Genomic DNA, 68,857 nt, shown 5'->3' with positions numbered 1-68,857 from the left:
GCTGGTGAGATCAGCCCGCCCCCCCGGGTCGGTCAGCCAGGCCACGGCCAGCTCCCTGCCCACCGGAGTCTGCTTTGCTGGAAATTTCTCTCCTTTTCTCCCCCAACCAGGAAATGTCCTCCTGGCCTCCCTGCCCTCCCTCGGACCCTGTGAGTCCACCTGCTACTTCCCCTGTGGACCGACCTACACCACCTGCGAAGGAGAGGGTGAGACGGGGTCGGCAGGAAAAGATGCACGCTCCAGCCCACGAAGACGTGTGGGAAGCCGCTTCCGGCAGGCCAGGGACATCCTCTCTCCTCGTGGGTCTTTGCTTCTCTTTACACCATCAATTCTCAAATCTCTGGGCTCAGAACCTTTTTAACTCTTAAAAACTTTTGAGGACTGCAATAGCTCTTGTTTCATTCTTCTCTGTAACGGAAATTTAAACTGAGAACTGCTTTCGTGCTCATTTATTTGTAAATAACAACAATAAGACCATTACCTGATAATATAACTTTCTGAACAGTTTTCCAGAAAGAAAAAACACACGGCCGGGAGGGCCATGTGGGGTCTCCGCCACCTGGCTGGATGGGAACCGGCGTCCTTGTCTGCACCGCCGTCTTGCCATCACTCACGAGTGGCGCTGAAGAGCTCACATCCTTGAGAGGACTGGTCCTCAGCACACCTCTTGCCTGGAAGAGCCTCCGGCACCTCGGGGGTCCCTGGGGTGCACTTGGAGAACTGTGTCTCCCTCATTCTCCTCAAGCCTCAGCCCAGCCTTGCTCTCCCTGCCTGTCCTCAGCCTCCCCCGGGAGCCTCGTATTTCACAATTGCTCTGCTCTTGTTCCTTCTGCTGACGGCACATTCCTTCCATATTTCCTTCTGCAAATCCCTAAAAGAGAGAATCTGTTTGGCGTGCTTCTCTTCTTTGAGCTGGAGTCCCAGGTCGAAGTCCTGGGCCCACTGTGGGGTTGGGGGAAGTCCTGGAGGGAGAACCCCACCCTGTGTGTGCAGGGAACATTTACAAGTATTCCTGAATAAACTCCCGCTGCCAACAAGCCCAATGTGAACTCTGTCCGGCAAACCCCCTTGAGGTCATCCCTCTGCCCACCTCACAGGCATGGGGTCAGGGCCCCACTGTGCTCAGCTGAGGCTTCCACACGAGAAGCTCCGTGTGCCTGCTTCACCAGGGGTGGCACCTGGGCACAGGCCTGGGGGCTCTCAGCCCCTGACCTCCTCCAGGACAGTGTGGGGCCCGAGGGCACCGGGCAAGGGGCAGCGGGCAGACATCCGGCCAGAGCGCCAAGTCAGGGACCCGTGTGGCCTCTCTCTGCTCCTGGGGGGCTCTCAGCTCTTAGGACAAGGTGGGGGGTCGGCAGGGATGCCTGCCCAGCCCTAGGGTGCCTGGGCGACGGGCATCGGGGAAGCGGGGAAGCTGGTGAGCATGCAGTTCTGCTCAGAGCAGGCAGCGTCTGGCCTGCAGCACCTGGCCACCCTCACGGAAGACCGAGAGCCAGCAGCAACCAGACGGGGGCTCCTAGACTCGGAGGAAGCGGGTGGGTGGAGAGAAGGCCCTTCTCACCAGGCATTCGGCTGAGGGTGGGGGAGCTCGCAGCCCTCCATGGTGGGCACCCTGCCCAGCCCTCAGACGGGAGCCCAGAAACATCCCGGGGAGGCTGCTGGGTGGAGGGAGTGGGGAGGATGGGGAGGACAGGTCTGGAGCACCTCCCAGAGGCCGTGAGAGCCCATAGACGCACACCCGAGCCTGCCTGGACCCTGTGTGGTGGACGGGAGCTGCCCAGAGGACGGAGGAACTGAGGCCAGGGCGAGCAGGCCGTCACTGCCCTGGGAGGTGGCTGAGCAAGCTAGACTCGGGCTGCAGCCAGCCCTGCCCCTGCCCTCTGCGGCCCATGACTCAGCGTCCCCTCTTGACCCTCCCTGGGGAGGTGGCCGCCTGCTTTCTGCCCGGCCTGGCTCGGTCCACAGACCCCTTTCAAAGTGCGCCCTGCTCCCAGCCCACAAAAGCTCATCAGCATCGTCCCACGCTCACAGGCCCACGGTGGGAGGGCAGGTGGGGGAGGGGCAGGAGGGCACTTTCCCCGTGGTGTTTAAGTCCCGCTTCCCTCCGACGGTCAGAAGCTGAGCCCAGGAAAGGAAGCCAGTTGCAGACGTGTGGAGAGATGGCCAGCTCACGGCAAGCCGGACGCCCAGCTGCAGCCCAGGAAGGGACTGAGCACTGAGGGCCCCGACGCCCAGGCCCCGGTTCCCACAGAGGGGAGGGCGTGGACGGAGGGCTGATAGGGACGCGGCGTGAACAGAACTTGTGTGTGTGAGCATGTGTGAGCGAGCATGTGTGTGAGTGTGAGCATGTGTGAACGTGTGTGAACATGTGTGAGTGCGTGTGTGAACGTGTGTGTGTGAGTTTGTGGGCAAGTGTGAGTGTGAGCATGTGTGTGAATATGCTTGAGTGTGTGTGTGTAAGCATGTGAGCATGTGTGAGTGTGCTTAAGTGTGTGTAAGTGTGTGTGCGTATGTGTGTGAGAGCATATGTGTGTATGTGTGTGTGGGTGTGCTTGAATGTGCGTGTGTGTGAGCATGTGAGTGTGTGAGTACATGTGTGTGAGTGTGAGTGTGTGTGTGAACATCTGTGTGTGAACATGTGTGTGTGAACATGTGTGGACGTGAGTGTGTATGTGAGTGTGCTTGAGCGTGTGTGAGTGTGTGTGCATATGTGTGAACAATGCCCCGCTAGGCTCCAACCTCATCACTGACAAGGGTCCCTGGAAAGGGGCTGAGATGCTGGGCTTGAGCCCTGTCTGCATCCCCGGGGCTTTCATGTGGATGGGAAGCCTTGGAGAGGCTCTGGACACTCTCCAAGGAGCACCTCCTCCCAGGGAGCGCCCCTCCCCCAGGGAGCACCTCCTCCCAGGCAGCACCCCCTGCAGAAGAGCTCCTCCCACAGGGACAAGCTCAGATGCCCAGCAGCGGCAGGGCTGGAGGTGGGGGTGAGGTGGGTCCAGCCTGCAGGAGCTCAGCTGTGTAGCAGCCTCAGCTCCCCATGGAACCCCAAGGGGCCACGGGACTTAGAAGCAGGTGTTTGTCTGTGACCCCCGAAAGCACAGGGCTCCTGAGTCCCCCATCCCAAGAGCTTGGTAGCAACACGTGGCCAGTGGCTGCCACGGTGGATGGCGCACCCCTGCCCTAGAAAGTTCCTTTGTCTGTTTTGCCCAAAGCCTTTTTAAAGGCTCCCAGTGGGGAACCCTGAGCACCATGCCAGCTGCCCGCCTCCATCTGTGGGGCCAGCACAGGACTGGAGCCCAGCGCCTTGTCCCAACAGGCTGCACCCCCCGTCCCTGCAGGCAGGCCAGGCCAGGGTCTCCAAGGGCCACCACGGCGCCAGGCTGGGCGCCGGCCCCCACAGCAGCGGGGCTAACACGGGCCTCGCGGCTGCTTCCACGGCCGCTATGCATTTTTCATGGGAGCCAAATGGTTTTCCGAGCATCAACCTTCCGTAGGGTCTGGTCCTGACGCAGCAGCTATGGGTCTTTGAAGCGTTCCAACGCAGGATTAATAAATCATAGGGCGCACTTCGAAGACACCACTAAGGGCTGGAGACTGTGCTCCAGAGCTGTTTGTGCGGAGACGAGGCTGGCCGGGGGTGGGGGAAAGGCCCCGCCGCCTCTCCCTGGCCTGCAGGCAGGCCATGTGGCCTCCGGGAATGTGTCTGACTTTTCTGAGCATGTGTCCACCGTGAAGGGGAGACGCTCCTATGGCCTGTGAGGGAGAGTCCCAGCCCTCAACGTTGCCTCCCACGTGGCCCCCCCAGGCCTGGACTCCAGGCAGAGGCCCAGGAGGGTGCTCTTTGGGGGTGACACGGGAGTGATTTCCACGGAACCCTCTTCAGTGCAAGAGTACAGAGAGACCCCTGCACCCTGCGTCCAAACGTGGACGTCACACACCAGGCTGAACAGCCGTGAAACGAGCAACCCTGTAGGTCCTCCCGCCAGACAAGTCCCGATGTGGCCCGGACATCAGCTTACGATTCTGGGGTCCCTGACGAAACGGGGCTGAAGCTCCACTGTCAAAGACACCCCCGCAGCTGGATGACGTATGGAGGTGGGGGCTCTCTGTCTGGACGCCCTGCTCCCGGTGACCACACCCGGCTGCACCCCCACAGAAAGCCACGCTTGACCACCCCTCGGGCCCAGTGGCCTGGCCGCTCAGGAGAGGGTTGGTGAGAGGGAACATCCCTTGGCCACTAGGGCAGCAGACAAGAGGGTCTCAGTCCCGGGACACCGGCCAGGGGTGACGTGGGCATCGGGCACGTCCCTGAGGGCCTGAGGGAGCTGGCGCCTCGTTACTTGGCCAAGCGCTGGACTCGGGCAGTCCCCACGCCTGCCAGGCTGGCTGTCCCGACACAGGAGTTGCCTCTCGGGCTGGGTCCCCGCAGGGAGTAGAGGGGGTGGGGAGCTTTGAAGAAGGACTGATGACTGGGAAGGGCTGGACCTGTCCTTACTCTCTGGCCCTTGGGGAGCCCACCCTCTGTGCCCTGAGCCCCCTTGCCTCCAACAGAGGGGTCACGATGGTGACCAGGGGGAGGCAGCCAGGCCGGCCAGGGTCTCGGCAGGAGAGCCGCACGGTCACATGGAAGGTTCCTGCTCCGACGGGTCAGCAGCGAGGGCTGCTCAGTCAGGGGTGGGGGGCCTCACAAAGGGCCAGCGGGCCGGACAGCACTGGTCCCTCCCAGCGGCCACACTCACCTCTGACCGTGTCCGGGCACCATGGGCCTCCGAGGAGGGCCGGCGCCTGCACCCTCAGACTGGTCCCGCAGTCCTCCGGGAGAAAGGCCTCCGCTGGAGACGGTGGAGAGCAGAAGGAATGGGGCTGTGGGGGCTGGGGGAGCCGGCGGGGAGCTGAGGACCGGGCCGGGGCCCCCTGTTCAGAGTCGAGGGCCAGCGGGCATGACAAGCAGGCTGCTGGGGGCCAGGAGGCTGCAGGCTGGGGCCGTGCGGTCTGGAGCACCGCAGAGCAAGGGCCAGGGCAGCAGCGGGGCCAGGACTGAGCAGAGTGGCCACCCTCAGGCGGAGGGCGTGAGACAAGCCACAGGGGCCGCAGGGCCCGACGAGCCGGCTCCACGTCGGCAGACCTGGGCTCCATCCCGTGCTGCCTGTGACCTCAGGCAACTCACCTCACGTCTCTGAGCCCCTGGAGGAAGCTACGGTGGCAGGGAAAGTGCGTAGCTACCCCACACAGGCCGGCCTGGCCAGCCCCCTTTCTTGCCAGCCCTGCGGGGCCTGGGCTCAGCGGGCAGGGGTCAAGCCGCCTCCTCCACGAGGCTGCCTGAAGTCGGTGCAGTTGCGGGAGCAGTTGCCTGGTGGCCCTGTCTTTCCGGATGACTGTCGAAGCCCGCTCAGAGAATTCACTGGGGTGCCTCTGACCCCCACCCTTCTCCCTGCTGCACTGACTGCTTGGCCCTGGGAGGGGGCAGGTAGGGGAGGCTGCCTGGGACAGATCCCTGGGACCACCAGGGAGCCAGCCTCAGTGAGGAAGTGCGGTCCCTGCAGGGGACAGACGCGGCCCACACAGAGGCAGGTGAGCCTGAGGCTGGTTCTCAGAAGCCCCCGCCGGCTGGCAGCCTGGAGGACTGTGCAGCCGGGGCTCCTAGTGGCGGGCTGTCCAGCGGCTTACTTTCCCAACCATGGCCACTGCGGCCGGATGGGGCAGCCAGGCTCTGCCCAGGGCCAGAAAAGTCCCCCAGACACAGGGACCTCTAGGGCCTGCCCTCCCCTGACTCAGGGACATAGCACGGTCACCCCACGAGTCCTCCCAGAGCCTCTGCACCAGGCCAGGAGTGCGGCGAGGAGAGGGACCACGATGGACGGACAGACGGACCGACAGGCGGTGCAGCCCCACGGACAGCCCCACCCACTCTGCTGGTGGAAGGGACAGCTGACCTCCTGCCCTGAGCACCTCCGTGACACGCCAGCTCAGCCCGAGCACACAGCTGCACCTTCGCAGGCGGAACCCCAGGTGCAGGAGCCCAAGGCCCTTGGGGAGGCCCCCACTCAGGTCCCACTGCTGGAGCAGGGCCCACTCCCCCAGACCCCCAGCTCCCAGCATCTAGTCCCCCATCCCTTCATTTAAGCAGATCTCTACCTGCACGCCTGCCCCCAAACACACTCAGTCATTGCATGGATGAGGGACCCATGCTCGGAGAGGAACATCAGATGTCGGGGTTCCCAGGGAGACATCGGTGCAGAGATGAGCAGGTCCAGCCTTGGGGCCGAAGAAACCAGGCCCGGCCTCCCCACCGCCAGCCGGAGGTGCCGCTGGCCAGCTGCCCTGCTGGCCCAGGGCCCTGACTCGCTGAAAGTCACCCATTACCGCCACGGTCATGGTCATCATCTGACGGGCCAGCCCCCACATCAGCCATCCATGCTGGCTGGAGGCAGCCTGGACGGTGGGGGCAGCTCGAACTGAGCAGGGACCTGCGCCTCCAGGGCCGGGCCTGCAGGCTGGGCCCACCTTCCAGAAGAAAGCCTGGGCCGGGGACGTGCTGAAGGGAGGTGGGCACCTCATCGGCTGAGTCAGGAAAACAAGCTCCAGATGGAGACCCAGCTGGGCTGCTCCGGGGACTCGGGGGGCAGGGGGCCCTGAGGGGCGGCTGCAGGACCCGAGGGCCCCAACGGCCCGGCCGCCCGCGAGCGGGTTCAGGGCTCAGCTCCTGATCTCCGTGACACGCTATTTGTGTAACCTGCACTTTTCTGTTCACAGAGTAATTTTCACCTCCTCCCTGTCAAACAGAGACAGGTTTTCACCTTAAGTCGCACCTGATGAGCCCCCGAAATTGCAGGAGGGGCTGCGTTGACGAAAATGATTCACAAAGGAGGCTGACGGACGTGTGAGGACAGCGAGCGGAGGCTGCCCGGGTTATCAAAGCAGACGCAGGTGGCAGGCGAGCGCGGGCGCGTCCCGGGCTCCAGGGGCCAAGGCAGGCCCAGCGGCCCCACGCAGCCCGCCCCAGGCCCAGCTGGAGCCGGCTCCCAGCGCGGGGGAGACTCGCCTGTCGCCCTCGGCTTCACGGGCCAGATGCCCTGTCCCGGGGTCCTGGCCACACGCCCTGACTGCAGGGGGCAGCCCCTGAGCAGGAGACCCCTCCATGGTGGCCACATGGTGATGGGACAGACCAAGGCCTCGGGGGCGCGCAGGCCCAGCCTTGGCAGCTCTGTGCTCTGAGGCGGCTCCGTCTTTGCACAGATTTGAACCTCTCTGAGCTCTGCTTTCTCGCCTGTGAGATGGGGACTGAACCCCTTTCAGCACTCCTGTGGGTCCTTGAGGGGCCTGGGCATGCATCTGGCAGGGAGACGGCTCCATGGGGAACAGCACGCGTGCTCCAGGCCCTGAGGCCCTCACCCCAGGCTGGGCCCCGGCGCCTGCCTTCCAGGAGAGGCTCTGCCCCGCGAGCGCATCCTGCGTCCGGAGTCTCAGGGGTGGCGGGTCGGGGTGGCTCAATGGGTGGCCCAGCCGTAAGTCTTGATCAGCGAGGTGGCTGGGCTTCCCTCCCACAGAGTGGACCCAGTCACCTCGAGCCCGTGGGAGGGGAATGAGTCAGAGTCTGTAAAACGCTTTGCGGAGCAGATGAAAGGGGCTGGGGGCGGGGGCTGCCCCTGGAGACAGAGGTGGTCGCCCTGGGTGCTCTGCCCCACGCCCATACTCAGACCCTAGTGGGGGGCCCTGGGCCCCCATGGGAGCCCTGCCCCGGGCACAGCGGCCCCGGGTCCGGAGGGGCTGGGCCTCCGGGCAGCCGCTGCCAGTCCTGCCCAGGGAGTCGGCCAGGGAGCTCCCGCAAGGGAGTGCGGCCCCAGCAGATGGCGGGTGGCCGGGCCTGGAGGTGTCCGCTTCCTGACGCACCCTGGCCTCCCTGCGTTTGGGCGACTTAAACCTCAGCACTAGTTAGCTGGGAGATCACCAGCAAGGGCGGCTGTTTCTGCTCGAATTCGGGGCTAGATGCCCTCTCGAGACACCAGGGCGGCCATGCCTGAGGGCAGAAAGGAAGTGCCCCGCCCAGCCCCCAGCGTGGCCTCAGTGGAGGGGGCAGGACACGGGGCCGGCCCCCTTGGCCTGCAGGCCTCGGAGCAGCTTCCTGGGCCAAGGCTGTCGGGGGAGTGTCCATGCCCTGCCCACCCCAGTGCCCCGGCTCGTCTCAGCACCTGCCCGGCCAGCTCGCCAGCTCGCCTCTCGAGCCAGGCCCTCCTCTGACAGCCCGAGACCCAGAACTGACTGACCAGGATGCAGGGATTCTCGTGGTGGGGAGGAGGGAAGAGCTGTGCCGGGTCCCAGTCTGGGGAGCAAACAGGAAACGCACAGGATTCTGAAGGCTCGGTGCCAGCAAGGCAACATTCCGCATCAACAGGCCTGACGCGGTTACATGCCGAAATGACAATACTCTGGATTGTCGGGTTAAGGACCCAATCAAAATCAGATTTCACCTGTTTGTGTCTGTCGCCTTTTATGCAGACACCAGCAAACCTGGAATAACAAGTGACTCTCATTCTGTGGCTCCTGGGCAGCTCTGACCCAGAAAACTGCCCAGTGTTAGAGTCAGGGCATGAAGCCAGGAAGTCAGGCACCCAGTGCAGGGGGCACGGGGAAGGTGGACGACGAGCCCCAGGGAGGGTCCCATTCGGAAAGCAGGCGCCACAGGGCGGGCCACAAGTGCCCACGTGCAGCGGTGACCTCTTCTTACTCGGGAATTTTTATCTAAACTGCAAGATGGCAGAGAGGCTGCCCTGAGCCAGTGGAGCCCGTTTGCAGGAGAGGCTGCTCCCAGCTCAGGATGGAGGCTCTGGGGGGCTGCCAAGACCCTGCCCCTTGAGCCTGCTTCCCGGGAACCAGGGGCCGAGTGCAGCTTCCCCCAGGGCCTGCGAGCAGACCCGCCCCCTCCTCCGCGCAGAAACCCAGAGCCCAGCCCATCCATCACTGCCAGGCTCCGAGACCAGCTCTGTTCCAAAGGCCACATCCACTTCCAGGGCACACGGGGCGAGGACCGCAGGTCCGAGGGGGGCCACCTCCGGCAAGGGGAAGGGGCTCTTCTCTCTGCACAGCTCGCGCTGGATGGAGCCCCAGAGGGGCAGGCCCTGCGCAGCGCTGGCCGCAGGCTCCTCTAAAAGGATCCAGCTGGCAGCCCGTCTCCAAAGCCCCTGCAAAGGCCGGACTGCCAGGGGCCCCGGGGTGGGGGCCGCCTCCCCCAGGCCCAGCATGCACCCCGCATCAGGGTCAGGCCGCACAGCGGGCGTGCGGGGCCACATGTGTCCCCCAGACGGCATCCTCGTCTCCTGGCAGGAAATGGAGACCTGAAAGCAAGAGGCGCTCGTCTAGGCCACGTGGAATCTGGGTCCTGGCAGGTCCGGGAAGCAAGGCTCTCTGTTCCCGTTTATTTCCCTTTCCCAGGCAGAAAGTGAGAGGGGTTTGCAAAGGCCGTCAGTCTGCTTGGACTGCCAGAGCACACGCTGACGGGCAGCATGAACACCGGAGGTGCCTTCTCGTGGACCCGGAGGCCAGCTGTCCAAGACCACAGTGCCACCAGGGTGGCATCTGGGGGAGCTCGCTCTGGCTGACGGACAGCTGACCTCCACGGTCTGCCTGCGTGGAGGGGAGTGCACCGGTGTCCCTTCCCCTTCTTACAGGGGCACAGGGCCTACTGGGTCAGGGCACCCCGTGACCTCATTCAGCCTGATTTCTCCCTGAAGCCTGCGTCTCTGAGTGCAGTCACCCTGGGGGTTAGGACGTCATCCTGTAGCTCTGGGGACATTCAGTGAGTGGCAGAGTCAGATGGAACTAGTCCACGAAAAGCTCCCAGGTGTCTGGCACACCGCAGGGCCGGGTGGGGCAGGAGCGGTGTGGAGGGGCTGTCAGGTCCAACCAGGTGAGGACCCAGGAGCCTGTGTGGCCGTGGAGAGGGCGGGGGGGCGCCAAGGCTGGCACCGGGCCCTGCGCTCAGCTCACGCCCCAGACATCTGCAGTGAGGCCGCATTTGCCCATCTCCAGAGCGCAGGAGGCACGGAGGAGGCCCCTGGTTTGCCCGAGGTCACTGCTGCACTGCGGGGTGATTTGCCCCGGGACTTCCCGACCCGGTCCGGAGCTCCTCCTCCCAGCACACCACCCTCCGCACAGCGTCCCTGCCACGATGGGGGATGGACTCTCTGGATCCGCCGGTCAGAGGCCCCTGGCCGCCAACAGTGGCGGTTCCGGGCTGACACTGGAGCCCTGGACTCAGTTACCCTTTGTCCTCCAAGTCATCCCAGTGGAGGCAAGAAAGAAGCAGAGCCTCGCCTCGGGCCGGGGCCAGGCCACCGGGAGGTGAAAGGTCATGCTGGGGTGGCAGCCCAGCCACGGGCAGCTTCTGAATGAGACCAGACGTGGAGAGACTCCGGGTGTCCCAGCCAGCACTCGGCCACCACCACCCCGAGGGAGGTCCTTGTTGAGCAACGCAAGTGGGGAGACAGACAGACCACCTGGTTCAGGCCCGCAGTTGCCCTTCCCCGCGCCCCAGCGCCTGTTCCTGGCTGCAAAACGGAATCTCTCAGGGGTTGGATGAGTTCATCCCTGGAGGAGGCACACACAGCAGGCGCTCAATAAATGTAGCTAGCTCTCAGCTCGGTGCCTCCAAGGTCTCTGGATTCTGGTGCTCAGCAACTCTGAGACCCCATGGGAGAGGACCCTCACCCCGCTGCAGCTCCCAGCTGGACAGAGCCCCCAGAATGGAGGCTTCAAGTGGGGACCCTTTAGTCCTTGTGCCCCTAGAAAACTCCTGGTGAGTGTGAGGCCAGGAGGGGAGCCAGGACAGCCATGACCCCCGGGAGAGCCCTGCCATGGGGACCTCCCACAGCCACTAAGGCACATCCCACAGGGACTCCCGGGGCAAAGGAGTCTGCGGACCCTACAGCATTTCTGACCACTATTTCCCCCACAATTTAAAGCCCTGGAATGTTAGCTCCATGAAGGCAGGGCTGTGTCCTGTCTTGGCTGGGTTGCCTCACCTAGGGCCCTGCTTGACCCTGGGAAGGTTACGGTAGCTATTGGATGGATGGGTGGGTGGGTTAGAGGGACAGAGGGACAGAGGTGAAGAGCTCGGCAGCCCCACTGATGGGCTGAGTTCAGGAAGCCAAACAAAGGTTGCACACGTTGTGGCTTGACTTACACAAAACCATGAGAAACGCCAGCCAACCAGCCTGAAGCGACAGGCAGTGGGGGTGGGGTGCCGGGGAGGCGCTGCGGGAAGGCTACCCAGGGCACCAGGAGGCTGTGGGCGACAGGCGTGTTCACCACCCTGATTTTAGGGATGGGCATCCCTTACTGATGGTGCGTACTGAAGTCAGGCTTTACCAAAGTATGCATTCCAAATATGTGTACTCAGATATCTGAGTAACGTCAATTTTACCTCAATAAGGCTGTTTTAGAAAGAAAGAAAATGTGGCATCGGGGTGGTAGGGTACTCAAAAGAAAAAGATTAAATTGCATTCTTTCCTTGTACTTGATACCAGAAGCAAACTGGAATGGTTCAGAGACACAAAGTCAAACAAGGTGACACCGCCACGCAGGGGAGCATCCCGCTGGCAGCTCGGTTCTCGGCCCAGCAAGCCTGTGCTCTGCGCATCTGGGAAGCGCTCTGTCCCAGCCGACGTTCTCGTCTGACCCCCCAGGTCAAGTTCACCCACCAGAGGGATCAGGTGGCCGGAACCTCTGTGCTGACCTTGCCACGTCCTGTGATTCCGTCACTGCCTCACAGTGAAAAATCTTCTGCATAAGCAAACAATCCAAAGACCTGCGAGAAAACATGGACGGGTTTTCTATGGTTTTTTTGTTTAAAAAGAACTTTTGCTTTGCAGAGAAATTAGAAATTAGATAAATGACAAAGTGAGAAAATACCTTCAAACTATATCATGGGCCAAAGGTTACTGGTGCTGATTTTTTAGATAGCTTTTACAAATAAAGAAAAAGGCTAGCTCTATAGAAAAATGGGCTAAAGAAATGAAAACACCACAAATGGACATCATATGAAAACATGCTCAAAAACAGCAGGTAGGAAAACTCTAAACTAAAGTTGTTGTGTCGTTAGAATGTGAATATTAGAGAAAAATGACTTAGGGGGCATTTGAATCAACTGGAAAGCTTTCAAGGATGGGTCAGTCAGCCCAGCAAGTGAATCTACGTTTCAACTGTAAACTTCATGGAATCTAAATACAGAGGAGGTATTTCCAGTGAAAACGCAGGATGCAATTTCAGCTGTGCCGTCAGTGTAAAATAAGCCTCAGACACTGCATAAAAAGGGAAACGGCTCATTAATAAGCTGTTCATCCACCCCTTGTTGACGGGTGGCACTGTGCTGACCGGGCGGGATGGTCCTCTGGGGTCCAGGCCTGATCAGCCTGGACAGACTTGTCTCCCAGGCTTGCGGCCGTGACCCCCTTCTCTCAGACTCTTCTGCCTGGTTTAACTGCAGGGCCAGGCCCCGACTGCCCCAAGTGTGACCGCAGGATCCAGGGGGCTGCCGGGTCTCAGCGGGGACGCTGGCTGCGGGCCCCTCGGCCGCCCTGTCCTCCCTCCTCCCCGTCACCATCTTTCTTGGTCTGTGTCTGCTGATGGGTTTTGGTCCCTGCGGCCAGAGTCCTCCGGGCCCCCAGCAGGGCGGGGGTGCACCTGCCGTGCGCCCTCCCGCAGGGCCCCGCAGGGAGCGGGCCGGACCACGCGGCCTCCCGCCAAGTGTCAGCAGGAACCCGACTTCCTCCCACCACCCCTCCCCCCACCAGGAGCCGCCAGCGCTCGCCAGTGCCAGCTGCCAGCCAGCCCGGGCCACAGGCAAGCTGCATGTGAACAGGACTTTTCTGGGCCGTGACCCCGAAGGGGCAGAATGGAATTTAAAAGCGAGCTGGGGGGCGAGGCCTGACCCCGCGCCCTTCCTGGGAAGCTGTCCCAGGTGCCGGGATGGATGAGGCAGTGAACGAGTGCGTGGATGAGTCAGGGTGTGCTTCTGACCTCTGGGACCCTGCCTGCCAGCACTGTTTGAGGGCCCCTGAGGTGGGGTTCCCCTGCCCCGTTCAAGAAGGCACTGCGCATGGGCCCAGAGGCTGGGGCCCAGGCTCCCCAGGAGGGTCTCTGCTTCTTTCCCTGTTGCCTGAGTCTGTCCGGCCCCAGCTCCCAGCTGGGCGGGAGCTGGGGACACTCCGGGGACCCTCTGTCCCCTCAGCCCCCAGCTGGGCTGTGCTGCTGCTACAGGGATGAGCGGGGCCCCAGGAGGTGCTCTGCCCTGCCCCCCGGGAGACACCGGGGTCTCAGTGCTGCAGCCGCGCAGGGACCGCCTCACTCAGAGCGTGTGGAGCCGTCAGAGCCTGGGCTCCTGGGCTCTGGGGCCGGATGACCTGCTAAAGTGGGGGCGTCACTTAGCCCCCTCTCTTCCAGGCCTAAGGACGGGCCAGCCTCCCTGGGAAAGACAAAGGCATTTGGTCATTTCCCTGAAGGCGCGCATCCAGCAGCCCCGTCCTAAATAAACAAACAGACATCTTGCCCAGCGTGCTGACATTTCCAGACGCGCACTGAGCCCCATGGGGCCGGGGCCCTCTCAGGAGGGGAGCGCTGTGCCCGCCCGCAGGTGACTGTCCTGGGGTCACCCTGCGGGGCACCCGGGGTCCCACCCTTGGCCTCACCCTGCCCCACCCCGCAGAGCCCCTATAATTTGGAGTGACATCACCCCCGTCTTAGCTGAGTCCGATGAAAAGTCCCGTTCACAGGAGAAGGGTAAAGTTTGTGGTGATCCCAAAATAGCCCCGAAGAGCTGCCTGCCACCCCAGGAATGCCCGGAAACCACGCCTGGCTGAGGACAGAGGTCACCCAGCTCCCAGGCCTTTGAAGCTCGAGGGGACTTGAAGAAGCTTCCAGAAGCACAGCAGGGTCACAGCTCCTCCCCTGCCTGGCCCACGGGAGCCACGGAGAAGCATCTGCACGGGGGTGAAGGAAGGAGGAGCCCAGGAGCCGGGAGGACAAGGATCAGTTCTCCGGGCCTCGGGGGCTCTGGCCCCCGCCAGCCACACGCTCCATGGTCCCTGGAATGCAAGGGCTTGAATGCCAGCTGTGGGGGGCAACCCCAGGACACTTGTCAATCGTCACGCTGGCACCACTGGGTGACCCCCGAGCTGAGTGCAGGACCCCTTGGGGAGAGCTGGGCAGCCGCCCACTCAGCCAGAGTGAAGGGAAGGCCTCAGGGCGTGGCCGGTGGCAGAGGGCCAGCAGGGGGGTGCAGGCAGACCCAGCTCTCGCCCGCGCGGCCACGGGCAAGCCACTCACAGCTTCCTGCCTCAGTTTCTGCACCTGTGAAACAGGACCCGTTCTGAAACGCTGGAGGTCTGTGAGGCCAGGGTCGCCTCCCGAGACCGTGGTCAGAGCTGCCAGCCTCCGCCCATCGCCCAGCCGCTCCCTTTTCCTCCCACGGACAGGGCCGGTCCCCTGCTGACCCCAGGGGACACGCACAGGCAACGCTGCCTTCAGGAGGGAGGCCCCGGGTCCCCGTGGACACGGTGACAGGGGGGCCTCGGAAATGCAGGGTAGTGCCCCGGGCATTGCCCTCTCTCCGTGGGCCGGCAGCTGCTGCCCATTTCCTTTTCAAGCGGGCTTTTGCTGAGGCTTCAGAACATTCCAGAGAGGGGGCGTGGGCCTGGCCCTCTGTCCTCGGGGCAGCTGCGTTTGGGCCTGGGGTCTGAGGAAGGGTGGTCTCAGCCAGTCCAGGGGGTCACAGGGCAACCCCTCTCCACGACGCACCAGACGGGTATGCAGGGGCTGGAGGAACTGCCTGGGGCAGCTCCTTCCCCAGAGGGAGCTCCGGGAGCAGGTCCCACCACGTCCACCACAGGGCACTGGGCGATGGGTCCTGCAGGGTCTCACGCCCCCTGAACGGCCGTGGGCTCTCGGGGGCACCGTGCCCTCCTGGAGGATGGGCAGCGGCTGGGTCACGCCCCGGCTGCTCTGGGGCCGCAGCCACCCAGCCTGTGTCCCCCATACCCCCATCAGCGTCCAGCAGAGCTGTGCAGAGAGGCCACAGACACACACGAACAGGGCCAAGGGTCAGGGAGGGCCTGCTCTAGTTCCAGCAAACCTGTGTGTGCCACGTCCCGAGAGCACGTGCACTCACTGAGCGCCTACCGCATACCGCTGTACGTCCTAATCCATCAACGCTCCGGTCAGACCCTGGCGACAGAGAGACTGCAGACAGAGAGGTCAGTGCCGTTCCCAAGGCCCGTGGCTGGGGAGGGAAGGCCAGTGCCTGAGTCTCAGTCTGCACATCAGACCCCGTGGTTCAAGTGAAAGCCGCTCAGTCGCATCCGACTCTTGGCGACCCTTTGGACTATACAGTCCACGGAATTCTCCAGCTAGAATACTGGAGTGGGTAGCCTTTCCATTCTCCAGGGGGTCTTCCCAACCCAGGGACTGAATGCGGGTCTCCCACATTGCAGGCAGGTTCTTTCCCAGCTGAGCCACCAGGGAAGCCCCCAGTAGTTTAAGTGGCCCTGTAACTTTAGGGTTCCTGCTGTTCCTCTGCTGAGCTGCTTTTGGAGGCCGTGACCCAGGCCCGTGTGTTGCTTGGTTCCCACCTTCCCGGCAGGTGTGTCTCACGGCTTGACAAGCACAGCTGTCCCTGGAGTGAGGCGAGCTTGTCCCGCGGCTCCGGCCCCAGAGGCAAGCTGTCCTCCGGCTACTGTGCGAAGAGGAAAGGGAGACCACGTGTCCCCTCCCCGAGTGCACCCCCCAGCAGCCCTGAACGCCACCCCGCCCCCTCTCCGGAGCCCCTGAAGGCAGATCCTGGGCCGGGCGGCCCCACCAGCAGCGGGCGAGCGGGTCTGAGTCAGGTTGGGAGCCTGGTTTGCATCGCCCGCAGACCCTCAGGTCTGAACTAACCGCCGGGCCACCTGGACTCCCCAGGGATACAGCAGGGACCCCTGATCCCCGGGGGCTGGACCAGGAGCCGCTACGGCTTCCGTCCACCCGGACTACAGCCGGCCTCTCCTGGCAGCTTCCAGGCCGTGGGGCCATACCTCAGAGCGGTGGTGAAGGGGTGCCTGGGGCCTCAGGGTGCCCAGCACCATGCCTGCTGGGGCCACAGCAGGATGCCCAGGGCAGCCCTTCCCCCTGGCCCCCAGCCAAGGGCTCCCTCAGTCACAGACTCAGAGTGCCCCCTGAAATGGGAATTCAGGTATGGGCTTCCCCAGGGGGGCGTTGGTCCTGCCGTGAGCTCCGGGACACTCCCCGAGTGGGTCCTAACCCCTAGACCACAGCTGCCCATGATCAGCCGCCCCAGCTCTGGCTTCTGTACCCGTAAAGCAGGAATAATCTTCCTGCTAACGCGGAGCAAAGCTGGAGGCGTCTCCGGAAAGTGCCTGCCGGGCAGGGAGCCCCCAGCCTGGGACCCACTGGGCTCCAGGACCAGGGAACATGGCAGAGGGAGCCCCTCCTGAACCTCAGGCACCCCCGCTCTGGGAGGGTGGGGGGGCGCATGAGACTGGCATCCTGGTGCAGGGGGCAGGCTGGCCCTGGCGGTTCCCCTTCCTCCAGCTCCCAGGACGGGGTGCTCTGCCCTGCACCCTGCGCCACTGGCCGCCCGCCAGCTCCCCGGCATGCCTGTGGGTGACTCCTGGAGCCCCGCCAGACGCTGTCACACGTCCCGGAGGCCTCGGATGACTGGGTAGGGGGTGGGGCCCAGAGTCCCTCGGAATCCTGCACAAGATGTCAGGCCTGGGGGCGCAGACAGGGAGGGGGCCGTGCGGATGCCCCATGCAGGAGGGTGGGTGGGTGTCCCCACTGGAGAGGCCCAGGGCAGCGGGAGCTCCATCTCAGGCTCAGGCACTCGGATGGAGCACAGTCAGGGTCTTGGGCCCGGGTGAAGGGGCACGGGGGGGTCCCTGGCCTCCATGCCGGAGGGGCCGCACGAGTCTCCCTCCCACTGGGGATGGGGGGGCACGGCTGAGAGGGCCCCCCGGCTGTGGGCCACCCCAGCCCCGCTCCCCCTGCAGGCCGTCGGGGGCCCCTGTTACGAGTGGCGACAACTGCACTCTATTTATATCAGCAGCCCCGCCGTCCACAGGCCGGCTAGGCTGCCACCATGATCAGCTTACATTTAAAATAAATGTTTCCTTAGCTCGAATCCGATCTCCAGTGGCAAATTTCGGGAAGCGGTGAGACAGGTCAAGACTCTGAGCAAGGCTTGCCTGCCGGGCCCAGGGCGGAGGCCGGGCCAGAGTGTCCCCAGGAGGGCACCTTGGTGATCCCGAGAGGCCGGGCTCCCCCACCTGCGCCTCACAGGGTCCTCACAGGGGTCCTCACGGGGCTCTGGGTGCCCCTCAAGACGGGTGAGGCAAGGGACACACGTGGCCACATGGGGCCCTGAGTCCGGATCAGGGGGTCAGACCCAACGCCACAAACGCAACTCTTTTCAGAGGCACTGCCGCCTCCTGGTTTGAGGCAGGGGCTCTGAGTGGGAGGGGTCTTCAGAACTTGGGGGGCAGGAAGGGCAGCCCCCTTACCTGTGGCAGCTGTGGCCAACGCATCTGCCCCTCTGGCACTCGGGCCGCCCCGGTCCGGGGACCCTCCACCTTCCCCCGGAAGGCAGGCGGGAGCGGGGCTGGGGAACCGGGGCAGCAGGGTGTGTGGGCCCCTCCCCAGGCCACCTGAGGTCTCGGGCCCCCTGTGGGCGAGGACCCAGCGCCAGACAGGGAGGGCTCAGCGCCGGCCTGGACTCCCTGCAGAGCCCCAGAGGCTCCCGGGGGAAAGTCTTCTAAGATGACTGCCTCTCCAGCACCCCCACCCTTCTGGGGAGAAAGCCTTCTTTGAAGCCAACTGGGAGCCCCTGGGCCGCCCTGGGAGAAAGGGGTACGGGCATCAGCCCCACCCTGGGGGGTGCCTGGTACACAGGGCCAGAGTGGGACAGACAGCAGGGGTGGGCACGCCTGGTACACAGAGCTGGAGTCGGTAGACGGGGTGGGCCTCCCAGGGACCAAGAGCCCCGCTGATGACCCCGAGGGGCCAGGCCAGCTCAAGCCCAGACATCAGGGCTTCTGCGAGAGAGGCGGGGACCCCCTCTGAATCCCGCCCCTGCCGCCCACTTCCCTGCCCCTGGGGACCTGAGTCGCTTCCACAACAGAATTACATCCAACTCTGGGGCAAACCAAACCCCCAGCCCACGTGACCCCCTTGCCCATGACACCCTGAGCAGTGCCCCCAGGAGCGAGGGCAGCTGGGGAGGCTGCTGGGCTGGGCTTGTCCTTCTTTCTCTCTCGAGGCAGGAATGCTAATTACCTCCCCCGCTGGGGCAAAGGAATCCCAAGGGGGGCCCTCCCAGCCTGGAAATCGCAATTGCCGGGGGGCCCCCCTCCTTCTGGGAGGGTAAGTGCCTGCTGGGTGTCAGCTGCGGTGCAGAGCTTCACTGGGACCCCCCCCTCAGGTGAGGTGCTGTTCTGCCCCCTTGACGCAGGAGGAAACCGAGGCTCCAGGGGCTGGGATAGAGCCTGTGGGTGGTGGAGCAGACAGGCCTGCTGACTTTGGAGGCCACGTCTGACCACGCCAGGCTGCGCAGGCACGGGGGACTGATGGTGAGAAAGGGGGTCCACGGTGGTTGAGGGCTGAATCCATGCGGCTCCCGTGGCCCAGGAAAGAGAAGACCCTCTCTGATCCCAAGGCCGTTCACTCAGGCAACTGCAACGCAAGTGCTCATCTCCAAGCCCAGCAAACACTGGCTGCCAACTGTATGCTCCACCCAGCGCTGCGGCAGGCGCAGCCACAGTCCCGTGGAGGAGACAGAGGAGTGTGGGGCGGCCCCGGTGCAGGGGAGGGGGTCTGGGCTGTGAAACTGAAGGAGGGAAATGGAGGGGCCCAGCATCATGGGTTGGGGGGCTTCAGGGATAGCTGGGTCCAGGAACTCGGCCAGAGCTGGGTCCTGAAGGCTGGACAGTCTTCCCCTGGGGAGGAGCCCTCCAGGTGCAGAGGAGTGTGAGTGCGGGTGTCACACGTGCCAGCATCTGGGGCCCGAGAGGTTGGTGGGGCTGACGGAGCGGAGAGGAAGCGGTCCCCACCACCCCACGGCCCTGTCTGCGCCCAGCCCTCCTCCTGGGCAGCCTCTGGCTGGGAACCGGAGGTGGCGCGGGGCGGGCGCCCACCCCAAGGGGGCCTGAGCTCCTCCGGCCAAGACACCAGGCACTTCCTGACTCTGGGCCCAGATCTCCGGGCGGGGGCGGGCACCAAGGGGGCGGCATTCCAGCTGGCATTCCAACTCCTCCTCCACAATTTGTCCATTTCCTGCCCTGGCTGCAAATTTCAACCATTTCCTTCTCGGGCCACCTCCGGCCTCTGCCGCTGCCTGGCCCTGAGCTGACCCTGGCAGGGGACAGGACGGTCCTTGTCCTGCCAGCTCCAAGCTGGGAACCAGGCTGGCCCTCAGTCAAGCATCCTGCCAGCAGGCCCCAGGATGCTCAGAAGGGCGCTGAGCCAGAGCGGGGTGCGCCTGGGGTCCAAGCTGGGCTGTGCGAGCCCCAGCCCTGTGCCTACCCTCAGGGACATATACACGGCGCCTACTGTGTGCCTGAGCAGAGCTGGTGTGGAGACTCTCTAAGATGGGAGGCAGCAGCCACGGGCAGGATGCGGGCAGCACCACGTGCCAAGGGTGAGCGTCTCCCTGTTCACCTTGAAAGCACGGCCTCCCATCCCAGGGAGGGCAGGCTCCATGGAGAGGGGCCCGCAGGGTGCAGGGGGCCCGGGGTTCAGCGCGTGGATGCCGGCGCCCCTCACCTCAGCAGATGGATCTCAGCAGATCCTGGCAGAGGCTGGCAGTGCTCCTTCCAGAAAGTTGCAGAGCGGAGGGACAGTCGTTTCTTTGCAGGCGCTCTCCCTAATTTCAGAGAAACTGCCCCTAGGAGACCAGTGCCCCCAAGACGAGGAGGGGGCCTCCCAGTCCCCCAAGCAGGGAGTGTCCCACCCTGGACGCGGGCTCTGCTGGAGGCCCTGTGCAAGCATCCTCCAGGGCAGCCTGGCCCCACGCCCCTCCTGAGGTCCCCGGCTGTGGGAGCCGCAGGCCTGTGGCTGATAGCACCCTGGGGCGTCAGGCTTGTTCAGGAGTCTGCGGGCCTCCCTAATAAGTGATTTTTGCCAAATGTCTTCTCGGCATAAACCAGCCGGAGTGGCGGCTGCTGCTTGCAGCTAAGCATCGGCGTGGGTGCTGGATGGGAAGCTGGGGGAGAGGCCCCCGGGCTCCGGGGCCCACAGCCACTCAGTCCACAGCGGCAGCTGCCTGTGTTTCCCACCCAACCCAGAGACCCTTCCCGCCAGCTCCCAGCTTCCAGCCCCCGGGGTGGCCTGCCAGGAATGACCCTTTCCTGACAGGCTGGTCAGTGTTTGTCCCCAGAAGCAGGCACCCAGCTGAGGTCCTGAGGTGGGGCTGAAAGACCCCCGCTCCCTGCACACAGCGCAGCGAGGCCTGGGGCTTCCTGGAGGCGGGGAGCTCAGGGACCACGGGGAACCCACGTGCAGCCTCCTCTCCCAGCTTAGGCCCAAGTCCTGAGCCGGAACTCTGTCCCCCAAGGACCACGTCCAGAGGCCCCTGGGGACAGCCAGACGTGCCCCGTGCAGGGACTGCACCATCGGGTCGGCACAGGGGGGTGCACACCTCCCCTGGGGTCAGCCGTGCCCTGGAGTTTGCACCACGGCCCACAGGAGACACTGTGTCTTTAAAACGGGGATCTGGGGGTGTGAACCCCTGACCGCCACAGCGACCGCGCCCAGTGGGCCGACCTGGCCCAAACTGAGCACTGTCCTGAGGGCGTGAGGAGGGCTTGCCGAGACATCTGGAGAGGATGGGGGAGTCCAGCCCAGCCCCGGCTCTGTGACGGGCGGGCCACACAGGGCAGAGGCTGCAGGAAGGGCCCGGGTGGACCCGCTGCAGGGAGCCGGGAGGACACGGGACAACGTGGGCCCAGGGCACAGAAGTGTGCGCGCATCCGGCCGCGGGCTGGGCACCCTCCAGCACAAGCTGCGAGCCCAGACAAGCGAGCAAAGGGGAGACTTTCCAAGCTGGGGCCCCGGAGGCATAGCTGGGATGCCCGTCACATGCTCTCAGTTCCTGGAGTAACAGCGGAGGGTCCTGCAGTCTCTGCAATGAGTCTTTCCAGTTGGGGGTTTTAATATGTCATGGGAGGCTCCTCCCACCCCACCCCAACCCCCACCCCAGAATCCTGAGAAAATCCCCTTCCACGGTTTCCCACAAAGCAGGTGCAGAGCAGCTGGAGCTGGGCCGGGGGAGGGTCTGGGGGTGGGCCGGCAGGAGGCCCTCGTGGCTGCAGTGCCAGCAGGCGGGCAGGCAGCCCCTGCGCCCCCAGGACCCCGGCTCCAGGGAGGGCATCGCCCCCAGAGGCCCCCACCCCTGAGAGGCCAAACCCAGACCAAACTCAGCATGCTGAGCCCCATCCACTCACACGCAACATGGACATTACGGCAAATGCTTCAGGCAAACACACAGAGTCCACTTCTGTGTTAAATACTCAAACGAGGTTCTTGGACCAAATTTGACCCCAAGATCAGAGCAAACCACGCTAACTTCATGGACCTCCTCCCAGCTTCCCTGGTGGCTCAAGAACCTGCCTGCAGTGCAGGAGACCTGGGTTCAGTCCCTGGGTCGGAAAGATCCCCTGGAGGAGGGGCTGGCAACCCACTCCAGTATTCTTGCCTGGAGAACCCCATGGACAGAAGAGCCTGGTGGGCTACAGTCCGTGGCGTCACAGAGAGTCAGACATGACTGAGCGACTCACACTTTCACTTCCTCCCAACCCAGACAGCCTACCCTGCCGCCCACCTGCCCTGGGAAACTTGAGTTTGGGGTGCTGGTTGGCTGGGGGTGGGGAAACCAGGAAACACTCTCCTGAGAAACCACCAGCCCCAGCGCTGCCCCTGTCTAGGCTCCGGCCCCGGGGGGCGTCCTGAGGGGCTCCTGAGACGCTGGTAGGTGGGATGCACTGTGCACCTTGGTCTCTGTGATGAGCACCCCCCAATACACACACACTCCCCTCACACACACCACACGTACACACACACACACACACACACACGCCACACACACACACACCACACATACCACAGACACACACACACACCACACACACACACACACACACCACACACACACCACACACACACACACACACACACACGCCACACACACGCCACACACACACACCACACACCCCACAGACACACACACACAACACACAGACACACACCACACACACACACACACACCAGACGCACACTCCACATACACTCACACACACACACCCCACACATACCACAGACACACACACACCCCCCCACAGACACACACACACAACACACAGACACACAACACACACACACACACCCCAGACGAACACACCACACACACACACTCACATATCACAGGCACACACACACACACGCCACACACACACCAGACGCACACACACACACAAACACGACACACACATACATCAGACGCACACACCACACACACATCACATGCGCACACACACACCACCACATGCACACTTACACACACACACCAGACGCAAACACCACACACACTCACACACACACATGCCACACACACACACCCCAGACGAACACACCACACACATACACACACACCACACACACATACCAGATACACACACCACACACACTCACACACACACATGCCACACACACACACATCACATGAACACACACACACACCACACACTCACACACACACAGGATGCACACACCACATACACTCACACACACACACACCACACACAAACACCAGACGCACACACCACACACACATACCACACACACACCCCACACACACATACCACAAACACACACACAGCCCCCACAGACACACACACACAACACGCACTCACACACACTCACACACTGGCTGCTGTGACCGGCAGCTGGTTTAACTCAAGGTGGGAGGGACACAGGGCACACAGAATGCGTGTAAGGTGGCAGACTGGCCACACCCTAGCCCGCCCAGCCATCACACAGACCCAGAGGGCAGCAGCCAGTCCTGTGGCAGGTCAGGGTAGGGTCTTCCTGGGGTTTGCTGAGGGCCTGCACGCAAGAGCGCCTTTGGGGCGGCAGTGTCTGCGCCCTGCCTGTTCTGAGGGTCCCCAATGCCAGGTTGCTCCACCCGTGGCACGGCTACGCAGAGGCGGCCTGCAGACAGGGGCTCCGTCAAGCACCATCAGAGCACTCGCCTGCCCGCAGGCACCCAGAGGCAAGACAAGGGGGGCCTGCTCTTTCTGGAACCTCGAGCCCACCGACCACGTCGTGCCACGGGCCCGGCCCCCGCTCCCCTGCACACACATGGCAGGAGAGGGCTGGGGAGCCCGGTCAGTGCTTGGGCGCCGGCCTACCCAGGGCCGCTGGGCTGTGGGCCGGTAGCAAACACGACCCGCTTCTAATAAAACAAATCATCTGAGGCTGGGAAGCCGCAAGAGGAAACAGCTGTGCACTGCTGGCTGTGAACATGTGTTTCCACGCCCATCCCTCAGCTCGCCTGCTCTGCTCCCGGAATTCTGGATAGTTGGACATTTTCTGACAGCAGAACGCTCCAGGCTATCGAGAGGGAGTTTCGGAGGCCAAGGAACGCGGGCACACAGAAATCAGATGGGCAGACCCCTGCACAGTGGCCACTGTGTGCCAGCCAGAGACTGTGGTCCTCGCACGATCTGACCCTGAGCGGCCCTCAGAGCAGCCAGAGGGACAAGGCTTGTGAACGAAAGCGGCAAGGATGCTCATGCTGGCTCCGATGGGCCGAGGCCTGGACAAACGCAAATGCTCATCCAGGTGACAGATAAACAGGGGTCACACGAAGGAGCCGCGCCTGCCTGGGCCCAGGGCTGGACACTGTGAGGACCACGTGGAGATGGGACCCCACACAAGCAGGGCTCGGGGGTCCAGCCCACGACGTCCAGGAGAGGAGGTTGACCTACGCTGATGGGAGTCAGAACAAGGTTTCCCTCGGGTGGGGATTGGTCCCAGGGGGTCGGGGGTGTGGGAGATGCATGTACCTGGACCTGTGAGGTGGTCCCGGGCCTGCACGTGTAAGTGGGAGCTGTGCACACAGGTCCTGGATTCCCTGTGTGCAGCTCATACCTTAGGAGAGCGCTGTAAAGGACGGGGACACACTCAAGGGCCCCACCCCACCCCACCCCGCACACAGGGCCCTCCTCCAGCTCAAACCCTGCACAAGACGGGAGGCGGACGCCGGTCTGGGAGAGGATGAGCTTTCTCTCATCCTGGGGGCTGGGCTGCAGCCTCTGCAGGCCAGTGGGCAAGGGCCCTCATGGTGGGTCTGGCCTCAGAGACGCACCAGGGTCTGAGCCCAGGTCTTTCCAGCCTTGTGATGCTAGAGTAAAAAGGGGTGAGGCCCAGCAGACCAGCAGGTCCCCGGGGTCTTGATGACACTAAAAAAAAGGGTCTGGAGCATCATCACAACCTTTATCCTGTCTCCTCCTGAGCACCACCACCGTTATCAGCCCACTGCCCTTCCCCCAGGACCACCACCACTCTGCCACCATCTCCTCTTCACCGCCACCACCACCACCTCCATCACCTCCAAGATCGTCGCCACCACCATCGCCATCTTCATCACCTCCAGCATCACCACCAGCATCATCACCACCACCACCTCCATCACCTCCAAGATCGTCGCCACCACCATCGCCATCTTCATCACCTCCAGCATCACCACCAGCATCATCACCACCACCACCTCCATCACCTCCAAGATCGTCGCCACCACCACCACCACCTTCATCACTTCCAACATCACCACCAACACCTTCCTCACCTCTAAGATCACCACCAACACCTCCACCTCCACCATAGCCTCCAGAACCACTTCCATCACCCCATCATCACCACTGATCCCTGCTCTGAGCCCACTTGCTTTATTACTAAGATGCAAATGAATGTCCTAGTATCTGGGACCCCAGGCAAGCAACGACCCTACATTCCAGTGTGAGTCTTCAGACCCTGACTGACAGCCTTTGTACCTCAGTACTCAGTCCCACAGCCAAGATCCATCCCCAGATGATGAGATGTATCCACCAAAAGTCCGGCGGTGGACTAAAACTCACTGAGATCCTGTTTTCAAGCCCTGTGTAATCTGCATGTACCTGGATGCTCCTCGGGTTCCCTGATGAACCGAAAGGTGTCACCTTTAAGGTAATGACATGACTTATGGAAAGTACCCTGGATCCCTCCAAGCCAGCAGCAGGGCCTTCCCACTCCCAGGACCCCGGACTTGCGCTTACATAACCCTTGCTGGAAGTCTGAGCTGACGAACCGCTCCACTGAAGAATGACTACCACCAATAAAACGTTTTATTGCCCGATCAGGACTGCTGGTAGAGTCTATATTTAAAGCAGTTCTGTTAACCCTGGGAAGTGAATGCTCACTTGGCTCTGGGGCAGCTTGCAAAGCAAAGACAGCGGTTTCAGTAAAGCCCTGGGGCTTTGTAAATTCAAGAAGGAAAAGCTGGATGTTGAGCCAGCCCAGGCGCTTGGGCAGAGCTCTCGAGGAGCCCTTCTCTGGATGCTCCAGGCCCTGGAGCCAGATAAGGTTGGGAAGGCCGGCCCCGGGGAGCTCCAACTGGTGGAAAGAAGATGGGATTATGACCCCCACATGGTACAAGAGCCACAAACAGAACGGTCCCCCAGCCATCCCTGCCCTACGTGGCCCCTCAGCCAAGTTCAGGGCCCAGGTGGGCCCTCCATGGGCCTGGCCCATGGGGCAGGACTCTTCCTGGTCCTAAGCGGGCCCCCCAGGCCTGAGGCCAACATGGCAGCACTGGTCACACATGGCCACTTATATTTAAATACAAGTAAGGACTGATGCTAAAGCTGAAACTCCAGTACTTTGGCCACCTCATGCGAAGAGTTGACTCATTGGAAAAGACTCTGATGCTGGGAGGGATTGGGGGCAGGAGGAGAAGGGGACGACAGAGGATGAGATGGCTGGATGGCATCACTGATTCCATGGACGTGAGTCTGAGTGAACTCTGGGAGGTGGTGATGGACAGGGAGGCCTGGCGTGCTGCGACTCATGGGGTCGCAAAGAGTCGGCCACGACTGAGCGACTGAACTGAACTGAAGTGACACTGTGGACACTCAGTCCCTCGGTCACGAAGGCCACATTCCGGAGGCAGTGGACACACGGCCAGTGGCTGCCTTGCTGGGCTCTGTCCACGCGGGCAAGGACGTCCATCATGGTGGAAAGTTCTCACGGGCAGAGCTGGGCTTGCGGTGACAGGTCAGGACTCTGTGGGCCCAGAGCTGACGGTCCGGACGCTGCGCTGGCTGGTTTCTGCTGGAGGCCCCGAGGGGTCGGCCCAGGCCTCTCCCAGCTCCTGGCAGCACCTTTGAGGCTGCCCGTCACATGGAGCAGCCCCAACCCCCACTTCCATCATCATGGGGCCCTCCCCTCCGGCCTGTGTCCACGCTTCCCTATTCTTTGAAGGCCGTCGGATTCTGGGCCACCACATGCTAGGGCGGCCTCGACCTAACTGATGATGTCTGCAAAGTCCTATTTCCAAATAAGGCTGCAGTCACTGGTCCCACGTGGACGGGGATCCTGGGAAGACATTCCTCAGCCCACAGGCCTGCAGCTCCTGCTGCCCCGGGCCCCCGCGGTGTTCTACAGACTACCCATCTCTCTCCACCTTGGGCCGTAAGCCCCGGCCAGCACCTGCCCGCCACCCTGCAACCCAGAGCCCGGCCCACAGTGAGGGCCGAGTGAGTGAGTGAGGACACAGGGCCATATGGGCCCATCCCAAGCCTCTGGAGGCCTCGGCCACAGAGCTCCCCCCAGGCAAGAAAGGTGCAAATTCAGGGAGATGGCCTGGGTCAGAGGCCTGGCTCTGCTGGGTGTGCAGGTCACCACTCCCCAACCAGAGGCCCGTGTCCCCGTCTCTGCAGGCGGGAGGGGAGGCTCCCATCCAGGCTGACCTGGGGGGCAGGCAAGTGGACAGGCAGGGTCACCAAGATGGCCCTGGGCAAGGGACGGGTGTCAGAGGAGGGCTGTCGGGGGCCTTGTCCAGCAGACCCCCATGGAGCCCCTCCATGGAGCGTCACGCCCAGCACAGTGGATGCACCCGCCACCCCTCCAGCCGGGGTCACTGGGGCTGGGAGCGGCGGGAGCGCATGGAGGAGGCGGAGCGCATGGAGGAGGCGATTAACTGCCCAGGACGCTGCCAGCAGGCGGTGCCCGGAGCAGGTGCTGGGCGCCTCCGTGGCCCCCCAGGCCAGAGGGAAGGAGGAGAGGGCTGGGGGTGAATCTCTTCTGGCAGCCCCTAGGGGTTCCTGGGCAGCTCGAGTTTCTAAGGAGCATAAACTTCTTACGAGTTAAGAGCACGACTCCGATGACTGAAGACATAAAAATAGCTCTGCTTACTCAGTCCCATCTCAGAGTTCTGTGGGAAAGCGTCCGGCAGCCGGAGGGCTGACCCTAGGGCCCCGTGCTCACCCGGGGCTCTTGCAGCACATGGAGGAAGCATGGGAGGCTCTCCGGGGGTGGGGGTCCTGCACTGGCCTTGGTGACAGGGAGGAGCCCCACTGAAGGGCACCGGCCAGCCTGGGGCTCACATCTGGCCATGCTTCTCTGGCCCCTCATTCGTCACTGCCTCTCCTAAAACTGCCTTTTCTCTGCCCAAGGAGCAATCTTTTGATTCCCTCTTAACGCTAAGAAGGGAAATTTTAGTACACAAGTAACCAGTTAGGATGTTTGCCTGCAAGTACAGAAGAACCAGCTTGAAGCGGCTTTAAAATATATCATGTCATATGACAGGAACGTTCAAGTTAGTGCACAGAGGTGGCGTGACATCACGGGACCCAGGGTCCCTCCTCTCTGCTCTGCCATCCTCGCTTGGCCTCAGTCCTCGGGATTGGCTCTCGTGGTTGCAAGACGACTGCCATAGCTCAGGATGTCACACCCTCATCCGCCAGCCTCTGAAGACACACCCGCTTGTGGCCGGTGCTTAAAGAGCCAAGAGGATGCTCCCAGGAATCCTCAGCAGCCTTCTCTAAAGTTCTATTGCCAAGATTGTTACAGAAGGGTTGGTTTTTTCTTTATGCTAAACTGAACAATTATTCTTTCTGTAATAAGAAAAAAATTAACTCATTTTTCTAAAGAAACCCTCTTTTCAGTAGAGCACAGGTTCTGGACTCCAAACTGTGGGCTCGGTCCTTCCAGGGCAACACCAGGGTGTGCCAGGAAAATCTGGGAGAAGATGGGTTCTCTTCAGGCTGCGCCCAGGGGCTGGCCTGGGCTCACTCTCCTGAGCCCAACTCCGATGTTCTGGTCACTGGGCAGCAGCCTGCATGCTCATTCAGGGACCCAGGCCCAGATGACCGCTGCTCTACCTCCCCAGGCCCGTCTGCGGCCCCTCGGCCCAGTGGCAGGCAGGGTTGGGAGGGCGGAAGGCCGCGCAGGCCCACACAGCATCTGTCTGTCTTCTCAAGCTGCCGCAGCCAGCCCAACACAAATCCTGGGTCTAAGGTCCTGCTAACACACCGCGACCCCACACCACTCGCAGCAGACCACCTGCACAGCGGCTGCTTCCCACAGAAGCAGTTTCCAGGGCTCCAAGGGCAGCCAGAAGGATTTTAAGCCTCATCCTGGCTCCTTCTAGAAGAGAAGCATTGACTCACTGAGGCTGAGAGGCAGGGCCTCAGGGATCTGAGTCCATGGGTCTGGTCTGCACAGGGGGTCACTCTGCCCCTTGGGGAGCTGGTCTTGGGAGGAGTGGCTGCCTGCCCCTTGCCAGCCGGAGCACTGCCACAGTGCCAAGCACGCCCTCCCCTTTGGTCAAACATTTTGCATGATGAGGGAAAAGACTGAAGTACCGTTGTTGTTTTTATTAAAACACAAAATTAATTAATTCAGCCATTTCTCCTGACCTCGAAAAGTCGGAGGAGCAGAGTGAGTAGAGACATGAATTATTCATATCTTTGGAATCCATTCTCCCAAACATGTGCAAAAATAAATTGGGTTTTCCTCCTAAAATGGGGCTGTTTCACCTGCAGGGCTGTGATTTTGAGAAATGAGACTTCACAGGCAGAGACCACAGACTCCCCACCGCGGCCAGGACAGCAGGGAAGGGCCGCCACGTGGACTGCCCCGTGGTGGACACAGAGGACCCGGGGAGTCAGGCCCTGGGTGTCCTAACTTGAGCAGAGGGCGGGGACAGGTGGGCGCGTCCGGGCGGACAAGGGTCCCGAAGGTGTAGACCTGCTCCAGGGCCTCACCCCTGGCCCGCTCCCCACTTTTCTCGTCTGTAATTGAGTCTGCCGATCAGATGATGGCCTGAGGGCTCTGCACCAGGTTCTGAGACGTAGGCTCAAGCATGCCCGGTGGCTTCCTTCCGTTCCTCGGGGTCACAGCCTGGGTGCCCCCAGGATGAGCAGCCTTGGCTGGCCCGCAGAGTCACACCCATCCTCCCAGCTGGACAGCAGCCGTGGGCCGTGGGGAGGACCAGGCTGTGCAGGAGCTTTTACAAGGTGAAGTGGGGGTTTGGTCCCGTCAGTATCTTTCTGGGCTTATTCACCACTAGTACGTCTTCCTCGGCGAGGCCATCAGGGGTGTCTGGACGGCTTGGAAAGCCTTTCCGGAAGGTCTCACTGTCCAGAGGCCAGGGGACCACACACGCTTAGCCCTGGACGCGGAGGGGCGTGGGGCAGGTAACCCGTCGAGGTTCCCTCCCTCTAGACCTAGGAAGCGACAGTTTGGGGGCACCGTCAGCCAGAGGATGGAAAGCAGAGCCAGGGGAGGCACCACACGGCCTGGGGACCCAAATCATCTTCCGGAATTCTGTTGCTTTTCTACGTCCCTTTTGAATAACCTCCTCTGGAGGACTGGCAAGCCTTGCGGCATTAAAGCTGTGGCTCTTAGGACAGGCTCCTTTAATGAATTCACGGAGGACCCAGCCGGGACCTTCACGTTCATTTTCTACCATGCACAGCATGTGCCGGCTGCACTGCAACACTTGGAGAAAAGTCTCAAGTAACGAGCAGTGCGGAGAAAACAACATAAGACGAAGGACCTCGGGGGCAGCCAGAGGGCCAAACCCAGAGCCAGGGCCACCAGGACTAGCCCAGAGGTGGGGGCAGCAGTCAGGGTCCGGGGTCCTCATCCTCGCACATCTGCCCGCAGCCAGCAAAGCCCCAGGCCCGTGCCCACCCGACCCCACGCCTCGCTCAGACTCCCAGCTGCAGGCCTGTCCCAGGCACTGCACAGGGACGGGGCCCAGGGCGGCCAGGCTCCCAGCTCCTGCACGGAGGTCACGGCTTCAGCAGGATGGAGGCCACTGGCCCAGCTGAGGACCGGGAGGACGGGCCCAGGATGGGCCCAGGAGCAAGCCTTGGGCCAGCCAACACCGGGCAGAGCCCAAGGAGAAAGTGCTTCCTCTGCAGCCGCCCCGTCCTCCGGTCCTCGGCCACAGGGTCCCGAGCGCCTGCCAGAGCCACGCTGCGTCCGGGCCAAGCGCCTCACACCCTGGAGGCAGCGCCCATGGGGGCCCGGCCTCCAGGGGAAGCAGGAAGGCCCAGGTGGGGCTGGCACCGCGGGCAGGAAGCCAGGCCCTGATCCCGCTAATTAATTGCTTCAAATGGCTCAAAGCGCCAGGCCTCCAGACAGCGGCGTCTCTGAAGACCAGCTTTGTCTACCTTCTGTCCTGATGTTTGGAAACCAAAGGCTCCCCTCCCCTAATCTCTCCATCTCCCCTCCTAGAAGGCAGCTCATTAGCAGAGTTTGATAACAGGTGGTCCGGGATAGGGGCTGGCCCTGGTGGGTAGCGCAGCCCCTCCTCACCCCCCGCCCCCTTCTCACCCTGCGCCCCCTCCTCCATCCCCTGCCCCTCCCCACCACCCCCACTCACCAAGTCTGTCCAGGCTGAAGGGCCACCACAGGTCCTTTTGCCCGGCAGCCCCTCCCGCCGCCCCGCACGGCCCCTGCCCTCCACACACAGCAGCCCCCTAAGCCGCGGACAGAACACACCCTGAGGCTTCCAACCCAGCCTGGCTCAGGTTCAGACCTTGACTCTGCCAATTACCGGATGTGAGGCACGTTCCAGACGGAACCCTCCTGTAAAACAGCTTGCTGGAGGCCCTTATCCTAGGGCAGCTATGAGGATTAAAATATAAATCATCTCTCCCAGCGTCAGGATCCTGCAACACAGCCACTGCTTCATTTTCCCTGCAGGCCCCCACTTCAGTCCACGATTGTGAGTGTGTGTGTGTGTGTGTGTGTGTGTGTGTGTGTGTGAGCAATGCCTGACTCTTCCTAATGATCAGCTCCACAAAGGCAAATATCCCTGGTGCCCAGCACAGTGACAGGCCCTGGTAGATGCTGAAGAAATATCTATTGGATGGATGGATGGGTGGGTGGTGTTTAGAAGAATAAATGGGTGGGTGGACGTATGGATACGTGGGTGGATGAGTGGATACGTGGGTGGGTGAGTGGATACGTGGGTGGACGGTGTTGAGGAGAATCAATGGGACGGGCGGGTGAGGACACGTGGATTGATCAACGGATTAACTGTGGCCGAGGCCGGTGCTCTCTCCCTTGTTGTGGAACGCGAGCTGACCCGGGAGCCTAGGTGCAGAGCAGGGCTGCAGGGAGAGTGTCTTGGGTCTCCCAAGGGCCGTCCCGCCTCTTCCTGCCCTGTGCCCACTGCTCAGGGGAGGAACACGGGGCACAGGTGTCGGCCCGCAGGGGGCTGGGAGAGTCAGGTGCCCAGTGTAGGGGTGGCCCTGCACCCACTGTATGCTCAGCATGGAGGGTGAGAGCTGGCCGCTCCGTGCAAGGCTTCCTTGTTGACCCCTGCCAGGCCTGCCCAGCGCCTCCCCCAAGTGCCCCCCAGACTGCCTAGCGGCCAGTGCAGATGGAGTCACTGTCCGCTTTTCTCTGAGAAATCCATTTACTGTCTGCATTGCCTGGGAAGTTATCATCTCGAGACTGCAGCTTCCTAAGGCGTTGCCATGGAGACGAATTTTCTGTCATAAATAAAAGTATTCTGGGGTCAGGAGATCTCAAGCATAACTAGGACAGATTTTGAGGGGAAAACGCCAGAATTTTTTAAACACGAGACGATGATTGGGCTGCTTTTTTCCAGAGGGTGTTTCTCAGGCTGTTATGAATTTGGACAGGAGCCCAGCACCTCGGGAAGCGGGTCTGTCCCCCCATGGTCCCCCCTTCCCCGGTCAGTGCCGGGCCCCCAGCGGCCACGTGCTGCTGGGGGAGGTCGGGGCTCCGAGATGGGGGGTTCCGGGGGCCCCGCAGCCGTGAGAGGAGACTGCGCGCTGCTGCATGTGCCCAGACAGGCTGCTGCTCCTCTCTGGGCCTGGACCAGCCAGCTCGCCCTGAGGGCTCAGCGCACGCCCCACGCCCCTCTAAGGAGCGGAGCCGTGTGACTTCCCAGGAGGCCCCGGCCAGGCCCCACATGCAGCCCGCGGACGTCGGTGTCAGGGAGTTCCTTTGTTCGGGGTCACTGCAGGTCAGCAGTGAGGAGGTGGGGGAGGAAGGTATGCAGGCCGAGGCCCCCGATGGACGCCACCCAGGCCAGAGCCGGAGCCCGGGGCTGTTTGCCAACCCCCCACCATGCTGGGCAAACAGAGCCCTCCGTCCCCAGGGGCCTGAGCTGGGACAGCGGCCCCCTGAGGCCCGCAGCCTGGGAGGGAGCAGGGCTGAGCCCTGGGGGTCTTCCGCAAGTAGGGCAACCCCAGGACCAGATGGAGTCAGTCCACAGTGAATTCTAGCAAACAGTTCTCAAAAGAATTCACATCAATGCTTTACAAACTCTTCCCAAAAACATCAGAGAAAGGAACTCACTCTCCCAGAATCATTACTTTTACATGTTGATACCAAAACCGAGGACGTCACAGAAAAGGAAACACAGACCACTGCCTTTATGCACAGATGTAAAAGCTTCGACAGAACATCAGCAAAACAGATCCAGCAGCGCGTGAAGATGGTGATCGCGCCCCATGACAAGGTAGGTTCATCCCGGGAACACAAGTGTGGTGCAACAAACAAATCCGGTCAGTACGGGGGTGTGTGTGTGTGTATGTGTGTGTGTGTAAATGTGTGTGTGTGTGTAAATGTGTGTGTATATGTGTATGTGTGTACATTGTGTGTAACTGTGTGTATAAGTGTGTATAAGTGTGTGTGCGCGTAAATGTGTGTGTATATGTGTAAATGTATGTGTGTATATGTATGTGTGTATATGTATGGTGTGCATGTATGTGTGTATATGTGTGTATGTGTGTGTAAGTGTGTGTAAATGTGTTTGTATATGTGTATGTGTGTGTAAGTGTGTATATGTATGTGTGTGCATGTGTGTGTATATATATGGTGTATATGTATATGTGTATATGTGTGAATGTGTGTGTATGCCTGCTGCCAAGTCGCTTCAGTCGTGTCTGACTCTGTGCGACCCCATGGACTGCAGCCTACCAGGCTTCTCCGTCCATGGGATTCTCTAGGCAAGACCACTGGAGTGGGTTGCCATTTCCTTCTCCATGTGTGTTTATGTGTGTGTAAATGTGTGTGTATATGTATGTGTGTATATATATGTGTGTATGTGTGTGTAAATGTATGTATGTGTGTGTATATGTGTGTATATGTATGTGTGTATATGTGCGTAAATGTATGGGTATATGTGTGTGTTTATATGTGCGTGTGTACATATGTGTGTGTGTGCGTGTAAGTGTGTGTGTGCGTGCATGTGTGTATGTGTGTGTGTAAATGTGTGTGTGTGTGTATACACACACAATATACATGCATTATGTTCACAGGATAAAAAAAATACAAATGATCTTCTCAATTACTGTGGAAAAAGCATCACCCAGAAAAAATCCAACACCTTTTCATGCTAAACACTCAGAAAACTAGAAACAGGAGGGAACTCCCTTACCCTGGAAGGAACCCACACCTGGCACCATATTTAAGGCAGAAAAACGTAAAACTTTCCCCCCATCAGGAGCAATGATGTCTGCTCCGCCAGCTTCTCCCCACTATCCCAGAGGTTCTCACCCTGGCGATTAAAGAAAAAAAGAGAAATAGATCGAGAAGAAAGTAGTCAGCTACTCCTATTGGAAGGTGACACAACCTTGTACATGGAAAATGCCAAGAAACCCAGACACACACAGACGTCAGAGCTAAAAACGAGGCCACAGGACTGTGGGACAGTATACAAACACAGCTGCGCGGGTCAACACGCACCAGCAAAGGCCCAAACGTTCAATCAAGAAAACAGCTTCACTGACAACAGCCCAGCACAGGGAGGCCTTGTGAGGTCCCTGAGCTCCTGTCTGATACCTTGGGGCAGCCCGGAGGGCGTCTGCGGGGACAAGAATGAACGAAGGAGCACATCTCTAGGGGCCAGTGGCGACAACCACCACCCTCTGCATTTAAACCTGGGCTTTGGCTTTTCCACGACCTGCCCCGAGGAAGTCTGGGTGGTGGGGGACCCGGGCTCCTGGTCTCCACTGTGCTGGGGACTGGGGCAGACGGGGGACGGGGCTCTGGGGTCAGGGGTCCGCGGCGGCCGCGGGCTGAGCTGAGCCTCCGTCTTGACGAGGCAGCAGGCCTCCCCCACAGGTGCCGGCGACCCCGGGAGCGCAGGTCCGGACAAGCCCACAGCCGCCCCTCTCCCTCCGGAAATGCAGCCTCCTCGGAGCAGCTGGCGGCCGGGCGGGCAGGGGGCTCTGCCCGCTCCCCCTCCCTGAGGGCCTGCAGGAAGGATGCCAGGGACACCAGACAGAAAGGCAGGGACCCAGCTCCTAGTACCAGCCAGCCCCAAGGGAGGCCCAGCCCGCAAAGCACCCAGGGAGGCACCAGACACCCCGCGCTGCCCAGGTTGACATCCCCCAAGCCCGCGAGGCCTGCACCCTGGAGGGGCAGCAGGAAGAGCGAGGGCCGGGCTGTGAGCCCACCTGCGAGGGCAGAGGGCGTGGCTGCCCAGAGTTTAGAGGTGCAAAGAGGGCAGGCCGGGGCCCAGGGGCCTGCTAGTGACTCCGGGCTCCTCGTCCCCAGACGGGCAGCCTGAGGCCCAGGGGCCGCATGAGGGCTGTGAGTGCCGGGGCTGGGCTGCCTGCCTGGGGCCTGCACTGCGTCCCCACCTGGAGAAGTCTCCGTCCGTCTACCCTGCACACTAGAACCACACGCGGCCTTCGGGACAGCGCAGCGCCTGGTGGAGCCTGAGGTGGCCAGCCCTGCAGAGGCAGGTGCCAGAGCAGGCCGCGGGGCCAGAGTGGTGGGGTGGGGTGCTTCACCCACAGAGTGCCAGGCAGGGGCCTCGGCCGGGGGCACAGGGCCAGGGTCTGGTTGGCGGGCTGGGGGCAGACGGCGAACACTCCACATTTTTGGCAGCTGAAGGGCCTGGTCTGAATAGTCGCTTTTCTATTCTGCAGAAGCCACCAGCTTTGCATCGCAGGGCCCTGCAGCAGGCAGGAGTGGATTCCAGCTGATGGTGGAGGGGTGCTGGGGGGCACTGTTGGGTGACAGCCAGGCCCCGCCCGTGCTGCAGACCCCCGAGGCCAGGCTGGGTTGGTCTCCAGCCTAGGGGTGACCCTGGGTTCCTCTCTCAAGAGCAGCCCCAGGGACACAGGGACACGCTCTGAGCAAACAGCTTCCTGGCCACTTGACCATCAGGTCTCCCTTGGGGGCCCAGAAAAGACTCAAACCCTGGCCCTGTCTCCCAGGGTCCCAGGCTGGTGAGGAGACACCCAGAAAGGAGCCGTGAGCAGGCAGGCAGCCCCAATGGGAGGAAGCTCCGGGGAGGCCCTGCTCTCATACTCAGCCCAGCTCCACTGGGGAAGCGGGCCTGGCGGGCCGTCATCAGGGGTCCCGGGGTCCATCGGCCCACAGCCCCAGCAGACGCTCCCCCATCTGAGACTAGCTCCTCTTGCTCCCGTTCAGGGTCGGGAGCCCCATGAGTCCATCTGGAGCGTCCGCTCTGGGACAAGCTCTTACATTCACTACGGAGACCAGCACAGCTGTCCAATCAAGAGCAGGGAAACCACCTGCCAAGGTCACACACAAGGTCACCCAAGGTCACAGGGCCAGGTGGTCCTGGCAGGGAAGAGCCTGGCAGAGCCATATTCCCACACTCCACGCTCAGCGGCCCCCAGCACGTGAGCCGGGGTCTGCAGATGGACCTCTGGGCAAACAGCCCTCCGCAGCCTGGGCAGCGCAGGGCACCAGCTCGCCTGTTCAGGCCAGGGGCCCACAGGGGGACAGCTGTCCACCGGGCTCCAAAACTGCTGGCTCCTTCACCCGGGCCGCCCACTTAGCCTGAGCCCCGAGACTCAGCTGTGATTGGCACCCCACGGAATAGACAGAACTGGCGAGGCCAGTGTGAGGGGTCACGAGACCAGGATGTGGGGTCACGAGGCCAGCAGAAAGCACAGAGGTTGGGGGTACTTCCCAGCCAGGTAGGGCCCAAAGCCCACCCCAGGTTTCAGACTGCACTCTCAGAGAGGGCTGGGGTGGGGAGGCCGGCAGGTGGCCGCCGTGCTTCCAGGGCTGAGCGTGCCCCGGAACTCATGCTTTTGCCAGGGCTGCTGTGGGCAGCGCCCAGAGCATCCTCCCGCTGACAAACTCAGAACCACAGTGGGGTCCCCGGCTTCCTGCCCACCTCCCCCAAAGCCAAGAGAAAGGCCCTGAAGGAGCTGTGTTCACAGGTGCACAACCCGGGCAGACGGCTCTGATGGGCACTTCCAAGGCCCCCGGGATGGAGCCCAACTCCCTGCTTCACCATTTGACCCCTGGACGCCCCCTACAACAAGCGTTCTGCTCCCCAGCCCTTCACAGGCTCCGTTTTGGAGGCCCAGCACCCCACTGTATGGCCACATCTTCCTTAGGGGGCCTGTTCTCCCCATTTCTGTCTAGAGCTTCCAGGGAAGTTCACAACAGATGGGGGACAAGGGACCTGAGCCAGCTGAGCGCGCCACCTGGACCCCTCGGGGGTCGATGACGCGGCCTCCCAGGAGTCCTGGAGCTGGACGGGCACTGGGCAGGGGCCAGCGTTCAGGGCCTAGTGCCTTTATCAGGGAACGGAGAGCAGGCCGAGACCCTCAGTCCCGTGACACGTGGTGGCCGCTCCCCACCAACATCCTCCCGGCTGCCGCTGGGGGCCCCACCCCTTCCTGGGCGTTCCTCTCCCCCAAGAGCACACCAAGCCTTTCTGCGCCATTGCTTTAATGGACAGACCATCAGACGCATTTGCCCAAAGAAAGAATAACTGAGCAGGGTTCTGGGCATCTCACCGGACGTAAATACACAGATCACGTTTGTACATCTCACATCAGACACGTATCCACAGCACAGGATCGCGCTGAGCGCCGCTGCGGGACACCCCTCCTGGGAGGGGCGGTCCCCCATGGGGCGGGGCCACGGCCCGCGACCACGCCCCCATGCGCTAGCTCAAAGGCGTCCTACAGCCGCGCGTGGAGGAAGCTCCTTAACGGACAGGTGAGTCCCGGGACAGGACGCTCCCTGTCACCGGAGACGGCCCCAGGGCAACAGAAGGGTCCCGACAGTCACTCGAGCTCCGAGGCGAGGACAGGGGCGGCAGGCCGCGGGCAATACGGGGCTGACCCAGTTCGCAGGCGCAGCAGACACTGCTGTCCACGCACTCCGAGGGATCAAATCTTCCTCATCCACTTGGCGTCTGACAGGGCGCGCCGCCGCGTCTCTGTGAGGTCACGATGCCGGTGCAGCTGTTCGGCCCAGTCGTCTAGGTTCCAGAATCCCAGAGGCAGGCCCAGGACACCGAGACTTCCCGGTGACCACCTGGAGCTCCAGCACCACAGGCCACAGGCCATGTGGCGCTGATGGGCCGCGGCCACAAATGCTTTTCACCGTGAATGCATTTTGGTGGGTTTGTTTTTTTCCTTTTGGTTCAAAAAAAAAAAAAAAACCATGGCAGGCTCTCAGGTATATAAAACTTGGTAATATTAGACAAAAATACAAACTTCACCTTTACAAAAAAAACAAAATCAAACAACAACACACAGAATTTCCGTTGAATACACGTAAAGCGTAACATTTTACCAAAAATAAGAGTTTAGTTTCTGTCCAAACACGGCAGCAGCAGGGAGCAACCCCGGGCCGCAGCTCGGGAAAGCCGGGTCCTCAGGCCCAGCCACGCAGGCAGGAGGCTGGGGAACGGCATGTGATTGCTTCACGCAGTTCTCTCGAAATGGCTTAAATTAAAAGGCGGGTGAGACGGGGCAAGAAGAAACACGTACAGCCAGAAACATTTAGGAAATGATGCACGGGTGGGCATACCACGTTTATTTTAATACAGCTCATTTGCTTGCATCCTGCTAGGAAAGGTACCGTCCCCTGTACTGACTGTCACAGCAGCCTGGTGTTATCGGTGTAAATGTCTTCCAAAGAGATAATTAAAAAAAAAAGCTAGGCCAAGAGTAAAAAGGAAAGCTTAATAATCACTTTATGATGTAAAAAAAAAAAAATCCACTTAAGGCTCTCAGGGAAGTTTCTGGATAAGACTCAAACACTACGGCAAGGAGATGTGGTTCCCCAGTCTTGGCTCCTGCGTGCGCCTGCAGAGCCCGCGGCCTCCGATCGCAGCCTTCAGAAAGCAGGCTCTGCATCCTCGGCAGAAGCACCTGTGACCACCCTGGACAGAGATCCAGTCCGCTGAGACGTCAGTCCTTCCGTCCCTCGGGGCGTCCCTCCATTCCGGCAACTGTTCAGATATTTCTGTGAGTGAGTTTGTTTGTCGTGTTCCGTGGGTTTGTTTGCTCTCTGTTTTTTTGACAAGGAAGCGTCTTATTGTTTCACCGAGTGCTACAATACTTGCTTTGATGTCACATGAACGACGTATACTGTCTCTTTGTTCTCCAAAGCGTGCATGGAGACAGTTTTCACGGAGGAGAACAAAGACCACGCTGGCAGTAAGCACCGTACATAGTAGGTTCAGGAATGTAACACGCCATGTACATCCGTGTCCCGGGAGAGGGCTGCTGGCTGATCTTCACCTCACATCTGCAGGCAGGAGAGAGACAGACACTGAGAGGCCACAAACTCACAAGCGCCATGACGGCACGCACACGCACGCATACACGCTGCGTGGTAGCTCGCAAGATTTAAAGCCTTTGTTAAATTTTCCAAATCAAATATGCCCCATTACCCTTTCTGTAACATCCTGACCAGAACTGGCACTCGGCTCTTGGGATCTCATAGAACACAGCTTCAGAGCAAGCCCCATTCTCCCATTGTACAGATGGGGAAAACTGAGGCCCAGAAGGGTTTTTCTGCTTTTCTCCTCACCTTTCTCTTTCTTCTGGCCTACAGCTTGGTATGATTTCTGGTGTTCCGGCAGCCATTCTGGGCCATGAGGCAATCCTGCCACCGGATGCCATCAGTGAGACACGGGTCTCTGTGACCAGGCGGGGCACATGGGTCTGAGCGTGCAGCAGCTCTTCCCTGCCCTACACTGCCCGTCTGTTGCTCATCCGAACATTCACACCACACGCCCAGAGACCGAATGCTAGCAGGGAGGCAGGGACGGCACTCTCCCTTTAGGGTCTCTGTCATCAGCTGGCCCGTGGAGGCTTAGCCCGGTGGCTGCAGACTGGGAAGCACAGGCAGGTACTGATCAGCCCCTGCACACCCTCAGGACCCGAAGCCAAGGCTCGGCAGCTGGGGGCTGCTTCAGGATCTGTCTACGTGGACCCTTCCTCCCAGAGGAGCCTCCCGAGTGGACCTGGCCCACAGGCCTGAGAAGCTCCTGGCCTGGTCAGGTTCTACAGTTACACATCACTCAGCTGGGCCCTGGGTTCCCAGGCACCTGTCGCCAAGAGTTTCTCTCACAACTGTTTGTCTTGGATGCCATGGGCTCCACATGCCCAGGAGCAAGGACCAGGCTCTCCAGAGGCAGACAGTCCAACAGGAAGGACCAGGAAGACTTAGCACTGCCTCCCTCCATGACAACCGCAGTTGCCCACACCCACCTCCCCTGGGAAGCCCCTCGAAAAGACCACTTTTCCCAGGCCCCCTCAGAGTGGAGGGGTGGCCAGTGAGATTAAAGCAAAAGTCACTGGGTCCTTTCACTGTTCTCCCCACCATAACCTTTCTTCCAGCCTGGAGTGTAACACGATTTCTGGAGCTGGGGCAGCCATGTCAGGCCACGAGGCTGAGCATGGACATCACCAATCCTGAAGTGGGTGTCTGATGATACTTTGAGACTGCCGTACCTGCTCTGGTCTCTACCTTATCTTGCCCTTATTTCTGGTGTGTTGTTACCAGCCAAACACAATTTCCAGTACAGCAACCAACAGCCCTACATGTTTACAAAGCATTTCAGACAGGATCTATCCAGCCTTCAATGTCTCATCTGTGATCCTGGTAAGCCTCAGTTTTTCCATCTGTCGAAGGAGTGGGTAAGCTGTCTGTGTGATCCCAGCAATTAAACATGGGAGCTACTCCACTGCTGCTCAGGGAGCCCAGATCACCCCGCTCCTATGATCTCTGCCTCCCGATCAACGAGGACCAAAGCCAGAGCGGGCACCCCAGAGCAGGAGGGGGCTGGGGGCCAGGCGTCCCGAGCGGCAGGAGAAGGGGCGGAGGGCAGGAGCGTGGAGACCCGCAGCCCGGCCGGACAGACAGCGGAAGCTCGCGGACGGATCAAGGCCAATCAGGGCGCGTCCTCGCCTGTGGGTGATTCGCCGAGTTAGCGGGCGCTGCGCCTCCCACCCCAGGATGGCGGCGCGGCTGGCGGGTGGCTCCTACCTGGTTGGCCACGTTAGGTGGGTTTTAACCTTTTTCTTTTCCGTTTTTTACCTGACTCCCTACGCCTTCCTGTTGACAGAAGGGCAGGAAGGGTGAGTGGGCCCGAGGGAGGGTGTGGGGTGGAAACTGAAGCAATAAATACCTGGGGTGTTTGTCTTTCTGTAAAACAGCTCGATGGCGCTGGCAGGGAGACACTTCCTGGTCCCATGAGCCGGCCCGGCGCGGCGGTCACGACGCCGGGCTGCTCTGGGCAGAGTCTGGCCGAGAAGGCCAAGTCCCCGAGCGCCAACACTGTGGCCAGCACCTGCCACCCGCCAGGGACGGGCCGCATCTCTCCAGCTCACCGCTCGGGCCGGGGCGGGAGACGGGACCCCACGGCGGCCTGACCCCTCCCTCCAGGCGCGTGGCCATGTCCCCGCGATGCTCTCGGGGGCAGCACACCCCCCGCCACAGCAGGTCCCGGGTCGCACGGGCCGCGCAGTGAACGCACAGTGACCGCAGGCCTGAGCTACAGGGCTCCGCCCCCGCCCCCCATGCCCCCGCCGCCCCCCAAGGCCACAGGCGCCGGCCCCGCCCCACGCCCCTCCCACAGGCCACAGGCGCCGCCCCCCCGCCCCACCGCCCCGCCGCCGGCCCCGCCCCCCGGCTAGGACTCACCCGCCTCCTCCTCGCGGTGCTCGGGGCTCGGGCTGGCGCTCGTGCACGTGCACTCCAGGTGCTCCTCCAGCCGCACCTGCACCTCTTTTAACTTCGCCTTCTTCCTGAAGTACTCCACCTTGGCCACCTGTCGGGACAGCAGCGCGGCCGTGGACGAGCGGCACACGAGCCTGGGAGCCGGGACGACCCTTGACCCCTGACCTCCTCCCAGTGGGAAAAGCAGGGGCACCAGTGAGGAAGCAGTGAGACCCAGCAGTGAGGTGCAGTGTTTTAACTTGAGCCCAGAGGCTTGTGCCCGCCAGGAGAGGCCCTGAAGGATGCCCTCGAGGGGGAGGCTCTGGGTGAGGAAAGGGGTTTGCTTCCACGCTTCAGGGATACGTGGAACAGCCACAGAGGTTGGCAAAGGTGCGCCTGACCATCAGCAGCCAGGGACCGGGGCTGCCGCTCGAGGCCCGGGACCATCCGCCCTCCGGCCCAACTCCGAGCCGTGAGGAGGAGCAGGAGGCATGGGCCCACCTGGGGCTCCAGACAAGGACCCCTCAGCCACCCGACGTGCAGCCGGGCCCAGCCCTGCAGCCTCACCCAGCTCCCAGAACAGCCCCCAGGGACACTCTCTCCATCCCTCGCTCTTCACCCAGGGACATGGGTGCGGGGTGGGGAGCAGGACTTGGCCAAGGCCCACCTCCGGCACTTGGAGGCCTTGGGGAAGCCTGGCTCATGGGCCACAGCTGACCAGGGCAAATGGGACCCCAGGCCACAAACAGAAGCCTCCAGCCTGGGGACCCCGGGCAGGGGGTTACCCTGCACTCTGGTGGCCAGGCTGCCCACCTCATAGGCGAGCAGGCCTGGAGGCCCGTCCAGACCTGGAACGGCCACCTGGCCGCGTGAATTAACCAAGCAGAACAGAGCCGGTGGCCTGCCGGCCGTGTGAAGAGGCCGTGGCTCAGATGGGTCAGGAGCTGGGCCGGGTTTGGGGCCAGGCCCAAGGGTTTCCCAAGTCGAGACCTCGAGACCGGGTAGAGAGGAGGCCTCGGGTGGGAGCTCCTGCAGGCCTGGGCCCCGGCTGCCCCTGCCCCTTTCCCCGGGGAAAGTCCGAGAGGTGGGCAGCCAGCCTCCACCTTCCCATCTGTAAAGTGGGGACATAAGTCACATGCACCGGGGGTCACGGTGAAGGACAAACGGGCTCACGCACACAGAAGCACCTGGAACTTGGGTCACTGTTCAGAGACCACTGAAGTCGGCACCTTTGCACAGAGCCTATCCAAGGCCCCCATCCAGACAGGCCAGCTTGCCGGCCCAAGCAGCCTTGTCCACTCCCCTGGGGCTCAGGCAGCGGGCACACAGGCCAGCGCCTCACCCCGCCCTGGACCCCGCTCTGAGTGCCCACACACTTCCCACCACCCTGGCCTCTGCTGGGGGACACAGGCCACCCGAGGGCTTGGCCCTCTGGATGGCACGCCTCTGGCCAGTGGGCGCCTCCCCTGGTATCCTCTGCAGGGCAGGACGAGGACCCAGGCCCCCACGGCCAGCATGGGTGTGGGGGAGGGGGAGGCTCGCCAGCCACCAGACAGGCCGCCCGGGGACCAGCGCTGGGCCCAGCAGCGCTGCCCCAGCGGGCCCCTCAGTGAAGGGTGCGCAACAGCGGCCACTCGAGTCTTTAGAGAAAAATCTTGTTTTTCTTATCACAGAAAAACAAACGGATTCATAGCCGCACCTGCTTCTGGGTGTGAAGTATCCGGGCTGGTCCACCACCTCCATCTGGCCAGGAAATGGCTACATTTTTCCCCCAAGAATGCGCTGTGAATATTAAATTCTCAAAAGCGTCCTCCGCCCTAGCCAAGGCCACGATGAAGATGCTGACGTCCTTGGTGCCCCACCCCCTGGCGCCCCACCCCCAGACCTACCTATGCTGCAGCCTCTCGGAGCCCACACCCCACGCTCTCCCCGCCGTTTGTCTCGGCTGCTCCTGAAAAACCAGACACTCGGACTCCCCGCCATGGAGCTGCCCCACCTGCGGGGTCCCAGGCCAGACCCACCCAAGCACACCACCCCATGACGCCATCAGCCTTCTGAGCCAGGCCTTGGGTTCCTGTGCCCGCCAGCCCCCATGAAGCAGGACACCCCCAGGAGGGCCAGGGACAGCCGCGCCCTGCAGGGCCCCCTGACGCAGGTGGGAGGTGGGGTGTGGCATTGCGGAGGCCAGAGGCCCCCCGAGAGGTCCCAGGTCCAGAATAAACAGCAGCATCTCCCGAATCCCACAGGCCAGGCCCATGACTCTCACAGCAGCCTCGAGAGGGCACGACCGTGGCCCGCTTCACAGACTGAGAAACAGGCTGCACGGACAGGGCCTGGTTCACAGGGAGGGGTCCCGGACTTGCAACCAGCAGGGCCCCTGAGCGTGCCTCTCAGCCAGGGGACATCCTGAGTCCGCCAGGCAGGGTCACTGGGGCCCTGCAGCCCCAAGTCCACTCAGAACTGAGTCCGGCTCCCGGGGTCACGATGGACAGACCGACCTGGCTCCCAGGTGGGTGGCGGGAGGCCTTCTCCAGGCTCGGTTTAGAGGCCACAGTGGCCGGAGAAGAGAACCCAGCCCCAGGGCCTGCGGCCGATGGGGTCTGCCCTCCCTGACCGACTAGGGCTCAAGTTGGGCAAGCAACGGGCGCCTCGCTGCACAGCGCAGGGACTCAGGAGCCCGGCACGGAGGCATGCTGCCAGAGCCGCTGCCTCACCCTCACGGCCCGACCTGGCTCCCGGAACAGCAACGGCCGATGCGGCCCTGTGGGGACCCCCACCCAAAGCACAGGGGCCCTGTCCACGAGGGGTGCAGAGGCCCATCCTGGACTTCCCCGGGTAGACACGCCAGGCCCACCTCCCAGAGGCCGGAGGTCTGGCGAAGTCAGACTGCAGTTAACTGCCCAACATGGCCGCAGAGCTGAGCCCGCAGCTGCCCTGAAAGCAGGGCCGCCCCAAACTCCCAGCACCTGTGAGGCTGGAGGCCCACCCGGCGGCGGGGAGCCGCTCCTTCCGCCTGACCTGCCGCCGTCCACGCCCAGCTCCACCTGTCCCGGCCACAGAGGCTCAGGTCTAGGGGCGGGACCCGCATGTCAGCCCGCACCGGGGGGCAGATGCCAGGCGCTGGCCTTGCTGAGCGGGGTGCCGGGGAGTGGCTGGGACCCCTGCCCACGTGGCAATACGGCAGGTCTGCAGGGGCTCCAGGGTCCACGAGCCGCCCCCAGGGCAGGCCCCGGAGGTCTCAGGCCGCCCTCCATGGAGGTCACAGCAGGGCTCTGGGGGCCAGGCCACCGATCTGGGCGTGTCCTGACCCCGGGCCCGGAGCCCCCTGCAGCTGAGGGTACCTGCCTGGTTCAGTCACCCGGGAGACCGTCCCGGCCTCCCCGCCCTCTCCTCCCAATGAGGGGCCTCGGGCTGTGCGTCACCCTATGACCCCCAGCACCCACCCCATGTTCAGTCTGGGCCTTGAGGGCCGCTCTCTGCTCGGCCTCAACCCCAAATGGAACAGGGACGGCCCCTGGCCAGGCTGGGGGGCGGGCATGCCACAATGGGCCTCCTGTTCCCACTGACCTCTGTCTCCTCCCGCCAGGACCCCGGGGTCTGGGGCCGGATGTCTCCTTGCCGACCTCCTGATGGCAGGGCGGGAGGGGCCCTCCCCGGGAGAGGGGGGTGGGCGAAGGCGTGCGGGGTGCCGGATGCGGAGCTGGGTGGTCAGGCCCCCCGCGGCAGGCTGACCCCACTCTGGGCAGATGGAACTCGGCTCTCCCGCCCACTGGTCAGGCCGCTCTGGCAGACGGAGCACCTGCTCTCACCCACTGAGACCCCCGAGGAGCTGTGGACCACCCGCCCACCCTTAGGATGGACCAGGGGAGACAGAGGGTCACTGCCCAGCCTGGGACCAGACATGGCCTTGCCCTCACACCATGGGAAGCAAGAGTGGGAGCCGTGGGGGACCGCAAAGGCTGGAGCCACGGGCAGAGAGCCCGCTCCATTTCCACGCCCCTGTACCTCCAGGCCCCTGCTGCTGGCCCAACAGACAGGCTCCAGCATCCATAAGCAGGACCATCTAATCTAGGGCACCCCACCCCCAGGCCCAAGAGACAAAGACCTCAGTTCCCTGGACTCCTGGGGCTCCTAAGACCCCTCAACACACCACAAGGAGGGACCCCCAGACCCAACGGAAGCCCAGGAGGCTGGGCTGAGAGCCAGGGCCACCGCTGAGCCCACAGGCAGGCATCAGGCCTGCTTCCTCCTTGAACCAAGGAGGACACAGCAGTGGGGCCCGCGGGGTGCCCAGGGCGGACGACCCCCCACCCGGAGCCTGAGGCCTGAGGCAGGAGCCAGCACGCCGGGCAGGCACTCCAGGGCACCTTGGCCCCAGGGGAGTGTCCACCTGAGACCACAGGCAGCCAGCCGTGGAATCCACTTACTCAATCTCCAAAGCACGCAGAGGACCAAGTCCCGAGGTCAAGTCAAGTCCCAGTTAGAGTCTAAAGTGCTTCTCGCGTGCCAGCTACAGGGTCCTTAACTCCACACCTCACTCTGGGGCCAGAAGCCTGGACTCAGACTCGCAGGTGATCGGAAATAATTCCCAGTGGAGAAAAGAGTTCTACTGCACCCCCAGAGCAGAAGTCCACATTCCAGGAAAACTGGAGGCCCGGCTGAGTGGGGTGGGGGGGGGGCGAGGGGGTGGGTGGCAGGGGCTCCTCCATGGGACGGTGCCAAGTCCACGCCCCAGGGCCACAGGGACCACAACCCACCCGGAGACAGACCTTCCGTGGGGGCAAGCAGTCCCCATGTCCCAGACCCACTCCCCCGAAGAGGCAGGTGCAGCCAGAGGGGAGCAAGCCCAGGCTAAGAAAGGCTTCCAGACATAGGGCCAGAAGCCAGGCCCGAGTTGAGCTGCCCAGTGACCTGAGGATGCAGAATTTCCCCCAGATTCAGAGGACAAGCCCCAGTATGTGTCCTTGGAACCTGCCCTGCTGCAAGACCCCGTGATGCGCTTAGCGGTCAAACCAGCCAGCCTCCCGCCTGGGAGAAGGCCTCATAGTGAGCACTGGCCATGTACTGGTTCCCAGGAGCCCAACACGGGAGCAGAGACATCTGACCCAAGCTGCTGGGCCTGTGGTTCTCCACGCACAGCACACCTTCCTGAAACAGGGGGCAACCTGGCCCCCAAAAGGACCCCCCTGGCTGGCGCCCCATCAACAGCACGTCCAGTGGAGAGGGACTCCCTCCCAGGTTTCACAGGGGCCAGAGGTCTAGCATGACAGGCGGTGCCTGGCCCTGCAGCCTGAGTTCTGAGCCAAGTTCTGAGCCATGGTGGGAGTCAGCCTCCCCACCCAGCCCCAGCCCGGGGCTCCCTTCCAGTCTCGGTGGGGAGAGGCTCTCAGGGGACGCCCAGCCCCCTTGCCACCACCAGAGCCCCCACTAAAGTGCCCAAGAGACCCTTCCAGAGCCTGGAGGAGACACCAGGCAGCTCTCAGCTAAATGGCTGGACACCATGCGAAACCCGTCGGCAAAGCCCACCACTTTTCTTGTGGACCTTAGGATCTCGTCGTCCTAAGACCCACGAGAGGCCCTTGGAGAGGGGACCAGACACCAGCCCTAAACTACCCACCAGGACCCAAGCCCCAGTCCCGCCCCCGGGCCTCAGTGTGCCAGTCAGAGAAATGGCCGCATCCTCCGGCTCACCAGCCACAGCTGGCCGCCGCAGGCCAGGGATGCGCAGGCTCACCTTGACGTTCCGGTGGTGGACACGCGACGGCTGGCACTTGACGCTGCTTGTGTTGCAGCAGCCGGTGCAGCGCTTCACCTCCACGCACGGCGGCCAGATTAGGAAGTTAGCGGACGTGGGGTCCACCTGGCTCCGAGGTATCTCGTAAATGACAGTCCTGGTCTTGCAGACCGCTGGGATGGCTTCCTCTGCAGACGTGAGAGGCGGGTGAACGTGCCGGAAGCCCCAGGGCTGCAGCAGCTCCCAGGGGTCCAGGCAGGAGCGACCCACAGCCCGTGGCTTCCGCCCACGGGACATGTCACACAGCCCCTGGTCCAGCACAGGCAGAAAGACCCCCCAACAGTGCCGCTGACTGGCCCGAAGGTGAGCGGTAACTTGAGGGCTGGGAGGGGAGACCCCAGAGGGGCAGGGTGCTGCAGAGAGCCTCCCTTGGGATGTGGGGGCTGAAAAGGGGCTCACACAGCACCTGAGGCCAGCTTGGAGCTGGGACACTACCTTCACTCAGGACCGGGGGCGGGGGGGCAGCTCTCACCTGCCCCCCCCCTCCCAAGGGCCCCGCCTCCCACAAGCACATTTCCAGTGGCCCCCAAATCAAGAGGGCAGGGTGCTGGTGACCCAGCAACCCCAGTGCGGGAAGGGGCCCCACTCACAGTGCCCAACCCAGCGCCCACCAGCAGGAAGGATCTGGGGAGTCTAGCCAGGCAGGGCCACAGCCTTCAGTCTAGCCCCAGTTCCGTTCAAGGGCAGGCCCCCAGTTTGGAGCAGGACAGGCCCCCATCAGGCCCGAAGACTCGAGGCAGCACACATCACCCGGGAGGGCCTGCTGGCCTCAACCAGGAATCGTCTACCCACACACCACGCCCAAAGGCAGAAGCTATAAAATTCATATTCTTGGAAAGACAGCTCAGACAGAGAGTCACATGCCCAAGGTCACAAGGAGGACGGACAGCTGTCAGGATCCCCAGGTGGCATGGGACTGGGTGGTCACACCCCCCAACTGCACCCCTGGGGCAAGGTCTCCCCTCAAGGCTGAGCCCAAGGCCCCAGGAGACCTCCATCAGCAGTCACTCCTCAAGGGGCCAGGCAGACCCCAGATGCTCAGAGTGGGGCCAAGGGGCCAGGCCTGCAGGAGGTGGGGACCCCGGAAAGGGCCCCCCAGGCCCAGCATGGCTGCCCCCACCCCTCCGCGGGGCGGCGGGGAGCACTCTGTGCTTGATGTTATGAACTGCAAATTAAACACAACCATCCTCCAGCGAGGCTGCCTCCAGCACAGGCCCCAACAAGACCGGGCACCTCAGGAATTTATGGCGGCTCCCGCTTCTGGAAACTCTTGGCCCAGGCCAGGCCTGCAGCAGGGAGTGGGGAGGGGGCGCGGGGCCTGCACAGCAGAGAAGAGACGGACCCCGCGTCCTGGTCGGCGGGGAGGACGTGTCCCCGGAGCCCCTCCACAGCCCCCAGCACAGGGACTCACCGATGCTCCTCTTCCTCCGGATGGGCACTGGCCGCTTCTCCAGGGCATGCTTGGCGCCGTGGCCCCCGTGGGCTCTCAGACTGGTTTCCAAAGGCTCCTCAGCTCCTACAGGAAAAAGAGGAGATGCCAACCGTCTGCCCACACCTGGGCCCCTGGGGCCTGCAACAGCAGCACACCCCACCGCCCTCCTCGTTACAGAGGGGGTCCCTCTGTACCCACAAGGGGGGGCCTCCAGACGTGTGCAGGATGAGACTCCCAATGCGGCCGGCACGAGGCTCCTGCCTGCCCTGCACCCCACCGTGAAGCTGCAGGCCAGTGGGGAAGGGCCTGCAGCCAGCCCGCCCGGGGCGCCTCCTCAGGGAAGCTGGATGAGGGCTGACCCAGGGGAGGTGCCTGAAGCCAGCCCGCCCTGCCCGCAAGGCTGAGCTGACAGGCCTTCTGCTGCTTGCTGGACAGCGCACCTTGGACAGCGGGCTGGACGGCAGACCCGCACAGGCTGCAGCCGCAACTTTTCCACCACCTCTGCTGCCTCCTCTGCTGCCCTCATTGACCCAATCCTGGCTGAGCATCCCGGCCTTGCAGGGGCATCAGGAGCAAGGCCAGACGGGGCCTCGGTCAGACCCCCCTAGTCCCTGAACGTCAGCCTGCCATGATGGAGAGGCCGCTAGAGCCGGAGTGGCGCGTCCGGAGCCCGGCGCCCGGCGCCCCATGGGGGACACGGCTCTCAGGAAGGAAAGAGCTTTGAGTGGCCCCAGAGCCAAGGTCACCGCTGGGCCTAGCGCCCCAGGCTGGCTATAGCCCCCTCAGTACACACACCACCACCCGCTCTGCTCCCAGGGCCCCCAGACAGGGCTCGGAAGGGACACACACACCTGCCGTCTGGGCGGACCCCGCCCAAGGACAGCACCTGCACCAGGGTAATGGGCCCTCAGACCTGGTGGGGCATCTCCCCGCCTCTCCCCTCCGTCACTGCTTCCCCCACCGTTAACCAGAGGCAGCGGGCTCTGAGAAGGCATGCCTCCAGGGCCACAGCTGCCCAGGGAGCCCGTTCTCACCACCTCCCCTCCCCAAGAAGCTCCAGTGGTATCCCAGCCATGAGCCCAGACCCGAGGACCCCCGTCCCCGATGTGCAGCACACAGAGGCCGTGGAGACTGTCCACATGCCGGCAGTCTGAACCTGCACTCACTAGAAACGAAGTGCAAACACAGAGAACGCAGCGGGAGCACAAGATGCGCCACCGTGCACCCCGCCGTCCAGGGGAACCCAGCTCTTCCCTCAAATGACTCAATGTTCCACTGCCGCTAATTTTTTCTGAGACCCAAAATAAGATCAGAACAGAACTACTCATGCAGTAAGAATTTCCCATCTACCAACTGTTACAAGAAGCATTTTTTCACGAAAAAAGTGACATTATGAGTCACGTCCTGGTGGTGGCCATCTTGCCATCGCCAAGCCCAGGAGCAGGTGGTCAATCCTGAGCTTCTAGGAGACAACGCAACGGCAGCAACCCAGGCCGCACCCTACCCCGCGCTCCAGCCAGGCAACAGCGGCCTTCCGCGACATCGTGGTGCCGTGCACACAGTAGGGGCTGCCGCCTCCCCACCTCGGAAGAAACTGAGGCCAAAGCTCAGAAGAGCAAGCAAGGCCGATGGCCGGCAGGAGGCCCCCGACTGCCTGCCCCACACCCAGGCCTCTTGCCCCTGAAGAAGCAGAGAAGACAAAGCCTCCTCCTGGTCAATCAACTGTTCTGAAACCTGAACCCAGGACTCAATCCCCAACAAGAGTAGAAAGAGCTCCCAGTCAGACAAGCTCATCCACTACCCTATGGAGACGGGTGGTCCGGAAACTCAGCCCAGACATCGCTGATGGGGAGGCAGCCCTCTGATTCATGTGGGTGGAGATGCAACAGGCAGGGATCCCCTTCCCAAGAGAAGGCCACACATGAATCACACCCGAAAATGGCTCTCAGGACAGTTCATCAACTGGTTTTCCCTTCTGCCTCTTCTGCACAGATGTCCGAAGGATAGAGAGCCGTCTTCCAGCCGTCAGTCCTGGAGGAGCATTAATGGCCTAATGGGATGATATTTATGTATCCTTACTCAATGGCCACGGGCGCCCAGCCAGGCTTCGGAGAACAAAGCTCCCGCGCGGCTGAATGCTCTGCTCTCAGCACGCCCGACACACAGGCCGCAAACTCCATGCTACTGGTCATTAAAAGACCACATGTTGGCCCCTGCACCCAAAGGTCACACGTGAAAAACCAACTGTCCGGTCCGTGAGCGCGCTCGGAGCTCGCGGGCGCGGGCAAGGAATCCACCGCCTGCGGGCCTGGGCGCAGCGACTCACCTGGGAGACGGGAACGGCCCGGCCCTGGAGGCCACGCCCACCTGCCAGTCACGAGGCCCCGCCCCGGGGAGGAGCCACTGCAAACCCGAGTCTCTTTTCCCGCTCCCAGGCGTCAGTCTGCAAGAGCTCCACTCGGAGCTGTAAGAGGAAGGACGGACACCCAGGCCAGCGGGTCTTCTCTGCACCCAGCCGCCCCCTCACTGATCCCACCTCTGGCTGACCCTGCTGGGAAGTCCTGGGCCTGGAGAAGTAACCTCACAGCAGTTTACAACCTTTCCTAGCAGCGGGGTCCATTTCTACTCATTTGGGGCAGAAACAGAAGGTGGGGAAAAGACACCCACACCCCCCAGCCCACTCCTTCTGCAAAACAAGCTACAGAAGCAACCAGCTCAGGTCAGAGCTGAGAGGGGACCACCCAGAGCTCTGATGAAGGAGCCCGCCCAGGGGTCTGTGTCACAAAGGGTCCTGGAGGGACACAGCTACTGAACAAAGGAGACCCTGGGGCCCCTCGAGTGTTCTCAGCCCAAAGCTCACCAGGCACTAGGAGCTCCCTCTCAGACCCCAGCTACCCTAACAGGTGGGGGAGGGAATGAGGCGGTCCACTCTGTCCACTCCCTGGGGCAGGAGGGAGCAGGCTCCCAGGGCTTTTATAAGGGGGCAATTTGAAACCAGCCCGGAGAACCGGCTGCTGCACCCTTGCTTCTTCTGTTTGGACCCTCCAAGGAGGCCATGGACCCAGAAGTCCGCAGGTCAGGAATGCTATCAGCATGACCCCAGAGCTGCAATGCTAAAAGCATTAATGGGTGGGGGTGGGGAGGCGGGGCTGCAGAAAACAGAATAAGAATGGTCCCAGCAGAAAGTGAATGGCCCATTTCCCCAACACAACCCAAAGCAGGTACTGCGGGAGGCCCAGCCTTTCCCAGGGAAAAAAACTCTGGGAAGCCAGTCCCCCCCTTGCCCAAGTCCATCAGGGAGCAGCAGAATGCAGGCAAGTGTTCTCCTCGGCTAACCAAAGCCAAACCCTTCTCCCCAGGGTTACACATCAAGGAACCAGATCAAAATCCCCCCCTGGCCCCACTCTGATCTCCAAGTGAAATTCTACCCCCTTCCTGATAAGGATCAGCCAAAGGATTTCCTGGGTCAAGAAACTACAGAAACCATCGCCCTTGCTAGAAAATGGTTTTGGCATGAAATGAAAATAGTTCAGGCCTTTCCACCACCATAATTAGGTACAAATTTCCAAATGACTAGACCATGTGATTTTACTTAATTCCTCCACTGCCCCCCTTTTTAGAGTAGTTTGCAGCGAAAGAAAAATCTTCATTTCACTTAAAATTCTCCCAGCCAACCCCTGGCTAACTTTGGTTGCCCTGTTTGACAAGCTCATCTGGGGCTCCTTTTTGTCCAGTCAACAGTAAGTTTTCTGACATGAGTATCCCCCTAGCTAACTCACAGTGGAGTTCCTGCCACAGAAATGCGGGCCAGAACCCTTGTCCTCTAGGAAGAGCTTCCTCTGGTCCACAGGCAAGCACAGCCACCCAGCACCACCGGCTCCCAGCCAGGCCAATATGGGTCGTCACCACCTCTGCCCACCTGGGGCCAGTCCAACTCTGCAGCCGACACTCAAGAGCTTCAGAAGTCTGCTTGACACTGTTTCCTAAAGCGGCTCAGCTCCAGAGCCTGAGGGGGAGCCCCAAAATAGTCCCCAAACAGCAGAGTGTCCAAGGCGCGCCTTTTTTATTGGCTCATGAAAACAGAAAAACACAGGACTCACAACCACAAGGCCCAGCCCGGCAGCAGGAGCAGAGCAAATGCGCACCGATGACAAAGGGGCCCTCGGTGGGGCGGTGGGGGGCGGCACCGCGTACCAGCTTGCGCCCAGGTCGGGGCTCAGCGCCCAAGGTCTGGGCTGGCTCCTCCTGGCCGGAGGGCAGGCCCCGGACCGCACACCTGGCCGGGACGCCGGCGCCCTCTATGCGGCTTAACTTTCTGAGACACATTCGGCATTTTCCTTAAAGCAAAAAAACAATCCCTGGGCGAGTGAGCAGCCCCGGCCGCCGCCGGGAGAGAAAGTGGTGATTGGAAGAGAAACTCCTGACTCATCCGCCTGGGCTTTTATGGCCCGGGATTGGATTCTGACCTTTCGGTGCGCTCCTGCGCGGCGCCCGGCCCGGCCCGAACACGGGAGGCGGCACAGGGCGCACATACAGCCTGCCCGCCCGCCCGCGCCCTCCCCGCGCGCCGAGGGAAGGGGCGCGATTTACCTACGGAGTCTATCTCCAGGAGTCGCTGGAGGTCCCGGATGCTGTGGATCTGACTGTGCGCCAGCCTCTCAATGACCTCGCGGGGGATCTCGGCTTCCTGCAAGCATAGCAACACCGTCAGCGCCCGTGGCTGCCCAGAGCGCCTGGTCTCCCACCCGGCCCGCGCGGGCGCCTTGCAGGAAGGCCGCCGGACCCCCAGCCCGGGCCCTGGAGCCTAAGGCCCAGGGTGGGGCTGGATGAGACCCCCAATACAATTCTCCGTCCCCATTCGTGTCTGCCCTTTACAAGAAGAAACGGGTCCCCACGTTTAAATTAAAAAAAAAAAACACACACACACACAAAACCCACGGGGCCCCTCCGCCCAGGGGTGTCCGTTACAGGTCTAGGGGTGGCGAGGGGCCCGGGGAGCTGCTGGTCTAATAGTGAAATCAACATCGAGAAAGATCAAGTTGAAATGCGTCACGGACCGGCGACGAAAGTCACGGCAGCCCTAACACTTTAATCTACCCGAGGTTTAAATTTCACACCCGGAATCCCGACCGAACCTGCGGGGGAGAGGGTCTGCAAACACGCGCGCGCACACTCACACTCGCCCCACCCCGGGCTCCGGCCCAGCTGCGGCCCTAGCGCCGACGAAGACGCCCCAAATCCAGCCGCGACTGGGAGGGGCTGCCAGGGAACGTGAGGGTTAAATATCTATCTCTCGCAGCTCCGGGTCCCAACCCAGACCACCCCCCACCTCTCGGCCTCCCCCTACTCTTTTCAGGTTTTTAAAGGGAGTAGGGGGTCGTGGGGGTCTCAAGCACTAAGTCCCCACGACGGGGGAGTAGAAAGTCATTTATCACAGCACAGCTCACGAGGATTCGAGATTGGGGGTGGGGGTGGGGACGCGGGTGGTGGGAGGGCGAGGGCTCCCGGCCCGGCCCCGGCTCGCCTAGCTCAGCCACCTGTAAGCAGGCCCCGGGCGGGCGGGACTGCGCCGGCCCACCCGCCGCTCCTGGCGTGGGGACCGGGACCCGGGGTCTGCGGCTCTGCGCTGCTCACCCTGCCTTCCGGGGGCTCCCGCTGCAACCGCCCCTACCAGTTTGTCGGGGGCTCTTCCCTCTTCCCCGGCTCCGCGAGCTCACACACACACACACACACACACACACACACACACCCCCTTCCGCGCTCCCGCACCCCAATGCTGCATTGTCCGCCGCGCCCTAGGTCTCCCTCCTCGGAGAGGAGCCCGCGGCCCCCGAAGTTTCTCCCCACTCGTCCACCCAGCCGCCACTCCGTCCCTCCGCGGCGGAGCGACGCAACACGCTGGAAACTCACCAGACACACTTAGGCATGGCAGAAAATAGAACCCAGTTAGGAAAATTTAAAAACCGACCACCCTAGCAGAAATCAAAACGCGCCCTGCAGAGCCCCGGAGCCCGGGCTCTCGGGCCCGCGGGCGGCCTCAGGGGGCGTGCGCAGGGGGAGTCGGAGAAAGGACAGGGCGCGGGGGTGGCACCCACCTCGGCCAGGGCATTGGCGAGGTACCCGCAGCCGAGGAGCAGCAGACAAGCCCAGGTCCTCATCGCGTCCCGAGGCACCGGTGGCTCGGCGGGGAGGCGAGGCCGCGGGGCGGGCGCTCCAGCCGGGCTCCTGTGACGGCGAAATTCAGTACCATCCCTCAGGGAACGCGGCCCGAAGGAGGGTGGCGCGGAGAGCAGGGAGCCGACGGAGCGCGCCCGGCGCGAGCAGCGAGTGCGGAGAGGCAGGCAGCGCCAGAGAGGAGGAGGAGCAGGGAGTGCGCGCTTGCCGCGCCCGCCGCGCCGGGAGCCTCCTGGGCCGCCGGGTAGGGGGTGGGGACGGAAGGGGCGGAGGGCGGGGGCTGGGCCTCTTCCTTGGTGCGTTCCCGGTGCTGGCCGCCGCCGCGCTCGTTCCCCGGCGCTGGCTCTAGGAGCGACCAGGCCGGTAATTCTGCATATTTGCGGGCGTCAGCCCCGAAAGGGACCCCCGAGCGAGGCTGGAGCCGCTGCCGCCGCACCACCCATCACCTGTCTGGACGCCCGGCCAGGCCCGGCGCGGGCTCGCGCTCTCCCTGCGGGCTGCGGGCGGCCCTGCGCGCCCACCAGCGGCCCCGCGCTCGCCTCCGGCCTCCTCTCGCCGCCGCCGCCGCCGCCCGGCCGGGCACGGCGCGGCCCAGCACGGCGCGGCCCGGCGGCCTGCGTGCGCCCTCCGCGGCGCGCCCTCGGCTCCGGCGCCGCGCTCCGCCCTCCGCCGGCCCGAGCCGGGCAGCGCCCGCGGCCGCTCCGCCTGGCAGCCGCCGCCCGCCCGGGGCCTCGCCGCGCGGGCCTGAGGGCCGAGCCGGCGCCGCCGCCGCCGCCGGCAGAGAAGGAGGAGGAGGAGGCGGCGCGGGCAGGCCCGGCTCGCCGGAGTTGTGCGGGCTCCGTGGGGCGCGCGTGTGGAGCCGGCCGGCGGCGGGGAGGGGGTTATAGCGCAGCGCAGCGCCCCTCCCCCGCCCCCTCCCCCTCGCCTCCCCCGGATTCCGGGCCCCGGACCCGCACCTCGGAAGCGCGTGGGGGCCGAACGGGCCGGGCAGGGCCCCGCCGCGGCCGCAGTGAGCACACACACGCGCTCGCGCAGGCAGTAAAACCCATCAAGGCCCCGGGCCTGGCCCCGAGCACAGCCGCCGGGGCTCCGCGCGCTGCCCGGGGCTCCCCGGGCGCCCCTCCCTAGAGTTTGCCCACCCCCCAGTGCCAGCTGCAGCCCTGCAGCACCGGACGGGGAGGGGAGGAGGCGGCCGCAGAAGCGCCGCCGTCGCCGGCTCGCCTCTCTCGGGCCCCAGCGGCGGCAGAGGGCAGCGCCCAGAGCTGCTACGCCAAAAAGGGCAAAAGCGAGCCGGCCCCCGCCTCCCGCCCCCCGCCCTGGAGCTCCGGCCTCTTTGCACGGTTTGGATCCCGGGCCCCCGGCTCCCCCGCCATAAAAGGAGGGGGAGTGAGGCTCTGGTGAGAGGTGGGGCGGGTTTAGGGGCGCGTCTGGGACACTCACCTGGCGGCTGCCACGCGCCCCCGCCCGGAATCCGATGCCTGGGGCGTCTGAACGAGGAACCTCCACCCACATTCCGGGAGACGAGGGCGCCCCGGTCGGAGGAGGGGGCTGCCGCGGACCTCGTCCCCGCCCTGGGGTCCCGCACCCCCAAGTCCCCGCGCCCTCGTGGAAGGCCTGGCGGCGGTCTGAGCCAGAAACTCGAGGGCTGGAAGGGAGGAAAAGAAAAGAGCCGCTCGAGAGGAGCCCGGGAGTCTCAGCCTCCCGCGCCGGGATCCTACAGAGCGCCACCTCCGGCCACGGCGCCGCACAGAGCGATGCGGGGGAGCGACGCGAGGGAGGCCGAGGCCTGAGCGGGGCTGGACGGCGCCCCCGCCACCGAAGGGCGGTGCGCCGAGCTGGGTCCCTCCCGCCTGCCTAGGCAGGTGGGACCGCACCCTGGCGACGGGTCTCTAGAGGGGCGGAGAAGCCCCGGGATCAGGGCTAGATGGGTAACGAGCCAAGTGACCCCGCAGCTAGACGGGAGGCCATTAAAGGCTAGGGACTGCAAGTGGCTGGGTGGGCTGAGGAAACAGAACCCCGCCGGCCCGAGCCCTCCATCCCACACCCCCATCCTCCGGGCTAGGTCCCTGCCCCCACCCTGGCTGCCCTCCGGCCAAAGGCAGTGAAGGCGCAACCCTCCAGGCGTTCTTTCATCCTCGGCTCCTCGGGCTCCAGCATTTCAAAGGCCGAGTCTAGTGGGCCCTCGGTGGGGGGCGGGGGGGCCCTCAGCTTCCCCCAGATTCCGGGGAGGAGGGGTGGGCCCCTCCTGGGATTCCCAGGGGGCAGGGTCTCCCAGCGTTCAGCCCCCCAGCGCACCTGCCTCTCTCCCCTGCTAGCCTCACCTGCAGCCTCCCCCTCCCCCCAAAGCACGCACTCGGGGCTCAGAATGAAGGAGGGCTGAGGCAGAGCTCGGGAAGCCTTGGTACTGTCCGTGTCCACCCAAGTAGACTTTCCATTGCACTGGAGGGAGTCCGCTGGATGGTTTCCAGAAGGCAGCAAAGAGCACACTGCTTGGACTCAGGCTGGACCCCTGGCGGAGCCCAGAGACTTCCTGAGAGTTGACTGCATCACACCTGCTTGAGCATCGAGTTCCTCACAGGCAGAGGGGACCTGAGGACCCCCACGTCTTTGGGGCTGAAGGACTTGGTTTGATAGCCGGTGTTCGAATGAGGAAAGGTCGCATTGTATTGTAAGGGCTGGGGTGGGGGCTCTTCTGGCTCCAACCTCTGTACAGAGGCTCGCTAGTTCCTGGGGAGGGGGGTTCCACCAGCTTTGAGCAAGTGATTCACTCTGTGCCCCATCCCAGCCTGGAAATTCAGTGGCTCCCAGTTTGAGTTTGGGACAGAAATGTGGGTTTGGGGCAGAAGAGAAGAGATCTGGGAACATGGAATGGGGGCATCTTCTACGGAGCCCAGACCAAAGTTAGAGAGTAGGCGAGATGGGGGTGGGGGGCCCGACGGAGGCATCCTTCTAATCGCTAGCGGCTATTAAAAATAAAACCTCGGCTCGTTGTCATAGCGACCACGACAACAGCCGCTGCCCAGGGTGGCACAAACTTGTGCAGCCGGTGACAGCCGCTTTTGGGGGAGACTCAGGGCAGACTCACACTGGGCCACCAAGGCCCGCCCTGCCACCAAGGACAGCCCGCCCCCACCCTCCCCCCTCCTCCGAAAAAGCCGGCAGAAGGAGATCCCTAGGCGCTGTTTCCTAGACCTTGAATCGACTTGAGCAAGAATCACCAACCAGGACGGGAACCCACGCGTGCGGGGACTCCCCGGCCCTGGCGCCTCTCTCCAAGGCCCCTTCCCCTTTCAAATCTCGGCGTCTTCATCTCTGGGGAAGGGGCTGAGTGGGGAGGCGGTTTCAGATGGAGGCTCGGCTGCGGGAGAGGGGACCCTGGGTCCCGAAGCCAGGCACGTTGAGGGCTCCGGCACCTGCCCAGCCCGCCTGTCTTGCGATCCTGGCGGCTCAGGTGTGGTCACGTGCTCCTTTCTGCCCAGGAATCGAGTTTCATTTCCAGCCGCTATTAGGCGGTTCACACGGTTCACTGCAAACATTTGATAAAGAGGCTAAATATACATTGGAGTCGGAGGAGGCGTGGGCGGCCTCGCAGAGCGCAAAGGCGGGGCTCCGCGGGGCATCCCCGCCCAGGCCGAGAGTCCGGCTCGACCCCGACCAGTTCCAGGTTCCCGGTGCTCCCACCCCAACCGCCCCCCGACACACACACACAGTTGGGAGCCCAGGCCCAGGACACGCGGCCCTGGCAGGCTGTGGGCGCCCCTTGGCAGCCAAAGGCCCCGAGGCGGAAGAAGGGGGCGCTGGGGGGGAGCTCCAGGGAGGGTAAGTGCTGGTGGGAGGTGAAGGCGCACCTGGCAGCCCGGGATGTCCGGTCGCCCCCGGAGCCGGTGCTTCCGGGCTATGTCCAGCGTCCCGGCGGCGCGCCCCGACGTGCAGCGGACCCATAATTAAGGTGAGTCAGGCGCTACAAATAGGTGCAGAGAGGGACTCCCGGTGCAGCTGGGTAACTGCGCGTCTGCCCCTCTCTGGTTCCTCTGGGCACCGCCCATGACCCCCCCACCCACCCACGAAGGAGCGGGAAGGGCCTGGCCACTCCTGGAGAGGGGGGCTCCTTTATTAAGGACCTGAGGCCAGCCCAGGACCCTTCGCCCCACAGCCCGCCTCGCCACGTGTGCAGTGCTGGCCTGGGGCCTGGCACCCGTTGGCACTCCATTGTTGCTGTCACCCTTTTACCATCCTTTTTTTTTTTTTGCAGTGGGAGTCATGACTAACGTCCACTGGACACCTCGGTTTCTGAGTGGCCCCTGGGGGAGGAGAGCTGCCCCACCACCCCTCTTATAGATGCCAGGAAGTTGGGCACTGCCCGCAGCCCCAGAGTGCAGCCCCGGACAGCCACTCCTGGGCCAGCTCTCCCAGTGCTGGGGGTGGGCGCCGTCTCAGGCCTTCTGGCCCTGCAGGTTTCAGGGGGGCACGAAGAATGGTGGGGCCTCCTGGCAGTGAGGGCCTCAGGGCTGGAGCCCACACCTGCTCAATCCCCGTCGCGAGGGGCGCTAGCTGCCTTCTGCCCCGTGACCTTGGCTTTGCTGGAGCGCTTTGTCCCTGCCCTGCCTTGCATCTGAAGAGTAGGGGCCGGCAACCTTGCTGTGCACGGCTGTCTCCCACCACCCAGCCTCCTGCCCAGGGAGGTGATCCCCATGCACCACCTGCAGGTCCTGGCACCCCAGGCTCGGGCACAGCTGCCTCCTCCTGGGTGGCCAGCTGGGCGTCCAGACCCAGGTCTCTGCCCACTGCCAAAGCAGATCTCAAAACAATTTGTCATGACGAAACACCACATCTCCCTTTATCTCTGGGCAAGGATTTCTTGGTTCAGGGCAATTAATCCAGGAGCGGCCTCAGCTGAGTGGGCAGCTCTCCTTGAAGATCAAAAGTGCCAGGCGGGTGTTAATTAAGTCATCATCTCAGCCGCCCCAGGCCCCGGTTCAGGATCAGGCCTTTCCAGTCTGCCCTCCCTATGCTCAGTGCTGGTTTTAACTCCCTATTAAATATTTTCCTTTTAAACACACAAACCGCAATGAAGTTTTACATAGCATATGGGCCTACAATCATTCTATGAATATTTTGTGAATGAAGACCTCTGGGAAGGGGCACTTGGGGGCTTCAGGAATCGAGGCCAGACCTAGTCTGGCTAGGATGGGAGACCCCTGCCACGAGAGGCCCCTGGGCATTTGAAACGTGGCTGGTGTGTGCTGTTCATGTAAAATACACACAGCCTCCAAGACTTGGTATGAAGATAAAGAGTGCAAAATTTTTCATTAGTAAGTTTTACATTAGTTACCCGCAGAAATGATAACATTTTTGATATATGAATTCAATAAACTGTATTATTGCAATTAATTTCACACATTTGTTTTTCCTGTGTTTAATGTGGTGGCTAGAAAATTTAAAATACTTTGTGTGGCTTTAGTGACATTTCTACTGGACACAGCTGGTCTGGGCATCCGGAGTTCGTATCTCCTCAGTGGAGCCAAGCCAGTGAGTATGAGTAGGGCAGGGGCGGGGCGGAAGTCCTGCCCTGGGAAGCCCAAAGTCCCCGGAGACCAGAACAGCCCAGGGCCTGCTCTGCCCACCACACGGGCTTGCCTCGTCTGCCGTATGACCCTGAGCAAACTCTTCAGCATCTTGGAGCCTCAGCTCCCGCCTCTGGTCATAGCCAGCCCAGGGGGGCTGCTTTCGGAAATCCTCATTCACACAACAGGTATTTCTGTGCCGGGCACAGGAATGCAGCACTAACACGATGCCCTCACGGAGCCTACAGTCTCTCCAGGGAACAGTAAACGAGTGGCTAGTGTCCACGCTTCCAGGTCAGGAAGGCCTGTTTCTAAAGGAGTCAGTGCTGAGATCAGGATGGAACCTTCTAGGCAAAGCTCACAGCAGCCTACAGCAGCCTGTGCCAAGGCCTGGAAGCAGGAACCGGCTAGGCGTGTTGAGGGCCAGCAGGAGGGCATGAGCTGGGACCGGTGGGCAGTGGGCAGGTCCCACAGACCTCGAGGCTGTGTCAGGGGTGTGGACTTGTTCTAGGGGGACAGAGCCGACTGGTGGGCTATGGATTCGGACACATGTGGGGACAGAAAGAGAAACCGATCCCCAGGGCCGCCTGCCAACTGGCCAGGCCCCAGTGGCAGACCTCACCCCACAGTTGTCTTCAGGATTTATAGCCGAGTTTGCATCTTAGGTGTGAATTCCAAGGTTCAAGTCTGGTGGGCACCTGGCTTGAACCCAGAGCCAGTGCACACCTCCTTCCCCGGGGGCTCCCGGCAGGCCCCGTCCCTCTGTCCTGGCTGTGGATGGGGTGAGGGGGGTCGACAGTCTCCCTTGGCCTTCAGATTTGATGGGACTCAGCCTCCAGAGGGAGGCAGGAGTCTGGGGCTCACAGGTTGGTTGGGGAGAGGCATTGCTGGCTTCCCAGGCCTCCCAGAGGAAAGATGGTGAGAGCGTGTCCTCCAGAGAGAGGGACTCACTGGATGGAAAGGCTTCCCATGCGGGGAGGGCAGCACCTCCCTGAGTAAAGGCACAAGCCAGACCAGAGCCCGTGGGGTCAGCAGGGAGGTGACCTTGGCTCACAGGCGGGGGAGGGGGGTGGGGAGGACATCAGAGTGCCCTGAAGAGGCGGGGCTGCAGGGTGAGCACCCACGCTCCTAAAACAAAGAGGTGCACGGGCTCTGAGCGTGAAGAGGAAGGCAGGGTGCTGGGGTCATCAGAACAGCATGGAGCTCGGGACAAATGGGCCGGGACACACAGAGCCCGGAAAACCTAAAGGGACTCCAGAGGAGGAAACGAGAGACGTTGAAAGAGTCCTTCACTCAGTGCCACTGGGGCAGGTTAGAGAAACTACCTGATTAAATCCTCACTTCTCCTTGCCGCGAAGTACATTTCAAGGAATAAGAAACTGAGTTGGTAAGCAAACATTTTGGAACAAACTTCACCATGTATGTCTTGGGGGAGGCCCCCGCCCTCCACTGCAGCGTTCTCACCAAAACCATTCTTGAGGAGGGGAGGACACACCCAGGTTCAGAGAGACTCCAGCAGATACCTGCTCCTGACCCCTCGGAAACATCACCGCCGTGAAGAGAACACGGAGAGAGCTGGAGGTCACCGCAGCTCCCAGTCCTGGACTGACTCCTCCGTCTAGACCCGCAAGTAGCTCGCGGGACGCAGCTGGGTCCGTGGGACCAACATTAGGTGACTGTATCCAGGAAAAACTCCTGGGTGTGGTGACGGTGTCACAGTGACATGGGCGGACTCTGTTGTCCTTGGAGACCGTGGTATTACTGCAGGTGAAAGGTCAGGATGCCAAAGCTGGTTCTCACGTGGCTCGGGGAGCGGGCAGTGGCGCTGGCAGCTGATGGACAGATGCACATGTGCACGCACAGGAGGACGGCACACGCATCCCTGGGTGGAGACCGGGAGATGACAGACGGGTGACGGTGGCTGGCTGGCGGTGCGCACACGGGGAGGCGGGCGGGCGCTGGATGCGGCTGAAGGGCGTCTGGCCGCTCGTTGGACTCTTCTTACCACTTTTCCGAAAGGTCGAAATGTTTCAAAATGAAAGTTATGAAAAACTGCCAATTCCTATTTTCTAGCTTTCCCATGGTTGATCAAACTTCTAGGACACAGAGAACTTTCAGAGCTCTAGAAGACACAGGACAAATTATATTTGCTATGTGTCACATTTTCAGACTTCAAAACAGACTGTCAGATTTAGAAATTGAAAACAAGTAAAAACATTTTAAAACCTGAACAAAGGGAATCCTTTCGTTGTGTGTTATAATCACGTTTCTGCTGTCCCTGTGTATTTTCATCTGCACAGAGTAAGTGTATTAAGCCAACACTTTCAAACATATCTGCCAGGGTCTTTGCTCATGTTTTCTCACGAGAAAACCAAGAAAGATGCACAGAAGGGACATGGGGACACCTCACTGCCAGCCGACACCTCAGACACAGCCCTGGGGGTTTGCTGTTTCCCGTGCAGGGAGGGTGCCAGGCGCCAGCCCGAGAGGGCTGCTTTCTCAGCGGGGGCCAGTCGCAGTCAAAACCAGTGGCTACTTGGATCAGGAGCCATGAAAGTGGCCATGGCCCCTGACCTCGTCATCCCACGGCTGGGCACTTAGTCCACGAAAATGACCCAGATACAGAACGACCACAGACTAAACGGTTCAGGGCAGCACAACTTGAAATAGCAAACACTGGAAACAACCGAAAAACCCAGGTGTGAACCGACTGTTTCCCTGACCCTTCCCCTGCGGTGGGAAACGGGGGAGGATGGCTTCCTGCCGTGGAAACTCCAGCAATGTGTCCAGCAGTCTCACCTCTGTTTTCTCCACCGGGTTTGGGGCGCCCTGCTCTTCTCAGTGTTGGCAGAGACAGGGCACTGTCCGTGAGGGGCGCTTGCGGGGGGAGGCTTGTCTGGCATCGTTTTCTCTCAGTCCTGCAATGAGTTAATCTTCTTGTTGAAGAAACTCAGTTGCTTCTATTTGGAACGAGCCATGTGAGATCAGAAACCGGGGTTCTGGGCTGGGAGCAACCGTTCTAACCTCCCTGGGCCTCGAGTTCAGTGAACAGAGCTTCGCCAGCTGGCCCTCCTCCTCCAGGAAGCCATCCCAGGGCTGGCTTCAGACCCAGCCTCTTGCTCACCCTATGACGGGGCAAATCATATCACAGCTCCAAGCCTCAGTTTCCCCATCAGGGAAAACAGGACGCCAGTACCTCGGTTCCAGGACTGCTGTGGAAAGAAAAGGCAGAAGTGATGGAAAGACCCTGAGAGCATCGTGGCCTCCTCCCCGTGGCTGTGTCGTCAACCCGGCACGTTCCCGCCTGCTTGTGACCTGCGTCGGAGGACAGGGCCGTCTTGTGGCAGCGTCGGCAGCCTGGTGGGCTGGCATCTGGGGGAGGCACCAGGCTGGTCTGGGTCAGGGGGGCTCTGTGAATCCTCCTGGGGGCAGGCGTCCTGCCCTCTGGGGCCAAGTAAGGTCCGGGGCACAGGACTTCCTTGTAAAAGAGGCTTCCTCACACCAGCCTGGCCCACTGGGCACACCCCAGGGGACGTGGAAGGCAGCTCTCCTGAGGCCAGAAGGCCTGGGAGGAGAGGAGGGGTAAGGAAGAGGGGTCAGGGGAGCGGGAGAGGAGGAGAGAAGCAGAGGAATGAGGGGTGAGGTGACGCGGAGCGGGAGGCAGGAGGGAGCACCCTCCCCGCCTTGCCCGCATCTGCGGTCACAGGACGCTCTCCTGCGTCAGCCTGAACAGGATGGCGGTGCCAGTCACTGTCACGATGGCGTCCCCTCTGCAGGGGGCCCGTGTGTGCCTGTGGGACGTGAAGATCCCACCCTTCTCGGCAGCCACACAGGGACACGGCTGCACACGTCGGACCCCAATCACAGGGGGCCCCCGAACACCTTCATGCATGAACACCCCCGTGCACGGAGATCCGGCCTGGGGGCTCAGAGGGGAAGGGTGGGTGGGCAGGCTGCCTTTGTCCTTGTCAGTCAAGTCCTGGGTCAGAGAACTGACAGGAGGCCTCCCATTCCCTGTCATCTCCCAGAACGTGACAGCTTCCAGACAGGAAGAGCAGTCAGCCCAGCCCCACAATCCGGTTTTTGGATCAGAACTCTTGTGACAAGGACCCAGCTCACGGTGCCCAAGGAGACAGGGGATGGCTGGGCCAGGGTGAGCGGCGTCAGGTACAGCTGGATCAGGGCCTCGTCTCAAACTCGCTCTGCAGTGGGAGGCAGCGCCCAGCAGCCCAGCCTGACCCCCGTGCAGCCCTGGACTTCTCAGGACTGTGTCTCACTGCCACGCCTGGGGCTGACTGTGTCCGGGGGGTGCGGACCCAGTGCCCAGAACTCCTTGGGTTGCCCTCAGCCCCCAGGTTGATGAGACCACACAGCCCCTTCTTGCACCCGGCCTCCCTGAGAGGCTGCCCTGTCCTGACTGGGCAGCCTCTGATCCCAGCCCCCTGGAGCACCCTGGAATTCGGGGCTCACACCTGTATCCCTGGGGACTCTTAGCTGCCCTTTGGAGGAGTGAGCTGAGGCCCGGGTGTGACTGCCAGAGACAGCCTCTGCCTCCAAGTTGTTTTTCTCAGCAGGAGAGAGCAAAGTGCGTCAGATAGTCTTATCCCTGTCCTGCTGTGACCTGCAGGCACCCCTGGGGCAAGGGAGGCCCTGCAACCTCTGGACACCTCCGCACGTCCCTGTGGGGGTCAGGGGCCCACCCCAGCGTGGGCAGGACAGGGCCCGGGCCCGAGGAGCCAGTCCTGGGTTTAAGGGCATTTCCGCTCCCGCCGGTTGTGCAGCCTTTAGCAAACGCTTCCTTCACTGGCCTCAAGACAGAGTGGGCAAGGCAGCGGAAGTAGAGTCGTGATGTTTGTAGTAATGCCCGAGAGGTAAGTGCTCAGTGCAGAGCTGGGTGTGTGTCTGAATACAGCTGGTGTTCTGTGGCCGGTGACGGACAGGTTGCACAGGGTGCTATCTGCAGAGACGCCAAGCCTGGTAAACAGCAGGTGCTCAGTAACAGCACAGAGTGCCCCACCCCCGGCTCAGCAGCCCTGCGAAAGGAGCCCTGGGCTTGGGGACAGCGGCAGCCCCTTGGTTCCCTCTGGGCTGGGGCCACTGAGCTCACGTTTACCTGGACAGGAGCCCCCTTCCTGTGTCCTCCGGCGGGAGACCAGGCCGGTCCTGGGACGGCCATCCTCCCTGGAGGCCGAGTCTCAGCGTCTGCACGCTGCTGGGTCCACGGCTGTTCCCGTCTCCCCTCCCTGGACGGTCTGCCACCCCCAGCCTTGCAGGCTCCCACATGGCCTCCACGCTGACCATCCTGCAGTGGGGTCTCCAGCCCAGAGCTCCCTTCTGAACCCCAGGGCCCTTCAGGCCAGCACCTCCCCAACCAAGACGAACCCCGAGACCTACCTCTGAGTTCTGGGGACACCATCACCCCACCCCTACTGCTAGGCCCAGGAGTCTCAGAGCCAACCGTGAACTCTCTCTTACTCTGTACCTCTGAGCGGGCAGGAAGCCTTGTCAACTGACTCTCTGAAACTTGACCAGTCTCCAGTCCTCGCCTGCGAGCCAGCCGCAGCCCCGCCCCTTCCCTTTATCCCATGCACCCCCAGACTGCACAGTCAGTGATCCTTTCAGAGGCGAATCCGCCCAGGTCACTTCTGCTCCGAAGTTACCCTAATAAACTCTGGGCTGGAGAAACCCACCAGGAGATGCTTAAATGACGCCCACCCTCGTGCGAGATGAGAGCAGGGTCAGGCTGCAGGCGAGTCCAGCCTTGATGATGGAGAGAGGGCTCTGCCAGCAGGCTCCCTCACCACCACCAGGGCCCTCCCCGGAACTACAAAGCGCTTTCCCCGGCAGATAACAGGTTATAGATAAGTCTGTACTCCCCACCAGCTCCCTCTGCCAAAGCTGACGGGCAGAGGCAGATGCAGGCCATGAGAAAGCCTCCCCTGGAGTCCAGCAACGTGCTCCATCTGCAGACGTCAGAGTCCGGCCCAGCCTGGCCCCGCTCTGTCTCCCGAGAGACCCCGGGAGTCAGGACCACCCGGATTCTGAAGGCAGCCTGACTTCCCCACCGCACACAGCTCTTCCACACAGCTCAGGGAGCCTCACGCCTTCTGACCACGACTAGGCCGCTGGGCCCCACGTGGCCGGGAAGAGGCCTCCAATGTCACCGAGGGTCTGACTAGGACCCTGAACTCCAGAGCAGCTGTGGGGTCCTGGGCAAGGGCAGCTCAGCCCCCGGGAGACCCCGCCCAAATCCGGCCTGACTCCTCCTAGTGTGTGCGGGGTGTGAGTCAGGTCTCCCGGCCCTGGTCTCAGTATCCCAGGAGGATAGTCTGCTGTAGCTCCCTATTCCCACAAAGCGAGTGATCCCAAGACAGACAGTGAAGCCACAGCCCAGAGAGGTGAGCTCCTGGAGGTCAGGGCTCTGAGCACCGGGCTGGTGGTTCTGTCCACCAGCCTGACAGGGAGTGGGGGCTCCTTCACCCACCAGCCTGACAGGAAGTGGGGGCTCCTCCCGTCCATCAGCCTGACAGTGAGTAGGGGCTCCTTCATCCATCAGCCTGACAGCAAGTGGGGGCTCCTCCCGTCCATCAGCCTGACAGTGAGTAGGGGGCTCCTACTGTCCGTCAGCCTGACAGTGAGTGGGGGCTCCTTCATCCATCAGCCTGACAGGAAGAAGGGGCTCCTCCTGTCCATCAGCCTGACAGAACTGGGGGCTCCTCCTGTCCATCAGCCTGACAGCGAGTGGGGGCTCCTACTGTCCGTCAGCCTGACAGGAAGTGGGGCTCCTCCTGTCGGTCAGCCTGACAGGAAGTGGGGGCTCCTTCATCCATCAGCCTGACAGGAACTGGGGGCTCCTCCTGTCTGTCAGCCTGACAGCGAGTGGGGGCTCCTTCATCCACCAGCCTGACAGGAAGTCAGGGCTCCTTCTGTCCGTCAGCCTGACAGGAAGTGGGGGCTCCTCCTGTCCGTCAGCCTGACAGGAAGTCAGGGCTCCTTCATCCACCAGCCTGACAGGAAGTGGGGGCTCCTCCTGTCCGTCGGCCTGACAGCGAGTGGGGGCTCCTTCATCCATCAGCCTGACAGGAAGTGGGGGCTCTGCGGCTGTGAGCTGGAGGCCTCAGTTCCGCTTCCTCCAGAGCGAGTGACCGCAGCTGGGCAGGGCTGAGGCAGCCCCCACGGCTGATCCTGGGAAGTCCCTGCCACTGTTGGCACTGGTGACTCAGGCCAGCCCTACTCCACCCAAAGGGGATCACCAGGCCCCCCTTGACTCAGAGGTGCCCACTGGCTCTGGCACATGGGGGAGCCCCAGCACTGGGCCCCCTCAGCCTCTCAGGAGAAGCACCGGGGTTACAAACACCAGGCCTGAGAAGTGGGCAACTCATCTTCCAGACCAAGGGAAGCAGTGACCAGCAGTCTGGCTGAGGTGGGCAGGCTAATATCCAGAGGGAGAGCTGGCTTATACTCTCCTGAAGTTCCCCCAAGATGCCCACCCACCCACCTCTGATCCCCTGGTTACCTGTAGGTTTGAGGCGGGAGCGGCCCACACATCTGTCCTGCCTGCCATCTGCCTGGGACAGGACTCCTGCAAGGAGGAGACTGAGGGACATGCAAACATCCAAGGGTGTGGGCGGTATGAGTTGGGTGCCGGCAGGCACTGAAATAGCCAGTGCTCCTCAGGCTCTGGGCAGCAGCTCCCAGCCCAGGGCGTCCCCAGGGGCCCCGAAGGCCGTCCTTGACAGTAGACACCCCAGCCAGGCTGCTTCAGGCACTCAGTCACGAGCAGCCTGCACGTGACCCCGAGCTCCCCACCAGCCCAGGTCTATTAGCAGGAGGATGTAGCCAGGCTCCCCAGGAGCGCCTCTTGATCCAGGGAGCCAAGGATGAATCCAAGAAGGCTTTAAGGAGGAGGTGGCATTTGAGTGGAGCCTTGAAGGATGGCAGCCAGTAGCAGGGCGCCTCTGCCAGGAATTCTGCTTCCAGCCGTGCTCCACCCATCTTATCTTCCTCTCAGGGGAGCTGGATCCCAGGGACCTTCCTGTGAAGGGCAGCAGAGCCGCCGCCTCTCTGCCCCACACTGCAGAGCTGTGTGTCACCCGTCTGGAATGTGCTCTCCATTCCTCCGCCTCCCCCGCCCCCCTGTGCCGCCTCCCCTCCCCTTCTCCTCAGCTCCCTTTCTCCCCCGGCTCCCCCCTCCCCTCCCCCATCCCCCCACCTGCCCCTCCCCCTCCACCCCCCCATCACCTGACCCAGCCCTGCCAGGGCGGCCACCTGGCCCAGAGACTGGGTCTGGGGGTCTGCAGACCACAGCCCCACCCCAACCAGGTACCGGGCAGAGGGAGGGGCACCTTCCCAGTCAGGGGAGGGTTTCCC

At 62.3% G+C, this 68,857-nt stretch overlaps 1 protein-coding gene and 1 long non-coding RNA gene across 5 annotated transcripts; both read right to left on the bottom strand.

Moving 5' to 3' along the window:
- Nucleotides 1–38,842: 38,842 nt before the first annotated feature.
- Nucleotides 38,843–56,544, bottom strand: PDGFA (platelet derived growth factor subunit A). 4 transcript variants are annotated; one of them, XM_070362446.1, is made up of 8 exons: nucleotides 56,364–56,382; nucleotides 54,845–54,974; nucleotides 53,340–53,436; nucleotides 48,729–48,833; nucleotides 47,258–47,445; nucleotides 41,509–41,635; nucleotides 40,852–40,920; nucleotides 38,843–39,105 (listed from the first exon to the last, which is right to left on the bottom strand). In XM_070362446.1, exons 2-7 carry the CDS (start codon nucleotides 54,905–54,907, stop codon nucleotides 40,865–40,867), a joined length of 636 nt encoding a protein of 211 aa, XP_070218547.1. In that variant the 5' UTR covers nucleotides 54,908–54,974; nucleotides 56,364–56,382; the 3' UTR covers nucleotides 38,843–39,105; nucleotides 40,852–40,864. The 4 variants fall into 4 exon arrangements, with proteins under 4 accessions (XP_070218547.1, XP_070218546.1, XP_070218548.1 ...); XM_070362445.1 differs by lacking the exon at nucleotides 56,364–56,382 and adding an exon at nucleotides 55,880–56,165; XM_070362447.1 differs by lacking the exon at nucleotides 56,364–56,382 and adding an exon at nucleotides 55,370–55,764.
- A 1,118-nt stretch (nucleotides 56,545–57,662) lies between these two features.
- Nucleotides 57,663–68,601, bottom strand: LOC138985570 (uncharacterized). Its single transcript, XR_011462613.1, has 4 exons — nucleotides 68,004–68,601; nucleotides 63,287–63,699; nucleotides 62,011–62,609; nucleotides 57,663–58,884 (listed from the first exon to the last, which is right to left on the bottom strand). It is a non-coding gene; the product is annotated as an uncharacterized lncRNA (long non-coding RNA).
- Nucleotides 68,602–68,857: the final 256 nt, after the last annotated feature.

The sequence above is a fragment of the Bos mutus genome, chromosome 25 (assembly GCF_027580195.1).
Source record: "Bos mutus isolate GX-2022 chromosome 25, NWIPB_WYAK_1.1, whole genome shotgun sequence".
NCBI classification, from domain to species: Eukaryota; Metazoa; Chordata; class Mammalia; order Artiodactyla; family Bovidae; genus Bos; species Bos mutus.
Note: the sequence above shows the minus strand (reverse complement) of the source record. Positions and strands in the feature narration are given on the sequence as shown.

Excerpts from the sequence above, each read along its gene's own strand:
- PDGFA (XM_070362444.1), bottom strand. The coding sequence starts at position 56,435 with ATGTGGGTGGAGGTTCCTCGTTCAGACGCCCCAGGCATCGGATTCCGG. Across the intron at positions 48,834-53,339 it reads CCTGGAGATAGACTCCGTAG|GAGCTGAGGAGCCTTTGGAA; the intron begins GTAAATCGCGCC and ends TTTTTCCTGTAG. Across the intron at positions 47,446-48,728 it reads CCGGAGGAAGAGGAGCATCG|AGGAAGCCATCCCAGCGGTC; the intron begins GTGAGTCCCTGT and ends TCACGTCTGCAG.